Source organism: Cornus florida, unplaced genomic scaffold (genome assembly GCF_030987335.1).
Source record: "Cornus florida cultivar Cherokee Brave unplaced genomic scaffold, ASM3098733v1 CherokeeBrave_3.0.0_Hap2_Chr09, whole genome shotgun sequence".
Classification (NCBI taxonomy): Eukaryota; Viridiplantae; Streptophyta; class Magnoliopsida; order Cornales; family Cornaceae; genus Cornus; species Cornus florida.
Window position 1 is genome coordinate 48,291,662 of NW_026775579.1, and position 72,089 is coordinate 48,363,750.

Consider the following 72,089-nt stretch of genomic DNA (forward strand, 5'->3'; position numbering starts at 1 on the left):
ACTCTACAGTCTATAGATCTTGTAAAGTTTCTACCTCTTTCCTGGTAAGTTCCATATTTAGTGGTAAAATCTGGTAAATCATTTGAACCTTCTCTCTTTTTTTTTTTACCCTGTCCATTGGAAGGGTTGGTCTTTTATCAAAGAGCTTTGATCCTTGTGTAGAGATGGAAAAAGTGGTTCTGATCTTCAGCTTTGTTGCTGAATTTTATATACCTCTAGCTGAAATGGAATTCAAGTAATCGTGTTTTGTAAATGCTTAATAAGAGGGAGAGAACTAATTATAATATCTACAGCTGCAGGGATTTGTTGTACTTTAAGAAACAACGGAATATTCACTGATTTCAACTATGCTACAAAATGCTTCCAATTCATACTTGTCCAGCTTAATTTTTCTCTCTTTAGATTCTACTCTCAGAGTGTAGAAATCAGCGTTTCTTTTTGTGTTTAATTTATGTAATTTAATATTCTCCAGTTAATGTTCATGAGCCGATCTATTTTCTCTGTTGCAACATTGTTTTCTCCATCTTGAAAACAATGTTAATTTGTGTAGTTTAATATTCTCCAGTTAATGTTAACGAGCTGATCTATTTTCAGAGTGTAGAAATCAGTGTTGCATGTTGTGTTTAATTAATGTAGTTTAATATTCTCCAGTTAATGTTAATGAGCCGATCTATTTTCTCTGTTGCAACATTGTTTTCTCCATCTTGAATGCAGTGCTTTTGTGGATGCTAACGGCTGCTTGCATCAAAACGGGACGACCACAAATGGCAAGACGATTAATTGATCTTGCAGAGAGTCGTCTGCTCAAAGACGGGTGGCCAGAATATTATGATGGGAAATTGGGGAGATATGTTGGTAAACAAGCAAGGAAATATCAGACGTGGTCAATCGCGGGATATTTGGTAGCAAAGATGTTGTTGGAGGATCCCTCACACTTGGGGATGATTTCCCTCGAAGAGGACAAGCAAATGAAGCCTCTAATTAAGAGATCGTCCTCCTGGACATGCTGAGGAGCTCATGCAGCCAGGAGAAGATAGCACGGAAAGAGTACAGATAAACACGAATGTGAGGGACCTCGTTGTTTCATTTGAAGAACACTATTCTGCGGCAATTTCTGTCCTTGGAGGTGATTGGAATTTCGTTTTTGTGTACACTGCAATCTGCTGAGACTAGCCTCTTTGTTTCTCCAATAAAAGATACATTTTGATATTTGTTCTTCAATTCTTGAAAGGCAATTTGGAGACTGGTATGCTCTAACATACCCCAAAAAAAAAAAAAAAAAAAGAAAAAAAAAATTGGAAATGGTATGCCTTGAATGTTTGGAAATGGACTGTGATGAACTTTCAAAGTAATATATCGACTCTTTTTGGGTTCAAATTTTAGTGTCAAATGATTCTCTGAATTTGATCAATAACACTTGTTCAGTTCTATTCTCCCATTTTTCTGATTTTGATTTTATGATTTGCTATGCCTCCAGCAACCAGATGTTATACCAAGATTAATCTCATTTTTATCTTGTTTATGCCCTGGCTCCCCTCTGCATCTCATGCTTATCTTGTTCCATGCCCTAGCTACCCTTCTGCATCTCATGCTGATCTTGTTTCATGCCCTAGCTCCCCTTCTGTAGCTCTCAGAGAAATTTTTACATAGTCCGGGAAACTTGGTCCCAGCCAATCATTAACCTATAGTGTTAATTTTATTCAATTTTTTACTACCAAATAAATAAGCTTTATTTAATTTTTTTGGTTCCGAATCATTGGTCTTGAACCATGTAATAATTTATGGCATATATATATATATACTCATCTTCCAAACTAAAATTTTAGCTAGGAATAAAGTGAAACTAGGTGAAAAAGTATCTTACCTCTTAATTCAACACGTGCATTGTACCATCACCGGTCAGGCTGACTTGAAAAAAAACATACAAGCGATTGATCTTTTTAAACTAATGGAGCAGCGAATTTGCAATGCATGCATTACTTTCCCTTTATTGGGTGCAATAGGGAGGAAATTCGTGTCGGTGAGTCTAATTGTGTTGTCTAATTGTGTTGTATTCGGTAGAGAGTATTATATATTAAATAAGTAAATTCAAATTTGACCTATTTAATAATCATATTAAGAATCTTTAATACTATCTCGATTTATTTATTAAATATATAAACGTGTTAACTCATTTAATGACATGCTTATTAAAACGAGACATTTAATATTTAATTAAATAATAAATACTTTATTTATTTATTTATTATTATTATTATTATATTTCCCAGTTATCCTAAATATTCAAAATAAGAAGAAAATTTATAAGACGTACACAAGGTTTATGTTTAAAGGACTTAATTATCCATAATAATTAGGTTTAAACAGGTAACATATTATATAAGTCATATTTAATATTATAACATGTTGAGTTAAACAAGTCATAAACAGGTTACACCGGTTGAACCCCTCAACCCTAACCCAACATGATTAAGTAAACGGATTAATCCTGCTGATCCGTTATAACATGAATCCATTTAAAGTCAACCAAAACCCGCTTATCTTGTATCGTGTTGGCGAATGGTATCATAATTTGTCACCCCTACTCTGCCCACAAGTAAAAATCAAAAGCCTTTCCATTGCTGAACCCCTCTTGAATTTTGTAATTACAGCAATACACATACTTACAAGGGAGAAAAACTTAATTGCGCTGATTATATTAGTGATATGGTATCATCAACTAACAAGATATTGACACGCAGTGATAGGATCCACTAATACAGAGCACTTTTACTTATATGACATGATATAATTGGTTGATAGCATAAATAACGAAATATTAAAAGTGAAGAAAAGTTTTTCTTTATTTATTTGCATGTCACATTGTGACTGACTGAAATTATATAGTCCCAAACAATAAAAAAAATTTCTCATTATATATTTACATCCTTACAATGATCTAATGTGTTATAGACTTATAGTTTCTATTATATATATATATATATATATATATATATATATCGAAACAAGCCATTCAAACATTTCTCTTACCGGTTATCTTGAATGTAATACCTCTTTTTACTTTCTCAACTATCATGTCAAACGAAGGTTGCAAATGGTTATAATTCCCAAAATGAATGTGAGTCAAAGTTCTCGAAGTGGACATTTAACATGGGACGGAGGTAGTAAATAAGTATATAAAAGGAATATGACTAAAAATGATCTCAAATGATTCAAAGACAAAAGATGGTAGTGGGTCAGAGTTTTCGAAGTGAACCTCTAACATGGGACAGAGGGAGTAACAACTATTACTTTAAGAATAAAACACCTATGTAACATCATTACTTCAAGATGCATTTTCAAAGTAATGATTCGCGTCTCGAAATAGAGTATAACATATGCACAATAAAGTATGATATAAAAAATTATAGATCCGAGTCCTCGTCATCTCACGCGGTATGCGGTGGGCTAGTTCTTCGGGATCTTGAGAGTGTGATACATCATGTTACGTCACTTATTATTTGGTGTGCTCACAAAGTCGCACACATCCATATGCCCCACGATGAAGTGCCTACTGGGCTACGACCCTTGGTGGTAAAAAAATTATTATCCGAATAGGTACTCATGTATATTGGGGGTGTTTTGGTAATTTTAGACCGTATCAATAAGGGGCTGATTGCACATTCTTCTTTGTTATTCAGCATATTTCTGAAATTGGTAAATTGCATCAAGACGTATGAGGGTGGTCTCCCTTTTTTCTCCTGTCCGAAAAAAATACACAAATATATCTCTTGACAATGACATGTTTGTTTGTATGAGTTCAACATGGGTGGTTTGTGTAATATTTGGCGTCGGTGGAAGAGGAAATGTGCTAGTGACACTCAAGACATGGAAGAGTTCTTTGTAATCTCAGAATATCTAATTTAGGAAGATAATATGCTTCACTGGAGTTTGGTGTAATTTACTTATCAAAAATTTAATGAGGAAATGGGAAAAGACATGGGCTAGTCCCATTGTAACCTCATCAGCGACAAACCATTGAGGAACAGCAGACAGCCACCCCCCACACACAACACACACACACACACACACACACACAACAGCAGTCAGCCAACCCCCACCCCTTACACGCACACTTTATTTATTTATTTGTTTTTACTTTTGTATGCATGCCTTCTATAATTCCGAAACCATTGCTTCTTAAAATTATCAAAAATTTTAAGACTTGTTTGGTTTGTAATTCTGAAAACAATTTTTAAGAATTAAGAAAGTAAAGAATTGTTTTAAGAGAATTATCTTTTATAGCTTTATGAAAATATACATTTTTATAACTGAATTTTTAAAAAATAATAAAAAATTGAACTACACAAAATAAAACAATTTTTATAAAATACATTTTTTATTATTATTTAATGCTATAATACTGGACAAAAACAAAAACACCAAAAACATAACCCATATCAAATAGGCTGAGTTTATTGATTTTTTTTTTTTTCAGTATTTTATCCAAAGAAGATAATGGAATAAGGAATTTAATAGCGAATCATTATACTATATTATATACCGGATTGAATTTTCTAAAAAGAACAAAAACTTCAAAAGAAAGGTGGGGCATGGTAGGGTTGACTGACTGATGAGCAATCAATGAGAAATGTTTAATACCATAAGCTATGGTTTTGAAAATGTGACAAAAAAATAAAAAAATAAAAAAAGAGGAAAAGAGAGAAGAAGAAGTTGTAAAGCAATTGGATGAGGGTGGTGTGTGCTGTTGGGATGAGCTGTCTTTTGGTGCATTAGATGCTCTTACCTGAGCTGTCCAGCTCCTCCTTAATTACCCTATTGCTTGTCCTCTCCAGCTCAACACTTCTTTACCCCCTCCTTTCTTTTTGGGTCCACCAACTAACTCACCATTTTTTTCATTTTTGGATCAATATAGGGTCAATGTTATGTTGTAATTAATTGTAGATATAGATATATATATATATAGAGAGAGAGAGAGAGAGACAGGGAGAGAGGGGGGTGGGAGTTGGGACTGCTGTACAATCTAGCAATTAAGACTGTTCTCTCTGCAGATTTGGGGGTCACTGCATGCGTCTGGGAAGCTCCTGCCTAGTTGACACTTTTACTATCCAATATCCCTAACATACAGGAGTGTATACATATAATTTTAGTATATAATTGTATGGGGTATTGTATACACAGTGGTTTTTTAATTGGAAAACTCCAATACTAATTATGAAAAAAAAAAAAAAAACTCCAATATTAAGGACGGTTCTCTACAGATTTTTGGGTCATTGCACCTGGGAAGCTCTTGCCTTCTTTTATTTTTATTTTTATTCAAAAGTTCGAGCAAGTGCACACAAAGTCTCTTTGTATGCAAAAGTAAAACTGTAGCCTTATGCTCAATTATTATTTTTATACTTTATTCGGTAAGAAAGAAGAAAATTTGATGGAAGGGAGAGAAAAATAGACGAATGAGACATCTTAGGGAAGATATTATATTTTTTATTTTTTATTTTTGTCAAATTGGATTATATAAAGAGAAGAGAAAAAAATTGACAATTTACTTTCATTAGTAAGATAAAAGAAAAGAAAAATTTTAAAGTTATTTTTACCATTAAATCCATATCTTACTTTACCATTAAAACTTTAATATGTTAATATGGATCCACCTGTGATTAAAATGGGGACGGAGCCATGATTTTATTTCAGGGAACACAGTACAGTTATTAAAAAAAAAAAAATATGGGTAAAAGCCAAAATAAAAAATATGACAATTAATATTAGTAGCCAAAATAAACTCCAATATTAATTGTAGATACAGATATATATATATATATAGTGAGAGAGGAGAAAAAGAGAGATAGAGAGGGGGGTGGGATGGTTGTGCATTAGGGAGCAACTTGGACTGTTGTACAATCCAGCAATTAAGGACTGGTCTCTCTGCAGATTTGGGGGTCACTGCATGCATCTGAAAAAAAAAAAAAAAAAAAAAAAAAAAAAAAAAAAAAAAAACTGCAACATTAAGGACTGTTGTCTACAGATGTTTGGGTCACTGCACCTGGGAAGCACTTGCTTTCTTTCTTTATTTTTTTATTTTTTATTCTGAAGTTAGAGCAAATGCGGACACAATCTCTTTATATGCGAAAGTAAGACTGTAAATTCCGTAATGGAGCCTTATGCTTTAAATTTATCTTTTTTTTGGGAGTCAAAATCTCTTATTTTATTATTTTGCTTGGTAGAAAAAATGAGAGAATAATGGATTAATGAGACACCACGGAGAAGAGATTATGTTCTTCTTAGATTAGATTATATGAAAAAGAATAGAAGAAATTGATAATTTACTTTGATCAGTAAAATAAAAGAAAAGAAAGATTTTTAAATTCTTTTCATCATTAAATCATCATTTACTTTATTTATAAAATTTATTAAATATTTATAAAAAATAATATAATAATTTAAAATTTTTATACTTGTCTTTACTTTTATAAATAAACCTACTTTTCTTTTCTCTTTGCTTCCGCCTCTATTTGGACCGAGTTTTTATTTTTTTATTTTATGACAAGTCTATTTTATTATCTTTTACTCCGTGTTCTATAACATAATTTCTATCAAATAAAAGAGGTTTCTACCTTTTGACATAAGTACACGTGTATGGCATGTCTATTAGTCGGTGAGGCTTAGTTTGGTATCATACCCTGCTGATTTTTAAATTTGGAATTATGTACTTGTAAAATTTTACTATTCCCTCACCTAAAATCATTAAAAAAAACTCCGTATATGATATATACACACAGAGAGTGTGTGGTTTGGTTGTTGGACTTGATTAACGTCATCACAGTCGTCATTATCAACAATGACTCAATCAGTGAGCAGATAGTGAGAGACAAAGCAAAAAAGGAGAAAAAAAGCCAAAATAAAAAAGACTAAGCTAAGCAAAATAAAGCAAGGATTCTCTCTGTACACAGCACACCGCAATGGACAGCTATGATCGCTCACTGTCCATGCTTCACACGTCTGAGCAAATACAACCATTGATCTTGTACCCTACAACCTTTTGTAGTCCACACCTGTGAATAATGACAATCGTTCATTATAATACAACACAATATTACCATTATGAAATGTTTCGGACAACTATTATCATTCATTGTGCTTATTCTACACGTGTGAGCAGTTATAATCATTTATCTTGTACTCTTAATAATTTATTTTGATAACTCGTTTGTAATTGTTTTATGCTTGTAAATAATCACAATCGTTTATTACTACTCCGACACAAGGAGAAAGACTTGTTAAACTTTTGGATGAGAATGCCCTCTCTCTCTCTCTCTCTCTCTCTCTCATTTTCAACTTTTCACACTAGAAACTCTCCAAGGCAGCATTTTATGTAATATTTCAGCCACTCCTCTCTTTGCTCCCCACTGACGAAGAAAAGAAAGCAAAAGAAGAAAAGAAGTGTGTGTGGAAATAGCAATGCTTGAAGCCCCCCATTCAACTCTATAGTCTATACAGCACATATATATATATATATATATTTATGCTTATAATATTCCTTACACAAAGACCTCACGAGTGGGCTCCTGATACTCATACTGATTTACTTACAGGTCCCCACCTGCCACCACACCCCACTTGGACCCCAATCCCAACCCACCTAATACTCATCCCCTCTTTCTCTCTCCAGCTTTGGAGACTACTCTCCCTCTCCTATTGTACTCTCTCTCTCTTGACAGCAGTCAACCACAAAGAATGATCAAGAACCCCACCTTTGTGCAGTTTGGCTGAAAATATTTGTAACAACTTAATCTCCAAGTTTCTCTCTCCTCTTTTTCTCTCTCTCTAACCGGGTCCTTCTTCAATTGGGCAATATTTGTTTGAATCGTGAACAAGTTTGTCACAAGACCCCATATGAAAAAAAATTCATGGAGTCACAGAGCAATAACCAAAGTGTTACTACTACTACTAGTGGCTCAGACCACCATGTCCACAGACAACAAACGGTTCGACCTGAACCGGGACCTGGGTCCGGTCCGGCCCCAGACCATGGTCCATTCATGGGCTCCATCTCAGAATCACCTTTCTTCTCATCAGACAACACCAACTCTGCTTCCACAAAAGTAGTCGCCAAGAAACCCTCCAAGGACCGCCACACCAAGGTCGACGGCCGTGGGAGGCGCATCCGCATGCCGGCCATGTGCGCCGCCCGGGTCTTCCAGCTGACCCGGGAATTGGGTCACAAGTCCGACGGGGAGACCATCGAGTGGCTACTCCACCATGCGGAGCCGGCGATTATCGCCGCCACCGGCACGGGCACGATTCCGGCCAATTTCTCGACCCTCAACGTCTCGCTCCGTAGCGGTGGCACCACCATCTCAGCTCCGCCGACGAAGTCGGCCCCGCTCTTTGTCCACGGCAGCGGCGCCACCATGTTGGGTTTCCATCATCAGCTCTCCGGTGGCGGTTATGGAGAAGACTCGAGTGAGAATTACATGAAGAAGAGGTTCAGAGAAGATTTGTTCAAAGAAGACATTCATCAAACAGTTGATAGAAGTGGTGCAACCTCGCCTTCCGGAGCTAAACTAGAGAGAACCGTAATTCAAGACCAAGAACCGGGTTCGGACCCAAAACCCGGTTCAGTTCAGCCAACGAGCTTCATCCCAGCTCCGGCTATGTGGGCCGTGGCACCGGCCACCACGAATGGCGGCAGCGCTTTCTGGATGCTGCCAGTGAGTGGTGGCGCCACTGCGGTGTCCACTGTGGGGACCGGCCAGCTGGAGCACCACATGTGGCCGTACAAGGCATCACCCGTGCAGAGAATGGGTGGTTTCGAGTTCCCGGGCGGGGGCCGGTTCAGTCCGGTTCAACTCGGACCAATGGTACTGCAACAGCCTCAGCCGGTTCAGCAGCTGGGATTAGGTATCTCAGAGACTACAAACATGGGAATGTTAGCATCCATTAATGCATATAATAACAGTGGTGGTGGTGGTAGGGTTGATTTAGGTATGAATTTGGATCATCATCATCATCAAAATCAACCTCAAGCTAGTGACAGTGGTGATGAAAACCCTAAGGATTCTCAATGATTTCATGTTAAATACCACTTTCAATCTTTTTTTTTGAATGTAACTATGTTAAATCTTTTGATGGTCTCTTTTAGTCTATGGTTTGTGGTTTCCTTTTTGTGTTATTTATTTTTGGCTTCCTTTGGACCAACCACTAGGGATTGTTGCCTTTGTTAATGGAAAAAGTGGAGTATGTTCATTTGGGATGTGAATGACATCAAAGCCCAAATTTTCCTTCCTCAATTATGTGATTGTAATGACACTTCCATTTATCTTTATTCAACATGCTTATTGAGTGAGGATTTGGGATCTTCTTGCAAAAAGAGAAAATCTTGTCCCAAGCAATTAATTGCAATGAAAAGCATCTCTTCATGTAATGGGCGGGGCAAAAGTTTAGGTGGAGCTCTCTACCCCCTGTAAGGGCTAAGGTCTCAACTCGCAATGTCCTCGTTTGGTTGTGGATTGCCATGACTATCCGTCCACTCTAACAATGAAATAAAAAGAGGATCCAAGAACAATTTCACGCGGATCAAACATTGAGTCCGCTCTGATACTACTTATAACTAGTCAAATGCTTGTCATCTAATCCAAAATCTTAACGTGTTAGGTGGAGCTATCTACCGTAAGTTTAATATCTTCCTCTTTTGGATTCGATGTGAGACAATAACTTCTAGCACCTTACCAGATTAATGAAAAATCTAATCTTGCAGTCAAGTCGTTTAAATTAAGCATTCAGCTGTTCAAATTCAACCTCAACAATGAACACTCAACTATACGAGTGTTCCGAGTTGAACTTGGACAATACCACCAAACTTGAACTAAGTTTGTTTGATCCATTAGCCAATTTCGAATTCAATCTCAAACTCAAGCTTGAGAGCTGGATTGATAAGAAGAATTTTTATTGTAAATCCAAACAAGCCCTAATAACCAAATCATATTCACAAGTATGCTCTAGTATGTGGAGCAGTGGAGGCGAACAATTTGTAATGAACTTAAGGCCATACTAGACTTTGATGTAACGAAATTGATGAGTGGACACGAACTCAAACTTAGTCGAGTCGAAGAACTATGTTTACGATTCAATTGATAAACATGTTCATAAATATGTTCGCATACCTAGTAAGTGAAGTCATGAGCTATGTGAACTCAATTATGTTCAAACACACATACTTCTTTGTTCATGTGAGAACTTGAACCATCTACTTCATACGTTGAAAGGCGAGAAAGTACTATCAAACTATGATCGATGGTCTAGAAATTTTAAAATAATAATCTTGACATATACATAATTTAGGTAATGTTCCATTATTACTTAAAAGATTTAAGAGAGAATTTTGATTGCTGAAGTTTTACATGAGTAATTTAGAAACCTTTTTTTTTTTTTTTTTTAATTATTTACTCATTAAGATTTTAAATGTTTAGTGTTTACGGGCAGGTAAAGAGTCTCTCAAATAAAATTTTATTCTATTATTGGATTTTCAAACGCTTTTTATTCACTTTTTTCCTTATGGGATAATCACTTAATTTATATAAAATTAAGTAGGAAAATATTTTTTAAGACCTAAGAATTAGAGTGAATTGGGTGATCTAAAAGTTTTGATTAATTGTTTACACAAAATATAAGGAAGTGAGATCCTTTATTTTTTTTGTATAGTGCAAACATGACCAATCAAAATTGTTCAATGAGACAATTGGCTATAACTCTTTGACATAAGTATCGTTGCTCAATGAAAATGATTTTCATACCGTTTACAAACTCTTATTGGTAACGTATCATGTATGGAAAATATAAAGAAGTTTAACCCTCCATTTTATTATATTTGATAAAGATGACCGATCAAAGCTTATAAGTCAAACAATTCACTGTGAGAGTTTAACCCAAGTATCATTACTTATGCTCTAGGTGCTATTTGATTACTCAATTCCTCGCTTAATTCTGAATGTATTAAGCGTTTATCGAATTAAGTGCATTTGATAACGCACTTTGAATATTGCTGAAAACGGTAAGCGTCACTTAAAAATGAGATAAACTTTAAATAACAGGGACATCACTTATCACTGAATGTTAAACACTAAAAATTCATAAAGAAATCATTTTTTTTTTTTTTTTTTTTTTTTTTATCACTTAAAAACTTCAATACTTAAAATTCAGGTCCTAAAATTTCCAATACCTAGTTTTCAGTTTTATCAAACAACACCTGTATTTAGTAAGCTATTAAATAACGAGAAATTATTACATGATTCGAATTACGAAGTATATAATATCCTAAGAGTATATTAGTACGTGGTATTTTCTATCAATGGTATTAAATTATATAATTCTGATCAATCACAATATGACACGTAAATAAAAATCTAAGTAATAGTGATACATTTACTTGCTTATCGAATTATAATGGACAAAAATTAACCTTATAATCTTGAACCCTCTAATAATTTTCCATCAAACAACCCCTCCTCGTAATATTAGTCTATTATCATGGTTCTAATATTATAAATATTTTAGCTAGTGGAAGTTGTACATTATTGACTAATTTGCAAGACAGGAGTCATTTTCACATTTAATTCTTTGGCCTATTTTGTTCAACTATAGATGATTTTGTCCCTAAACTCGAGTTTTTTACGTTCTTAGACTTTTGATAATTTTGTAAAATTGTAGTCGTTTTTCAATAATGATGTCTTGATCCAAAAACTTATATAGTTTTAGGCTTGAATTTTTTTTTTTTTTTTTTTTTTTTGAAAAGTGTTTTAGGCTTCAACTTGTCAGTGAAAAAGTCGTCTAGAATGTCCATTATGAAGCTGGGTAGCGGAGTTAAGATGTTGGAGAGACTAGGTTATTTTGGTCAATTAGAATGTGTGTTTGTGTGTTTTTTTTTTTTTTAAAGACAAAAACTATCTGGCCTTCTTTTTATTTTTAAATAAGTTGAGACACACTCATCTACTTTCATTTGGAGAATCAAGCCTTCCAAATGAGAAGGAGATATTACTTTAATGCCCTTGGATAATAATGACGTGACCCAGTAATATGGGTTGTTATATATATATATATATATATATATATATAAATTGACAAATTCTTATTTTGGCGCATATATGTTGAGTGGCATTCGAATTTGTTTTTTAAAAAATTATTAATTAAATATTCATATACACACCCACAAATGTCTATTATAGGAATCAAATCCCTCAGTGGTAAATTAATACATTTGAGTGGAAACTATATTTACGGCATAATTTTGTTTTCATAAATGAACAAAGAAATGGAAATTACAAAGTTCATATTCGAGTGGTCTTATTGCAACTACAGTTGCAATCCAATCCAATTTTAGGTTTGGAAGCAACTATGGGACTGTTTGGTGTGACATATAAATTTGTATTTTGGCTAATTTCGTTATCAAAATAAGTCCGAGTGTAGATTTTTGTTCGTTTTGTCAAGACTCAAGATTGGAAGCGGAATTGGCGGAATTGAAGAAGTGACCGTGCTCGTACTTTGATACACTCCGTGATGATGAAAACAACGCCTTAGTATGGTATACGAGTGTGTGAGGATACTTAGGGAGTTCAAAATTAGGCTTTGATAGATGTTTTACGTTCTGCCTCATCTGAACCGTTTCAACTTTTAAAGGTTTTTTAAGATGTTTAAGTCTAACTAACTTGAACCAGTTCAGCCCCACTTGATCCGGTTCAAGTTTTTACGTCGATTTCTTGATTTTTCCTTTGCCCAACTTGAACCAGTTCAACCCCACTTGAACTGGTTCAAATACTTCAGACGTTTTTGGTAACTTTGTTTCCTGATTTGTTTTGATTCCTATTTTGTGTAGACTTCTTCTATATTGATTGTGCAAGAAGTTGGCTTATTTTCCAAGTGTTTTTAGTGTTCAAAAATTCTATATAATCTCTCATTTACTCAAAATTCAGGACGGCTTTTTGGAACATAAATTCATTTATTTAAGAGAGCCTTTTTAAGAGATATTCTTTAAAATATCAAACCTGATTTTTCTTGTGACGACCTAGATTCTCAGAACCCGGTGCATCAGTGAGTGACCCAAAACTGACCCGATATCAGATCCCAAATACGGAAATGAAAGAAAAAAACAAGGTCTCTAGAGATGTATGTGATACCTCTCGATTCTAGAGTCACGGGTGATCAAGTCCGAGCACAGATCCGAGGGATACCAAACAATTAAGTATATAAATAAGCATATAATACAAGAAGAATTTAAAGAATAAAGAATAAATAAGCTGAAAGAAAATTAAATAATAAATCCTCGAAATATTAATAAAATAATCCAATATTCCAAAAACCTCCAATATTTATTACAACTCGGGAATCCATGTAGTGGACCCCTAACAATAACCCAACTGGAAAATAGAATAGCTGAAATAAAATCCAAGTTAAAATATGAAGAAAAATCCTATGTAGTCGAAAGAGTGAGTGACAGTCTCTGCTCGACACAAACAAGCTCTAGGCCTGGAACTGTCGAACACTTGAAAAATAAAAGTGGGTCGGGTCCACGAGCAAGTTCTACTCTGCTACAATCCAAATAGAGACCCGATACGCAGAAACATCCTAGATAACTCAACAATAGCTAAATAGTCCATAAGTATAAATATACACACTATAGTACGCTCACTGGACTATAGGTCTGTCTCAACTTGAATAGAAGGCAACATACAAATCACACTTAAAGTGGGATTGTGTACCTAGACCTACCAGGGCACCCAGATCTCTACTATATCTGGTTATCCATCCTAGGAAATATACGTACTCTAATCATGATCCTGAGACTCAAGCTCATATCATGGCACCATAATCATATATATATATATATAAAATCCGCATAAGCCTAATACCAAAAATGTTATTCATCTAATATAGTGGCCTGACATAAATAAGTAGGACTTAACTCTATCATTAATCCATTCCCTTATATATCCAAGTAGGTAGGACTTAACTTTTATTAGTTAATTCATCCCTAAGATGCCACCATCCCATACTGGTGCATCACATCTATACAGTTTAATAATTGACAAGATAAAAATAAATTAAAACATCAATTAATCCAGAATCAGCATAATAAAAATCTGATATGAAAATGACTATATTATGCATCCAATACACGATTTAAAAATCATGTCACAGTCATTTCAGCTGCTAAAATAATATTAAGCAATTAAATTCTCTATATCCATTAACAACATGCAAACTTGTTTAAAATTTCATATTGTTCTAATCATTAGCATATAGATATAAATTATGCATTATAGGATTTTAATATGACATAAAAATTATTTAGAATCCCCATCCTTAACCCAAAACAGTTCTGGAACCCCAAAACATCCAAATAGTGCCTAAAAACACATCATGTACGCATCGTAGCAAGAAAGCATGCTCTCAAAAATTGAGAGCAGGCTCTACCACAGAGGGAGCCGGCTCCATTCACCATGGAGCCGGCTTTACACATGAGGGAACCGGCTCCCCATCCCATGGAGCCGGCCTCTTTGCTTGAGGGAGCCGGCTCCCAATTCTATGGAGCCGACTCTCTCCCTCTCTGAGAACCTTAAACCAATTTTTAAAAGGAACTGGCTCTGTCCCTATTGAGAGCCGGCTCTCCACCTGTTTTGCTCCTTCTTCCTTGTCTCCGGCAAGTTTCAACTCTTCCGTTCTCCATTAATTATTTCAACTCTTCCGTTCTCCATTGATTGTGACCCTAAGAGTTTAAACTATGTCCCGTATCATCCCAGTAATGTATATAAATCAATTATGCATCATTAACAACAATAAAACAATTAATCATGCCATAAACTACAAGATCAATCAACTGTAATTAAATTCACAAAACTTGTTTTAGGTCAGAATAAACATGAACAATAGATTAATTTAAAGTCCGATTAATTCCTGGAGACTACCTAGGCATGCACAGAACACAAGTCTAAAGGAAGGAGTAAGAGAAAGAACTTGCCTTAGGTTTCAATTTGAAACCTTAAACCTTCTTCTCTGATTATTCCGACGACCCCTTAACTGCCGTTAAACTCCTGTGTTGTTCCTAGTTCAACCCACAAACAACCTTCTTCCTTCCTCCTCGGTCCAACCTTCAATCTATGGCCAAAACCCTAACTTGTTCTCTCAGTTTTTCTGTCAAACCTCTTTGTATAAGTGAATAGGGTTTTAACCCTAGGCAGACATATACTGATATATTTATAGGCAATATTAATTTAACCCAATTCTAATTACCTAAGGAAAAGGAAAAGAAAAATAAAATAAATACATCTAATATATGTCGGCACCCTAATCCAACGTGATATCTCATATATATATATATATATATATATATATATATATAAACCATTATAATTATATAATATATATCATATACTGAATATCACAATTAATGTAACTATTAATTATAATTAATAATTAACATAAACTTATATGCATATATACCTATATATATATGTACTACTATCCATGGGTAGTAACTGTACCCATTTAAATCCTCTATCCAAGTAATCCATGAGACCCAAACGGTTGGTCAATTACTACTATCCAAGTTCATCCTTAAAAACATTTAAATGATTTTTTTTTCTTCCTAACAATCAAGCTACATAAAATACACATAAGCAGATACAAACAATTCAATTAAAGCATGTAAATTCAAATAAGCCAATAAATGATATTAAACCACTTAATTAAATTAAACATATAATCAAATCATCAATTAATCAATTAAATAAATTAAAAACGCAAATAAAAGAATTAAATTAATTAAAAATGCAAATAAAAGAATTAACAAAAATACCGAGACTATCATTTTAAAATTAGGGGTATTACAATGTATGCCACCCCTCAGACACCAACGTGGCTTCCCAAGGAGTCCCGAGACTCAACGGAAGCAAATGCGGAAACTAGGGTTTTCAAAACCCGACAAGAAATGGACCATGGGTAAAATGGTAATTTTAAATTGAAATGGATGCTATCGTGCATACCATTGGATAGATAATGAAAAATTAATGAATTTAAACTCAAGAATCACTTGATTCGGAATCCGGACGAAGAAGATATAGCCGAAACAAAATTAAGTGTCATGGCTGCAAAAAAAAAAAGAACCCGGAACATGCATAATGGGCGGACGCCAAGAGGGCAGGCACCGGCCAAGGCCAACACTGCGTGCAAGCACCAAATCCTGCGGGCGCCCGCCAAATAGCAGAGTTGCAGCCAAGGTGATGAAAATGGGGCTCGAGATGGTTTTTAAAACACCTAAATTGAAAATGCGATGATAAAATACACCCACAAGACCCTCGGAAGTCCCAAAATGGTTGGTTCGGTTTTTTTTTAATAAAAAAAGTGGATGAATAGTAACTGTTGAGTGTACGTAGCAAAATGGTTATGGAATATAATATGGATAGATTATCTAGAGGATAGTGAATATATTTAACTTACTCTTTTATCCAATTTTTACTTATTTTAATTTTACCAAAATAAAACTAAAATCAAACCTCACAGTAAAAATAAAGTGCAAGTGAAGTAAATAGAGTTTGACAGATGACACTAAGATTTTATCGAAGAAACCCCAATTGATATAATAGACCAATTGTAACAGGAAAAACCTCGTTGGACTGTACAATCCTGAGATAAATGATCCGCTATGTTTAAAGCAAAGTATACCGAACTTTGACTCAGTCTCACACCCTATCGTCCTACCAAAAATCAATTACTGACAATCCCTAGCTTTGCGACTCCCCCGTCCAACAGTCCTTGATCTCAGGCTTACTCTCGATCTTTATAAAAGAGTTGCAGGTCGATCAGACAACACTTCATGAATGTTCTGACCCCTTCAAAGTATGATCGCTTCACCCCTTTTCTTCTAGATCTTAATTTGACGAAGAACGAATGAATTCTGCTTTTCCGGAATTTCTGAATCTTTGATTATGCTCCAATTCCGTTGAGATAGAGAACAACACTCCTAAATTACTCTTGTGTTTATGTGTGTACTCTCAAAAATAAAATTAGAAAAATCAGATTGATTTTCTGAATAAAAATATCTTTCAAAGATGGCTCTTTAATAGATCTGGATTTTGTATGCAAAAGCTGTGAATAAACCTATGTGTATGACAAGGTTTATATAGAGTTTAGAATGTCCTAATCTCTCTGAAAATATAGAAAATTTTGTGCATAGGACTTGGAAGGAAATCTAGTCCAAAAAGGAATCAGAATAAACAAGGAAAATGATGTTCTAAGGCTGCCAGGACTTCTTGAACCAGTTCAGGAATTTGGGAACTGGTTCAAGATGGCCAGAAGGTATTTCGAAAGCTTCCTTTGACTCTTGAACCGGAAAATTACAACTCGATCGGACTTGTTTTGACAACGAAATTAGCCAATACACAATATATATATTTTTCACAAACTCCCCAAAATATATATTTCATAATCTCCCCCTTTGGCAATTTCATGAAAAAACCCTAAAAACAACACTTAATCTACCCAAGCAGAAAAAACAAATTACAATGATTGTCAAAGAAATAAAACGGAACTCTTCTTGAACATCATGAAGCTTCAACACATGTAACAACTTGTAACCTGCACATTAGCTCAACAAAACTACCCATGAAACTTAATCAAGAAAGATAAACAATCAACATATATCAATATGTAAATATCATATATATATATATATATATATATCTCCCCCTTAATTCTAGAAACTCTCCCCCTCAAATATGCACACTTCTCCCCTTTTTTGTTACAAATTGACAAATAAAGTTCAAACAAAGAAGGAAAACAAATAATGTGGGAGAATTAACAAGAAGAGAGATCAAAACTATCATCCATGCATAAGTTATTGCAATAAATACAAAAACATGATGATATATAGTAGCAATGGAACCAAAGACAAGTATCCAAGAAAACACATGTTCCATCCATAAGATAAATAACACCAATCATGTTCAAAATTACACACTTGATATATTCATCCAATTAAAAACAAAAATTCCTAATAAAAACTAAAAAGAAAATCTTTTTGGATTTTTTTTTTCAATTTTCAATTTTTTTTGTTCTGATATTTGAACAAATATTATGAGATAACAATTTTCATGAATTTCAAGCATACAGGGATCCAAAAATTTCTGAAGAATTCAAGAGAATTTAAAAATACGAAATTTTTAGACATCACAGATTATTCAATCAAATCAATTCTCAAGCATGCAATCACAACATGAAATTCAACTTGCAATTTTTATGAAGATTTAGAAATTTGCCTAACAAGTTCACATGTGTGTGTGTATGCAATCCAATCTCATCAAATTTCAATCAAATCACATTGACCAACTGTCTAAATCATATTAACCGAAAAACGTCAAGATAAGATTGTTTTGAGCAAATTTTTCTCGGCAAGACGGCTTTCACTCTAAAGAGTAGATAGCAATTCTCTATTTCGACTTGTTTCCTCCTTTCTTTTTACTTAAATAGCTCATCTTCAAAGTCTAGTAGGAGCGTTCGAACTAATCTCAATAGGTAGCATTTTCCTTAGCAAAGGTTTTCAGCATTCTTTTGATTTTTCTTTTCTTTTCATGTTGAAATTTTTCATTTTTTTTTTTTCAAACACATGCTCTATTTTTATTTTTATTTTTTTAAAAAAAAACAATAACCTTTATAGCTTTTATGAGCAATATGACTAGTCAATTTCACAATTATTTCTAATTAAATTTTTCAGAGTTGAACTAGTATACATGAAAAATATGAACTCAAGAGACTCATCTCTAAAAAGAAATAAACAAAACAAATTGTCTATCAATATCTAGATTACACATCAAGAACCTTTCTATCAAATCATTATGTGTCCCCAATTTGCATTCAAAAATAATTAATTCTACAGAAATAATTATCACTCATGTATTGATAAGAAAAACATGATCATTACTTTCTCATGAAAAAAAAACAAAAAACAACCTAAATCCTAAACTACAAGATATGGTCCAATGGAAACAAGATATTCATCAAAGCATAGTCCATGATCATAAAACCTTTTTAGGATTTACTCTAGGGGTTTTGCACCCAATGACCTATTGGAAACAAATTTCCTACCATCTATAGGCACATCCAACCTCAAATCCTCTTTCTTCACCTAAATACCTTTCACCTTCAACTTTTGAAGAGATTTTTTAGGAACATCAACAACATTATTTTTCTTATGTGAATTCCTTTTAGCATGAGAATTTTTAAGTTTATTCCAATTATTTTGCTTTTTAGCATGAAACCTATTCTTTGTAAAGGAATTATGACCATGAAATCCAGAAAAAGAATTATCTTTTTTCTTTTTATAACAATAGTGTTGACTATGTCCAGTTCTACCACAATAAGAACAATAAAGCACTTTGGACACATTCTTAGCATGCATAGGCTCAACAAAAAGCTTAGTCTTGACAATAGGCACATTCAAGTTCATGAGTTTAACAGTTTGACCCTCTTTACTAGATGAAACCTTATTAAAACCTATCCAGTTTTATCACTAACATGCTTACCAACACTAATCATCTTATCAAGCTGAATCTGTTCAGAAGTAAAAGCAATTAATTTCGCTTGAGATTTTTCTAATTCAGGTTCAAGAAAATTAATTTTAGCAACAAAAGATTCTCTAATAGAATTAGCTTGACTTACCTCACTCTCGAGAATTTCTGCTTTCCCTTGAAGATTCTGAATTTCAACTTTATTCTCCTCAAGCAATTTTTGTTTTTGCTTATTCTCCTTTTTCAAGATATCTTTTTTCCTTTTTCATCAACTCTAGTTCCTCAGATTGTTTCTGACTAGCCTTTAACATTGCCTCAAAGATTTTCAATGTATTGCTTTCACTTGGTTCCTCATTAATTTTTTTATCATCCGAATTATAAGAACCAACCTTGCTCAATGTCCCAAATTTGGTAGACTCTCCTACACAAAAAGAAGAATTATTAGTAGTATCATTATCAACATGAGCAAGAAAAGTACTAGAAGCATCTTTTTTATTTTTCTTATCTTTCAATTTAGAAAGATCTCATTTAATAAAATTTTTATTCTTTATATTTTTAAGGAGTGTTCCAAATCTTTTAGATAAACGAGAAAGTTCCTCATCAGAATTTAAACCATCAAAGACAAGATCGGAACTTAAACCATCAAAAAGAAGATCCAATTCACCTTTATTCATACTATTTTCCATCAAGAATTTTTGGAAACAAAAATAATTTTATTTTTCAAAAAAAAAAACTTCCACAAGGGTCAACTCAATGTATAGAGGATGGCTTTGATACCACTTGTTGAGAGTTTGTAGCGGAATGGTTGTGGAATATAATATGGATAGATTATCTAGATGATAGCGAATATATTTAACTTGCTCTTTTATCCAATTTTTACTTATTTTAATTTTACCAAAATAAAACTAAAATCAAACCACAAAGCAAAAATAAAGTGCAAGTAAAGTAAATAGAGTTTGAGAGATGACACCAGGATTTTATTGAGGAAACCCCAATTGGTAGAATAGACTAATTGTAACAGGAAAAACCTCATTGGACTATGCAGTCCTGAGATAAACTATCCACTATGTTTGAAGCAAAGTATACCGAATTTTGACTCAATCTCATACTCTATCGTTCTACCAAAAACCAATTGCTGACAATCCCTGACTTTGTGACTCCTCCATCCAACAGCTCTCGACCTTAGGCTTACTCTCGATCTCTGTAGAAAAGTTGTAAGTAGATCAGACAACACTCCACGAATGCTCTGACTCCTTCAAAGTGTGATCGTTTCACCTTTTCTTCTAGATTAAAATTTGACGAAGAACGAATGAATTCTGCTTTTCTGGAATTTCTGAATCTTTGATTGTGCTCCAATTCTGATGAGATAAAGAACAACACTCCTAAATCACTCTTGTGTTTATGTGTGTGCTCTCAAAAATAAAATCAGAAAAATCAGATTGATTTTTTGAATAAAAATATCTCCTAAAGATGATTCTCTAATAGATATGAATTTTGTATGCAAAAGCCGTGAATAAACCTATGTGTATAACAAGGTTTATATAGAGTTTAGAATATCCTAATCCCTCTGAAAATATAGAAAATTTTGTGCATAGGACTTGGAAGAAAATCTAGTCCAAAAAGGAATCAGAATAAACAAGGAAACTGAAGTTTTAAGGCTGCCAGGACTTCTTGAATCGGTTTAGGAATTTGGGAACCGGTTCAAGATGGCCAGAAGGTTTTTTGAAGGCTTCCTTTGACTCTTGAACCGAAAAATTACAACTCGATCGGACTTTTTTGGTAACGAAATTAGCCAATACACAATATATATATTTTTCATGAACTCCCCAAAATATATATTTCACAATAACTATGCCCTAAAGTTTTAAAAGAGGGTTTTTGGTTTTGCTTTGGAAAATGAAAGTTTTAAGGCCATAGATGAATTGTTTTGGAAGAAGTTTGTGAAACAACCCCCCCTTAATTTGAGTCTTCTAAACAACCATAAAAAAAAAAAAAAAATCAAAATAAAATTCGACATGGAATGCCCAAAATGTCCTCAAGGTGAAATAGATCGCTAAAGTAAATATGGGCTGAAATTTAGCATACCTTGAATTCATCAAAAGGATTAGCCTTGGCCTCATTACATAACATTATAAGGTACTTCAAAAAAAGTGTTTACAAGTCCATTACACTTACAAAAAGTAAAGAAGTCAACAAGTTTCCAAATACCATTCATCCATGATATACAAAAATAATATAACCAAAAGAGACATGCTAACATTGCATGATAAAATGTACACAAAAGACATCCAAACTGCTACCAAATCAACTATGGATGTTGAACATCCAAGGTCAAAGTCTCATTGCTTGAAAAAGACCCAAACAATTAGGATGAGTAATCAAGTTACTCGTAGGATAATGAACATTCATATAACCTAAAGTTTTAACGGTTTTGCAAGTTAGTATAAACGGAAACATGTGGTTCATGCCGCCTAACGTCTATGTTCCAAGTGGACTATGGGATCATCCTAAGTAACTTTAGAACATTTTCAACATAAACTACAATTGTAATGCAATTAGACAACTTTGGAATACCTAATAAACCACAACAAGCTATAACGTCATAGTGTTATCAACTTGAATAAAAAATGCAAAATCAACAAATGTGGACATACTTAGACATACTTGCGCACGTGTGGGGAGAACTTGTATCTCTCGCATTAGAGCCAAACTCTAACCATTTCAACAACGACGTCCTAAGTTTCCAAAATCAACAACTATACCACAACATACACTAAGTACACAATGCACTTTTTCACCTTTCACGCACAACCAAAAAGGATTCCCACAGGTCATGCTCTACGTCATTAAGCTACAATGGCAATGTCAATTACAAGATTTCAGATGTGAATTTCCACTAAGTTACAACAAGGAAGTTAACATATGAATTCATTCATGTTGTGCAACAAATTCTAAATCCATGATTTAAACATCTTCACAATACCAATTACACAATCAAATTGTTGGCCACAACAATATAGAAATTTAACAAGTACACAACTAAAATTCACAAGATTTCAAAACATCACTATATGAAGTATGTTTAACACAAGTTAATAATCATGTACAAGGCTTATATAAGGCTAAACCCTTAGTTAAAAAATTACAAAAAGGTCTCTCTTCTAAATATCTCACAAAAATAATTGCAAAAAGGTCCCTAAGCCAAAATATCTCAAAAAGTTAATCACACAAAACCCCCCAAAAATGAACATGTTTTCGAAGAAATTATGCAGTCATACCCCTAGGAAATTGTAATACCCCTAATTTTATAAAGGATAGTCCTGGTATTTAATTATTTGTTTAATTGGAATTTTAATGGTTTAAATTGTTTAATTACTAATTTGTTTAAGTGTTTAATTATTTTCAGTATTTATTTACTTTAATTGTGATTTAATTATTTAATTATGAATTTAAATTTCATTGGTGGGTTTCTTGTTTCCTTTAATTTGATTTGTGTATTTTCATTAAGTAGTAATTAGGTGTATTTGTGTTAATTCGTAATTTAGTTTTTTCCTTTTTGTTGTGTACCTTCGGTTAATGAAATGTTTTAATGGGATTAAATTAGTGTAATAATTATAATGTTTTAAATTGTTTTAAATTAAATTATCTTTACGGCTTTACAGTAAAATTCACGTGTATATAGCCGATGAATATATACATATATAGTTTCATGGGCCGACTAGGATTGGGAAGTAGGGCTCAGTCACAAATTATACATGATTAGGGTTATTGTTATAAACTTATAAATACAAACCTTACGGTGGTTTAGGGTTTAGAAAATTAAGAGGAATTCTGTAAAACAGAGAGACAGAGAGGTACTGAGAGAAACAGAGGAAGATAAAGAGATGAGGGATAGGATTTGGTCTAGACCAAGGTTGGACCAAGAAGGAGAAAGGAGAGGTTGTTCGTAAGTGAAACCATGAGCAGCAGAGGTGGAACAACAGTTGGGAATCTCGTCGAAAATTTCAGAGACGACAGTTTAGAGTTTCAAATTGAAACTCAAAGGCAAGTTTCTGTTCTTCTCTTTCCCTTAAACTTGTGATCTGTGCATGCTTAGATGGACTCTAGGAGTTTAATGAATGCTTAAATAATCTATTATGCATGCTTAAATTGATAAGTAATCTTATTCAATGAAACTGATATACCAAAATTCTTTAAATTTCAGTTAGTTGTCTCATTCTGTAAACATGTTTAATTCTTGCTTATTTGAGATTAACGATTCATGTGGTTGCCTAGTAGTTAATCTGGAATGCTAAATAACACTGGAACAAGAGTTGAAACACACTACAGAGGCTTGGAAATCACCAGAGTCGAAGGAGACAAGGTGAAAACGGACGACGGCTACCATGGGATTAAGAGCAGGCTCCCAAAACCATTGGAGCCGGCTCCCATTGAGGCGGAGCCGGCTCTAGGTGCAATGGAGCCAGCTCTTAAGGGCTTGGAGCCGACTCTAGGTAGTTTAGAGTAGGCTCCCACGTTTGGGAGAGCCTGCTCTCTTCTTATGCTGAAGCAGAATTGGTTTTAGGGGCTGTTTGGGCCATACAGGGTATCTACACTTTGTTTAAATTGTTCTAAGTGATGCTAGGGATTATAACAAACCTGTATTATGATGAAAAGATTAATTCATAATTGGACTAAGGATTTGGATCAAGTGGCAGTTAAGGAACAAAGGTAGAATGCACTGTTTTGGGATATTTAAATTATTCACGGAAACTTGATGATTCTGTGTTACACAATTTATCACTGTTTAAATTGTATAAAATCAGGTTTATCAGTGTAGTAAATTAGAGAGATCATCTATACTTGGTTTGGAACAGAATTAATGTGTATGTTATGTTAATTGCATCAATATATGCATTTTATAGAGGAATGTAAACACTGTGACTCGTGGTAGTAGTTTGGACAGATGGAATGAGATATTTAGGTTCTGTAATGATTATCTAATATCATGATGTATGTATTAAACTGTATTATGCATATATTGGCTAATGGATTATAAATAACAATTACTGTCTTAACGAGTATGTTGTTTAGAGGATTGTATGCACCGGTATGAGACGGTGGCATACTAGGGATGGATTAGTAAAACACTAAATCCTACCTAACTTGGAGTGAGTTGGATTAACTATAAAAAGTTTAAGTCCTACTTACGTGGATGGTTATGCACAGGTATGGGACGGTGGCATATTAGGGACGGCTCAGTTCAAAACACTGAAACCTACCTATATTGGGGATGGATTAGTTCAAATACTAAGTCCTACCTACATTGAAATAAGATGGATTAACTACAAAAGTTAAGTCCTACTTATAACTAGGTGTCAGGTCAATAAACCTTTTGAATGACACACTTGGAACGGACTTTATATATTTATGTTATGGTACTATGGTATGAGCTTGAGTCTCAGGACCATGGTTAGGGTGTGTATATCGCCTAGTATGGATAGTTGGACAGTAGTTGCTGTTCCCTGGTAGGTCTAGGTATACATGACCACGTAATGTGCGGTTTGCATGGTATTTCTACTTAGGCTGAGACAGACCTATTGGACTAGTGAGCGTCCTATAGTGTGTATTATATACATATATGGACTACTCTAGATATTGTTGAGTCTATCTAGGATGTATCTGCGTATCGGGTTTATGTATGGATCGTAGTAGAATAGCACTTGCATGCGGGCCTGACCCATTTTTTTTTTTTTTCAGGTGTTCGTCAGTTCCAGGGTTAGAGCTTTGACGTGCAGAGCAGATACTGACATTCACTCCTCCGATTATGTAGGAATACTTTCTTTATTTAGCTTGGACTTGTTTCAGTTCTTTTCTCTTCGGTTTGGGATTTTATTAAGGGTCCATGAGATGGATTCCCGAGTTGTAAATAAATGGAGGTTTTGGATTATTGGTTTTACAATAACAACCTTTGAGGATTTTGTAATTAGATTTCTTTTCAGCTATATTATTTATTTCTTTTTAAATTCTGTTTCGTATTCCGTGTTCGTTTTACATATTAATTGTTTGGTATCCCTCGGATCTGTGCTCGGACTTGATCACCCGTGGCTCTAGAATCGAGGGGTATCTCAGAAATGAAATTAAACAAGCATGTTTTTCTACACAATTTAATTAGGCATTAACTATAAATAAAATTAAAGTGAATGCATGCGATATCAGAAAATAATTCTGGACACTAAACCCTACCTAGGGTTCTACAAAACCCTAAGGCAACACGAAAAAAAATAAACAAATAATTGATTAATTAAATAAATAAAAATGTGCCAGAAAAAGGAAAAAGATGACATGGTCATCACAAAATCCATCGACACGTACAACTCCTATGTGGAGAAACGAAACTCATGGACAACGATGTCCTTGCCAAGACCAAATCAAGCAAAAAAGGAAAACAACCTTACTCTCGTAAGGAACTGATAACAGATGTCAGGTCCCACCCAATACTTCATTATATAATACACTCTAAGTGTCTATTCATAGACACTTGCCGCATTCAAATGGAATTGAATACATGCATGCAAGATAAAACTGAACCTCTCTCACACAAGGGAAATGAATAACTCATGATAACGCATACAAAACTCCTAATCATGTGGAACTTGACCTGCCTCTACGCGGTCCTGCCCCACATCAACAATCTCTTACCACCCTTACTTATCGAGAAGTCGTACGAAACAGCCTAACGTCAAGTTCTCGCATACGAAATTCTAAGGGAGAAGAACCATACCGAAACTTAACAAATTTATCTTGTAACCCATGCACCTGGCATTAACATGCAACATACGACAACGCCTTAAAATAGGAATGTCAAAGAAACTAAACAAGGCATCTCGGGATGTCGCGTCTTACCTTGCCCAAAAGAAGGATCTCTCCAAGAAATAATCTAAACATTCCATGTCGCAAATAATCTACACTTTACTAAGCAACCACATCTCCAACCATTAAGGTAACACAACTAAAAGCCCACCTGCCATTAATTACCAATAAAATCAACACGTAGTAACTTAGCACTCATAAATCATACATCATCTTCCAGTTAAATAGTTTTTGAGCACACACATAGTCATATAAATACATCATTGCTTCATTATGTAATGGTCATAACCGGTATATCATTACATTAATGAAACCAATACTATACATCACAAATCACATCTTGCCTCACGGGCTCACACACTAACCATTATCCTCATCACCATCCGATTCGAAATCACACTGTTGAACTTGTCCACAATGACAGCACAAATAAACCCGTTACTGTACAAAACTCACTAGTAGCCCCCGTCACAACAATGTAGAGGTATTTTCTGTTGCACATATAACATCATGGGTATCCCCCATCACCAACACAATCATAGGTAACCCCCTATTACAAACATAAGACTCACAGGTAACCCCAGTTACAACACAAGACTCACAGGTATCCCCCGTTATAACACAAGACTCACAGGCATCCCCTATTACAATACAAAACTCACAGGTATCCCCAGTTACAGCACAAAACTCATAGGTATCCCCCATTACAACACAAGACAAAAGACTGATAGGAATACCTCGTTACAACATAAAACATACGACTCATGGGTAGCCCCGTTACAACACACGCGACTCACAGGTATCCCCCATTACACAACACAGTCACAAGTAACCCCCCATTACATAACAAAGTCACAGGTAACCCCCCGTTACACAACATAGTCATAGATAACTCCCCATTACAGCAAGAATCAACCATAGGTAGTGCATCAACTCATCTGTAGACAGTTCTTCTTCATGTTCCCCGGCTAACCACACTGAAAACAAACCCTAGAACTAGGCCAATCAAGAGGACACTCTGCCTTGAGGTATCCTGGCTGCTTATAATGATAACATACTAAACTAGTCCTAGAAAACCCTGAAGACATACCAACAATAAGAGTAGCGTATGCTGTCCGCTGTTCCTGAGAACACGATGAAACACCTCTATGTTTCCTTCTTCCCTGACTCTCAGAAGAAGTACCCACACTAATGTCTTGTACCCAAGAATCCCTAATACCACTCCTTTCTTGCCAGTCCTTGGCCTCAGCCTCTGGAATGCTTTCGAATAATTCTTTAATCTTAAAAGTGTCACCCCTAGCCAAATGGAATGATTTAAGCAATACATAAATCACCATGTTTTTTCCTCCTCATTCCTTAACACATCCGTGGCAAAATAAGAGAAAGAAGTGAACTTATTCTCATACTTTGTCACCGACATGTTGCCTTGCTCAAGACTATCAAGCTGTATTCTCAACTTGCTCTAACCAATCGTACACAACTAGTGAGTCCAAACTTCCCTTAAACGACATCTTTATAAGTTTGTCAAATTAAATAATGTACCGTAGGTTCTGGTCCATCTCCGTCTCATATGATTGAAGAATTGGTTGATATACCACTTGTGGAACTATAGTACGCGCCAAGTTTCAAAAAGCTGAGACTACGGTCCTCGCTAATAAAACATCGTCTATTGGTACTTGTGGATTAACATCCACATCTCTACCTTAACCCTATCCTAGAGGAACCCCGTCATGTAGGGACTACCCATCACTTACTCGCCCTTTAACTCCACTCGGATCCATTACTCTACGTCGTCCTCAGGCACGGTACTATAAAAGCAAAAAGGATGGTCAATCCGACATCACACTAAATAGATCAATCCACGAGCTAGGGTACTCATACTGCTCGTTCGATAAAAAGCTAAATGCGCATAAATTCAGAAATTGTCAAGTTCCTCACATACATGGGTCATAACCCTCCGTACTCTAATAAACAACACCACCATGAATACCTACCCTATTAACAACTAGAACATGCTTGCTAAAATGAAATGACTCCCTAGTGAATAAATGACCACAACATAAACCTAAACACATAATCATGTCCCAAAACGAAATCGTAATTATCCTGCTCAAGTAATTATCATCCTTTCATATAATCCATGCTCGTATAAACAATGCTCAACTATCGACCATACTATCACGTATAACATGATTTCTTCAATAATAAACACTTAACAAATAAGCAGGTAGTTAATCAAGCATACTTTAAACAAAATTAATCATTTCATCAATCATATAAGTAATTGGACATAATCATTTAGCATTTAGCAGTTCAGCATGCTTTTATATTCAACAAATAATAAACATATAAACATTTAATAAATTTGTTTACATGTTTTCAACTCATTAAATAAATAACACATAAGCATGTAATGATATTAATCCAAATTCCGACTCCCACCTAGGTCAACCATTCCCGCCGTCCTTAGGTTTTCGAACCTAAAATTCTGATACCATTTTGTAACGATCCAGATCCGCTGGATTCGAATCGCTAACCGGGTCCTTACCCAAACCCGAGGACATGCAGGGGTACTATGGTTATTTCACCTTAAATTAATACTTTAAGGCCCAACAAGGGCAAAATGGTCATTAAACACAATTATAATGGTTCAAGACCCCAAAAGGGTAAAATAGTCAATTACTAAGGTCATATAATGATTAATATGAAGTCTGGAGGTAATATGGTCGTTCTCGTGGTTAAAATATAATTTAATGCATTTTACTATGTCACATGGTTCTTGGTTATATCGTATTAAAGGTGTAAATGGCAAATTAGGCAAAAAAAAAAAAACCTACAAAGTTACAGGAATCGGTCAACGTTTGGACACTACACGGCGACCGAGGACACTCGGTCGACGTGTGGGTACTTCACATCAACCATTAAGGGCCATCCAGTACACTGACTAAAAACATGAGATATCGGAACTACACATCGACCGAAACCCCCAATCATGGATAATTAGTTTCTTTTATTGACTAAACAAATCTCACTTAGCCACCCCAAAATACAATCACTAAACACCACTAAAATTCCACGTGTATATATATACACACACACCTACTTGAAAAACACCCAAATAATTCCTTTACTCTTCAAACAAAACAATGCTACATACTTAAAATAGAATTATTACATATACCACTACCAACATACCACAAATGCAAAAAGTCATAGGATTGTAGCTCTCGTTGCACTCATCAAACTTCCCTTCTACGACGTCATCAAAATCCAAGTCAAGTTAGATCAAAACCTAGCCCGAAGCATGTAAAATGAAGAAGAAATGAAAAGCTTAAGTAAAAAGAGAGATACGGTTGGTAGAGAGAGAGATGAAGAAATGAATTGTGGTCCAAAAATGGGCTAAGTCACCCTATTTATACTAAAGGTCAAACCGTAGGTCCCGCCTCCCATTTAAACAATTAAAATGGCTCATTTAAGTCTCGAACACTTGCAAACAACAAAACGCAGTGCAAAACAGATATTCCCTACATAAACGAAGAAGACAGTGGTGTCAAGAAATTTCTCGAACACGAAAATCCGTTGCGGGGCCCCACCTGGCCCCTTTCAAACACGAAAATTGAAAATAATATAAATGAACCCAAATAAGTTTGTAAGAGTTCTAAACCTGAAGAAACGCCCCATACAACTCCCGAAATATTGCGGCACGCATCCCCATGCACAAATAAAATAAATGAAAAGGCCTAAAAAAATGTCAAAAAAAAATCGGAACGTTTATTTGATTATAATCAGTCACTAAAATTGGGCAAGTTGACCTAATCACCTCATCTAGGTCATTTAGAGTGTTAATCGCAATTAATCAACTAACAATTTTCGCATCGCGTAACTCACATTTGGTACGCATTTTGTTTTTGGCGTTTTTGTTTTTGTCAAATACTGTAACAGTGAAAAAAAATGTATTTGGTAAAAACTATATTATTTTGCACATTGTCAAAATGTTTTGTGAACATTGGCCAAAATTTGAAACACTAATTTAGTGTTTTTATATGTTTCTGCATTGTAGCGTTTGAAAGTGTACTGATGAGCAATAAATTTTTTTTTTTTTCTTCAAAAACTCTTAAATGACATTTTTATGCTAACCATTATATTTTTAAACCTGCAACACTTTTTTACCAAATATGTTTTTGTTTCCAAAAATCTTGTAACAAATGAACGTAATTAAACATGCTTCCGATTACTATTTAAAACACTCTGCAACAAAACCTTATTTCGTTTCAAGTTAAAAACAAAAAGCATACCAAACAGACCCTATAATAGTTGTTTTTCATGTTTTTGCATTTTAGGACTAAAATTTTAGCTTGTTTTCTCTAACCTAAGCTCAACCCAAAGGTAAAATTTTGAACGTAAATTTCTCTCCATGTGTATATATACACACGTGTGTATAATGTATGCAATAGTGCAGGATTCTTTACTAGTAAAAACTAAATTATTGGAAAAAAAAATTTGATAAAATTTGATTAGATTAAATACCAATCTGGTAAATCCAACTAAATAGACCATGATTGAGCTCGGGCTAACTCTTCTTAACCCAAGTTGAATTCAACTCAGATTTAGATAACGTTTTGCAATGATTTTGCATACATAATTGGCAAATATAGCAGATTAAAGCACGCGCAGAAACAAAATAAAATTTACATGGTTTGACAAATTGCATACATTCACGGACGAAAAACGACTATCTCTACTTCAAAATTTGATTACACATTTTTTCTCTTCTCACAAACTCAACTCACTTTTTCTCTCTCTACAATTATTTCTTTTCTCTTTCTAACTAAACCCATCTCTATTTATAAAATATTTAAAACCCAGTTCCTTTGTTAGATAAGAATTATATTACTTGCATTCAAGGAGTTACCAAATCAATCTCAACTCTAATATATAAAAATAATGAGACATAATTTATTTCACAAATTTAAATATTTCAAAAAAAATAAATAAATAAAAAAAGCTCTAATTTACACCATCTGAGCCACAACAACACGTGGCCCATAATTGACTCCTTTGTTTTTAATCTTCCTGTTTTACAATGTGAACATTTTGGTCCTGGGTCATGACCAAATATATATGTGTGTATATATTTATGTAACAAATATTAGAATCGATCTGTGTGGTGGTAATTTTTAACTATTATTAAAATAAATAAATTATCTTCCTTGCTTAAGAAAATTAAAGAACTTTGTTGTTGGATAAAGTGGGTCTTTCTGTGATGGCATCTTTTCAACATACCGGAATGTCTTATTCTATTTTATACTATCCAATTGCTGGCTAGAGAAAAAGGGCAAAAAGACAAAAAGTCACTGTGTGTTTCTATATGACTTTTGAGTATATATTTGAAGTGATATTATTATGAACTTGTCATTCACTTATTTGCGGTATGTGTGAGAGAGAACTATAGATTGTTTATTATTATTATTTTGGAGTGTGCATAATTGCATATCGACTTTAGAGTATTATGTTAGAAAAAATGTATTTAAATAATTGTATTTAAATAATTGTATCGTCACTTTTTAAAAATTATTGAAACATCTGTCACGTTCAAACGAAAAAATCAATAGAAATTCATCTAAATCTAAATATCAATTTATACAGACTACACTTTATTTATATATATGCATTTTCGTCTGATTAACTGAAAATATAAAATTTATATACTCATATTCAATAATTTGAAAACATGTTCTTTCAAATATCTTTTCCTTTGTCCTTTTAGTCTCATCCAATATAGAAATGAAATAACAAAATTCTTAGATTAACATGTTGGATGTGAAACTCTTAACAACTTGTAGTATTATTAGATTTTCACTTCAATTAAGTATATATTAGGGCTCGAACATTTAATTTTTCCTTTAAAAAGAAGAGCTCATATTCTTAATAGAGATAAAAATAAATAAATAAATAAACTACTCCGTATTTTATTTACAAACAACCAATGAAGAATTAGAAACTCATTTATAATGACAATTATAAGCTCTTCAACTACTCATCTTGTTATTCGCTGCAGGAAGAGAGAGAGAGAGAGAGAGAGAGAGATTTATCATTATTGAGATATAATATCACAAATAACTTAATACGTTATAGAAGCATGTTGCTTCATGCAATGGAATTTAATATTTTGTTATTGCACCAAATCCTTGTCACTAAGTGAACAAATCCGACTATTTATTGAGTGTCTAGCAAGTAATTTATTATTAAGTGATGTACTATCATGTGGTTGTAATTGCCCCATCTCTGTCTTTTTCTGTTTGGATTCAAAGAAAGTGTAAAAAATTCGAATCACATACCTGCTGCGTGCCCATTTTGTTGAAAAAATCAAAGTCTATGTTATCGAATGGGAATTGAAATAGATATATATATAAGTTGATTGTTAATTCCATTTAATAACTTACACTCCTGAGTTGAATTGTAAATCATCCAATTGTATTACGATTAAGTGCCCGACTCAGGCAACTTTTGAATCGCAAAACACCCAGATAACGAAAACCCAGCTCATCCCTTACCACTTGGTCAATCTCCATTTTGATTTCTCTATAAAAAATAAATTTTTCATCCAAATTGTTTAAGCAAAATTTCTGCTCGGTTTTAATTAATCAAAGGCAGTGAGAAGTTATTCCATGTACAGTCGAACAGCTTTTGAGCGAACCCATCGGAATAGGGATGGGTTCGGAATTCCCCAATATACATATTTTTTAAATAAAAAATTTAAATTTGAACAAATTTAACATAAATTTGTAATTTTTTTTTAGTCTAGTCAAATATTTAACCACATAATAACAAAAATGTTGTTAAAATTTAAAACAATCACAACAAATAAGAAAAAACAAAAATTAAAGCTAATAAACGAATATTTATTTATATATTAATCGTTAATTGAAAAACTTTGCGAGTTTTAAATTCTCTTCCCAAATCCACCCCTAACTCTATTAGGATGATCTCAAACCCACCCCTAACTCTATTAGGATGATCTATGGGCGGACAATCACAGGGCAAATTTGTTGATGAAACAATGCCTTGCATATAGGCTAAATGCAGTCTGAAAGTACATTTTCCAAGCCTCGTGCACTTGTTAAACTTCATAGCACTGTGCCTAACAAGGGAATGGTAGGTATAAAAGGAGCTACAAGCGCAACCTGTATAGTCAACATGAACACCCTACACTTTCCAACTAGATTTTTCAGCAGCAATCCTCAGAGCTTGAGGATGATGCAGGGTATGTTATTATGCCCTATGCACCGTCGAAAGGGTTCATGGTGTCTCTCGTATGAAGAACATGAATGGCAACGATCTTCGACATTGTCACAGCTGCACTCTACAAGGTGATACTATACTCAGAAAACTCTAGGAACCCCAAAAATTAACCTTTAAATGGAATTCCATAAATATGTTCAACCGGGCAACCGCTCTAATAATAATATTGAAATTCTTTCGTAAACCAAGGTTCATGTTTCGATCAACCAAGGCTCGTGTTTCGATCAACCAAAAGTACGTACATTCATCTCTAGACAAAGAGCATGCTATCAGGAAACCAATTTGAACAAAAGCCAGTAAATATTATTATCAACATGTTACTGAAGAAAATATTTCCATGTTGAAGCTGAACAGGCAAATAGCATTGACATTGCCAGACAAAACACCAGGAATAATGATAAATCTTTGAACCAATGAAAACCATTACTTAAAGTCTAATACAAGGCATACCAAAATGGTCTCTGTTATTGTAACAAAGGAGGATTGAAGTGGCGACTTAGCCGGAAGAAGTTTTCTTTTGCTGGAAGATGACAGCAAAGATAGGGACACCTACACCAATGCTGAAGACACCGAGGACAGTAAGACTCATCTTCAGCGCCTGATGATTCATCATGTCCAAGTTGTACATGTGCTTTGCGTGAACGTAGAATGGTTCATCGTGGCCATGAGCATGTCCTCCACTCATTCTCTTCATGCCAGTTGAATGGAAGCCTCTATTCACTGTCACAAAAAAGATTATGAGTTGAAACGATTGTGTAAATTCACACATAGTGGTTTCCTAAAATAGATTATCCAACAGAAAGATATTAACACTTTGGTTATAAGCTATGAAGCACGGACACTACTCCCAGAGGCCCCGTACCCGTGTCGGATACTTTTCGGACACCGACACCCGTGTCCGAGGCTCGGACACGTGTCCGACACTTCTGTAAAGTGTCCAAATATTATTTTTTATTAGACACGCGTGTCTGAGGCTCGGACACACGGTCCGACACTTCTGTGAGACAAAATTTACTTTCTCTCACTCCTCTCGGTCTCTCCTCTTCTTCAATTATCTCTCTTCATGAACAAGATATATATATATATATATATATAAGTTACATAAACAAAACTTTGTGAAAGACTAAAAGTATATATGTTTATTCATATACATATTTAGTTCATTATAGCTATGTCTCTTCTGCACATCTTCTTTTGAAATTTGGATCAACTTTATTTTTCATTTATTTTCTGTTTTGTCTTGCCTATATTTTTCTTATAACAGAGATGAAATTATTGAAATTGATTCTATTCTTTGTTGTTATTTTATTTTTCTGTACAAGATTCTAGTAATTATATTTTGAATATATAATTATATATAGGCGTATCCCCGTCGTGTCCGTGTCCTATTTTTTTGAAATTTGTCATGTCGCCGTATCCGTGTCGTGTCGTACCCGTGTCCCGTATCCGTGTCCGTGCTTCATAGGTTATAAGCAACACAAGGAATGCTATATTTTTACGGTCACTATAAGGAGCTTATTCGAAACATTACTTTTAGTTCTCTAACTTTGCAATTAAGAATTGCATTTGCCAGAAAAAATTTAGATTCTTTGGTCTTATCGATAAAAAGTTGATTGTTTGGCGAAAAATAAAATGTTGTGATATTTACTACATCAGTTACATAATATGGGAAGCAGCAGGGAAAAGAAAAGAAAAAAAAAATAGAACATAAAAGCAAACAAGACAAAATCAACATAGCCTGTCGTGTGTTTCATTTAAAGAGTACTGTAGTAAAATTAGTTGTTGAAACCACAAATTGCTAAGGTCTAGGTCCTACTCTTTTGACATAACAACTTAAAGCTATAAAGAAGTGAAATTGTATGGTTAACAACTATTATCAAGTAATACAAACCTTACTTTGGTAGCACTAGAAGCTGCAATTCTTTAAATTTGGTTGAAGACACATTTGAATTGTAAAATAACATTGTCAATTTTGTACCAGCAATTTATGTAATGGAAACAAGTCTTTCCACAGATTTATTTCAATGTTTCCTACAAATGCATCAGCAAATCTGTCTTGGATTATATCCCGATCCCACAAGCTTTAGGTGAAACAAAATAACATCCTCCTCCAAAAAAAAAAAAAGAAAGAAGACGACTCCAGTGTTTCAAACACAGTTCAACTTCAACGAGGGTTAACAAACTTACCAGGTTTGTTCCCGCAGGATGAGTCAAAAAAGTGTAATAGTAAGGAACGCAGCAACAGGTCAAAGCTCACGATTTACTCTTTCTTCTCATTTATTTATTTATCGTTTATTATTTATTGATCCATAGTTAACTCAGTCGACAATTTTTCTATTGAGGGAACCATAACATTGAAACACAAATGCAAAGAAAAGAAGTACTAGTTAACTCAGTCGACAATTGTTTGTTGCATGTACACTATTGTTATATTTATGGGTTAAGTGCAACAAAACCCCTCGTTATATAAAAAATGTGCAAAAAACACCCCCATTAAAGTGCATATAAATCCCTGTATTATTAATTTTTGAGCAAATTGCCCCCTAATAGTCAATTTTGACCAAATTTTTTATAAAAACCCTAAAATACCCTCATTGCTGATGTAAGCATAAAACAATAATAATTAAATATTTCTATGCAAATATAAAAAGATATATATAAAAGGGGAAAGCTAACTTCCCCTCTTCATGGAAAGGGTAAGCTTTGTCTCCATTTTTATTGGACAAATAATGCCCCACTTTACTATTTTGCAATTCAAATTAGAGTTAATTTTGCCATTTTACATCTGGTTTTTTTTTTTTTTCCTCAAATTGGCCGACAACATCTCAGCTTAACCCACTACCTACCATCACCGCCATCTACTCCCCACAACCGCAACCACCGCCAGTTCCTTCACCACCGTTGTTGCGGCCACTACCCCAACCCACCTCACCTTTTCCGATTTAATTTCTCTCTCAATGGCGGCACCACCACAGGAACTTGATGACACCACCACCACCAAAACCCCATTTTTTTCCCATATCCGACAACCACCACCACCACCAAAACTTGTGTCATCAACTTCCTGAGGTCTTCCGGCGACACCACCATCCCCATAGCCGACAAACAACACCACCGAAACCCCATAGATGATGGCAATCTAGTGGACTTCCGACAAACGAACCCCACACAGCTGGTTCAACTCACGACTCACCACCACAAATCTTCATCACAAATCTCAAATTCTTAGACCTCAATGCCCTGTGTGTAAAAATTTATGTTTACATTGTGCAAATCATCATCCTTTTTCGGTTCAATCAAGTTAGTCCTTTTTTATGATTCCTACAGTGAAGTCCCATCTGAGAATCATAGTCCTATTCAAATTGCTTGCTTCATTGGCTTTCCTAATGTTCCGGTCACTGTGGTTCTTATATTGATATATTACTCCCTTTGTCCCAAAATAAATGTCTCTTTTCGGGAATTGTGAGTTATAGTTCCCCAAAAGAGACATTCTTTTTGAGACAGAGGTAGTATATAGTTTCATATATGACTCAATCACAGTGTATATATAATTAAATGGCCGGCCAGGAGAGAGAAAACAAGTATTTTGTTTTTTGTTTTTATAAACTAAGGTTAATTTAGACCTTTCATTGTTCAATTACTCAATTTGTCCTTATTTGCACAAATTAAAAAATACAGGGAGTTATTGAACAACGGGGGTAATTGCACATTTTGAATATAATGAGGGGGTTTTTTGCACTTAACCCTATATATATATTAAAAAAAACAAATACAAAAAATTCCACTTTACCTAGGGAAAATAAAATAAAAACAAGTGGCTTTGTAGAAGTCTCTTACGATGACAAGGTCATAAAAATTTGAAAGTAGATACCATCTATATCCCTGAGGCTAATTCTATAGCCGCTAATCCAAGCCAAGTGCATCCTGATTTTGACCATATATTTATGGATAATTGACAACGAACAGATTGATTGCATTTGAAGAGAATATTTAAAGGGAACATCTGAAAGGATGTTGCAACTTTTTGGAGATTGAGTTCCTCATTAGAAACAACATAATGCAACACATTAGCACTTACCAAAAAAGAAAAACATAATGCAACACATTAGCAAGACTAGATATAACATATTTAAATGTGATCTTATCCAACCTAAGATTAGAAACAAAGAGCTTCAGGAATGGAATTTACAATTCTTTTTTTATAAGCATTAGTTAACAGTTTGTCAATCTCCTTTCTTTTTTTTCCCCAAGCATAAAAGAAGTGTTTTTATATGTGTAGGCACCTAGAGACGCAAACTGCTGGGAAGTCAAAGCAGAATGCCTGGAAGGTGACCCCTTTTATACAATAAAAGAGTTGATGTAAGAGAAGGGCCTCCTCAAAAAGGCTAAATCCTATGCCATTTCCTTCTTCTCCCCTTCTCATTCATATTTATATACATGTAAGAAGTTCAGTAAGCAGATATGTTGATGGAGATTCTTAACAAACCTCAAACAACAACCGGCCAGTTAACTTCTCAGCCGTTAGATCGACATACTTACAGCCACTTCAGCAATTCAAGATTAAGGGTACAGATAACACCCTTCCCTTGGTACATGTAGCTTTTTTTATACCTCAGTCAAAGACATCACAGAAACAAAAATCACATTCTAACTCCAAACCATACAAATATGAAGAAGAAAATAGAAAGAAAATAGAAAGAAGAGCAAAAATACTTGTGTGTGTACATGTTTGAGGTTTGTGTTTTACAAACAATAGCCTTATACAGGTGAGGGAACATGAAAGTGCCGGGGAAAAGACGTGAAAGGGGTTCATCCTCTTATTTTTTCTTTTTGCAAAGAAAAATGAAAGGAGAACATCTACATCAGGTTAATGAATCTGAAACCGATATAAAAAAATTATCAAGACCAGGCACAGTTGTCTCATAATTGACCCAATATATATATATATATATACCAACCTAAAAAACATGGACATGGATACGCCAACACATCAAACTCTAAAAACGTAAGACATGGACATGGACATGGCGTGAACACGGCTAATATAAATATAAATTTTCATTTATATATCTATTGAGTAAGACAATTATAGATCATTAATTAATTTAAAATTTCTATACTAAAGTTACATAAGTTAGAGATTGAAGCTATTTGAATATCAAAAAGAATATATTATATTATATACAACATTACTATCCTATCTGGTTATTATAGTTATGTCTTTTTTTCATTACATACTTTCACATGTATTTAATGTCAATTTTTTTAGGAAAAGGATGTTGGACAGTTTGATGTATGTGAATAATGTTGTTTCTAAGACTGTCATGCGTTTGTTTTATAAAGACAGAGTGTGGAATGTGTCGGTCAACTATCCGGAATGTGTTGACCAAGTTTCCGAGATGTGTCAGGTTAAATTTATGAAACATAAAAATTATTTTTAAATTAGGGACAAGCCGTGAAGCATCGACGACGTGTACAGGAGTATCCATGAAGTGTCGGGGTCAGCCAAAAAAAGAGTGTGAATTCATTTCAAAGAAACCAATAATATAGACTGGAATCCTTAAATCAAGGGCTATGCTTTTGGAACAATGAGCAAAATCTTGTATGGAGAAAACGATATAGAAGATTCCATCACAATGACAAACGGGATCATTATCAAAGCAAGTTGATATGAAGTATGATAAATAAATAAAATAAAAAAGAAGATAAATTTCATCAATTCCACCAAGAGTGGAAATTACAAAGAAGCTAGAGTAATGAACACAAAAACAGATTGTGGACATGGATGCAATTGTTGCATAATACAAGGTAATGGACACAGGATGTATCCATTTGTGCTTTATACAAATCTGACAAGCTAAAGTGAAATGCTTTATGTACATATATGACGATCTAAATGGAAAACAAAGCTAAAGACTCGTCTTTTACAAACAACAACAACAAACAAACAAAGTTTTTTTCCCTACGACTTAGGGTCTCTTGACTTTATAGCCAAAAAAAAAAGGCTCGTCTTTGATAGCAAATATATATATATATATACACACACACACACACACACACACACATACATACAATAACAATAAGATAAACCATATGTTATAACAATAACAACTGAGAAAATTAAAAACAAAACAATAAAGTAATAATTTTAACAATAACAAGTAATAAAGACATCACAAGCTCCACTTTTCAAAAAAAAACGTAAACTTCAAATGTTCCAACATTACAATAAACTTCAAATGTTCCAACATTACAATCTGTTTATCTACCCCACATAACATCTTCTAAAATTAAAGGCAACAAGACCATAAATGATAAAATTAAAAAAAAAAAAAAAGAAAAAAAAAAAAGAAGCAAAGATATGCCTCCTACTTCCCTATACCATAACAACCGCACTAAGAACAATCCAGTTCCCACCTTCTTAGCTTAATGATAGAGACCCAATTTCCTTCTAAAATTCTAACACTTAACATGCATCGGAAAAGACAGAAAGCAGGTGCTTTCAAATTATCACACTCATATAAGACTGCCACAGACTCAGCTCAAGATACATTAACAGTAGTAACCAAACCAGAACCAAAAAAAAAAGTTCTATAATTCATTAGCCATCATAGAATACTTGAAAATATGATCTACCATTCTTTATTTACACATCGAGCAAGGATTCATAATTATTCATTTTAAGTACAAATATCTAATCAAAACCCACTTATTCAATAGTTGAGGTGAGCTTCGAGCTGTGAGAATCATATAATACAAAGCATTGACCTAAACTGCAACATCAATTAACAAAAATGAATCATATTCATTTAATGAAAATGCACATTACCAATACATAAAAAATATACAAATATGCATACATACATTCCATGGTTTGCAACAACGATTCAATCAAATAATCGAATCGATGTTTAGAAGTAAACCCTTTTGGTTGCTAAGAAAACCCAATCAAATTTTGAATCTAATAAAATTTACCGTGGACTGAAGACACTGATTAATAGAGAAACCCTAAGTTATATACAATCGGAGCAAAGTGAGGAAGAGGACTGACCTGATTTGGGGAGAAATGATTCTGTGGAAGTGAGGAGCTTCGAGGCGCAAGATCTGAGCCCGTTGTTCAAAGCCATGACCGATCGCTGTGATTTTGCAGAGAGAAGAGACAGAGAGAACGAACAAACAAGAAGTGGGGAGCACACGGAAATGACCAAAGCGAAGGTGTAGTAAAAGAGATGATCGTGTGGTTCGGATTCGGCATATGAACGTCTTGGGCTGAAATGGAAGCCCATGAAGGGAACCAAACTGAAGAGCCCAGCCCAATTAAAATGATAGTTGGGCTAGGGTTGGTACTCGACTCGATGAATACTCGACCCAAATGTTGTTCATTTAGATGAATGAATGAAATTCAACAGACTGAAGTGCATTAAATTCCCTAAACTTTTTTCACTCCCTCAAAAAAAACTCCTTAAACTATCAAGAAAACACTTAACTTTCTAAACTATTACATATGTTACAATATGTTAATTGGCCGTCCAAAATTTAACGTTGATGGAAGGGCTGACTTGACAAAATTTTAAAAAGACAAAAATAACCTTATAACCATTAAATAAATATTATATAGGAATATATGTATATACATTATACACGCGTTCCTCTCTTCCGTGTGTATATAAACACACGTTCCCTGCGTCTGCCGCCCTCTCTCCCCAACTACCTTCACTGTCTGTCCATGGCACCACCGTGCGTCCATGACGACAACTGATTTTCTTGACTTTGCGACTGAATTTTTAGGTTTTTATAGGGTCTTAAGACTAGAATTTAGGGTCTTGAGATTGGGTTGCCGATTATCGTAATCGGTCACTAGCTTGCATTGGAGAGATGAATGTTGTGGATTGATTAAGAAACAAAACAGCCGCATGTTCATGCGCCACCTCAAGGTCGCCACCGCCGTCGGATCACGCGCCACCTCCATCTTCTCCACCTCCGATAAGGACATTAGTGTTAACGATCCCCCTTCGCTGTCGAGAAGGGCGGCAAATTGTCGGAGGTGACCGGAGACGAGGTGGTAGCTAACCCGTCGTCCTCCATTGAAGCATGGCGACAGTCACAATCCGCCTCACACCGGATGTTCCATTCCAGCTGAACAATCCCGTCGTCCACTTCCCCACCATTTAGTCGTTTCATCGCCGGTCAGTTCAGTCTCGCTGGTAAGAAATAAACCTCCCGTTTCTCGCCGGTAAAAGCAGCTAGCCGCTTCTCGCCAGTAACAGTTTCAAGACCACCGTTGGTCCTCGCCGGTAAATTCCATGGCTGCAGTTTAGACGCGTACAAAGGTAAACTGCAGCTGGTTGTGACGGCCGCGGGGAGTAAAAATAGAGACGTTATGTACCTGTGTACGAGACAGGGAGCGAAGGTGGGGCACGCGCTTCTTTGATTACCAATGTAACGCTGTGTTGAGGGGAATATATATATTTTTTTCTATGTTAGCAAAATTATTGGATTAAGATATGAGGACTTGTCAAGTATTCATTGGACATAAGAGATTACAAGAGCCACGTCAACCACTACAGTTGGATAGTGGGTTAGTTAATGGGCAGAATGGTAACTTCATTTGTAGTTAACGGTTCTTTCACGTTATGGGACTAATTGCAACACTGTTATAGTTTGAGGATATTTTTTAGTTTGGGAGGGTTTCTTGCAATTGCCTCATAGTTAAAAGGGGTTTAATGCACTTAACCTAATTAAATATGGTCAAGACTTGCAGTCTCGTGCGGTTGCTAACACGAATGTGGTGTGTAACACAGCCCGGTTAATATTGGCATAACATAATGAAAATGATTGTCATTGTTCTAAATTTTTTCAAGTCATGTTTGGTTAGTGTTATGTTTTTGGTGTTTTTACAGGCGTGTTACAGTAGCCCAATTTCAACCCAAAACATATTTGGCTGAACTGTTATATTTTAAACAGTTGCAAAACATTTGTAAAAACTATCCCAAAATCTGAAACACCATTTAGGTGTTTTTGCCTGATTCGGTATTGTTTGGCCCACATTATACACTGTAGCGGAGGCAACAAATACCTTCATTTAACTATAGTGGAGGCAACAATTGAAGCACATATAAAAGGCGTTGTTAAGCATTTTCTAGGGTTCGCGTCGCTCTCCTCCTCTCCGGCGATTGTTGGCGACTGCAATTGTTGGCTAAAAGTGAACACTGATCGAAGCTCCCACTGTTGTTTTCGGTCGAAACCTTCAACAATCTTCATTCGTTTGCTGTTATCTTCGACGACCTCGACAGGTTTGTCGAGTTTCTTTGAATATCTGCAAATTATAGGTGTGTTTGAGTTATTATTTGAGGTTTTTTTTTTTTTTTTTTTTTTTTTAGTTTTGCGATTGGAAATCCACAGACGGAGTTTCATTAGAAGTTCGAATTTTTTAAAAACCCTAATATTTTTTATTAGTTTTACCCTCTGATTTCTTCGACTTTTGTGTTTCGGAATTGACATATTAGAGGAATATTAGTATAATTTTGGGCTTTCTTTAAACTCAAACCAGATTTTGTTAAAACCCTATTTTTTTTTTTTTTTGGTATAATTTTACATTTTGTATATATGATTATGACTGATTTTTTCAAATTTTGTGTTCAAAATTGATGGAATTGAGGATTATTTAGCCTTTGTTTAAACTGAAATGATAATTGTTTGAAACCCTAATTTAATTTTGCGTACTGTATTTGTGTGTATGACAGATTAGTTCCAATCTTGTGTTCAAAATCGATGAAATTAAGGAATATTTTGTTAATTTGTATAATATGTTCTAAGGCATAATTTTTTTACATATTTAATTTTGTATAGTTTTAGCTTCTGTATACATGTTAATTTTGTATAGTTTTAGCTTCTGTATTAATGTTCTAGGCGTAATTTTTTGACAGATTTAATTTTGTATAGTTTTATCATGATTCGGCATTGTTTCACTTATTTTTTCGATTTATTTTTCAAAATCCATCTCTGCATATATGTTGAATCAGTCCTATTTGGTCTAATTATTAATTTTGTTTGGTTTAAATTATATGTGTTGCTCTTCAACTAGTAAAAAATTTTACCCACACACATAGTGTCATACATTACTGAAGAATATATCCGTAGTAAAAGTTATACTAAAATCTAACTTCAAATTAAAATGATTAATTAGATGGATGTGAATCATAAGAATATGGTGCCGGCAGATATAGAGGACCTTACAGACATTACCAATAATAGAAAAGTAGTATGTGATGACTCTCATATTGAAAATTTCATTATCTTTATAGAGGAAGAAGTGAAGGTTGGTAATCATACTTCTGGAATTTTTAGCACTATTGCTTGGAGGAATTTAGTGAAAGGCATGAGGGTTCAATAGGGAAGAACTTTATAAAGAACCAACTTCAGAATAAATTCAACCAGTTGAGGGCAGACTACAAAGACTTTACGAAATTGTTAGCAAAAATAGGTGTTGGATACAATTTTGAGACAGGCATGGTTATACTTGAAACTGAATGATGGGATAGGTTGATAAAGGTTACTAATGAAAGTTAATTTATTTGTCATATTCAAATGTAGGTTTTACTTCATATTAATAATAGGATAATAATTTGTAGGTGAATAAGGATGTTAAAAAGTTTCGAAGGAATGGATGTAAGCATTTTGACAAAAATACCACCATCTATTGAGACACATATGCTACAAGTGCGCATGCGTATCCTTCCACTAGACCACCCACTATCAACCAAGTCCCCCCACACCATGTAACCATATATAGTAACCTTGAAAATGATGATTTGGCAGAGGTAGACGGTCATGAGATCAGTCCCTCGCCTCAACCTCATGGTAAGAAACAAAAGAAATATAGTTTTGCCACTACAATGAGTAATGTCATGGCAACTATGGCTGACAATGCTAACATAAAAACTGAACGAATTGAAAAGTCCATAAAAGAAGCTTTATCATCTATCCCGTAACTTCTCCATCAAAAAAAGATAAGGCAAAAGATGAATTTAACTTGTGTTGTATGATTTGAATCAATTGGAGGGCATTGATAATGTGCTATATGGTAAGGTCATCAAGATGCTACATAATGATGAAATATGGAGGGATTTCTTTCTGAATAACCTTCTTGATTAGAGGAAGGTTGGTTAGATCATGAATTTTTGATTTCCTGTTGCTTTAATGTGTTATCTAGTTTTCTTTTGACTTTGGATGGTTATACTATTAACTATACTTTGTTTGTTGTGTTGCTTTTATTTCTTATTTGTTTTTCTTATCACTTTGGATGATTGTGCTATTAAGTACTCTATTTTCTATTTGCCTTGGGATGGTTGTAATAACAATATCACTATAAATATCACTAGTTTGTAGTTTAACAGTATTACTAGTAATTTATGTTTTTTCTTATATATTTTATTATACATATGGATATTAGGACAATTATAGAGTTGTATGATAATGATGACGAGAATGAATATGTCGTTATAATGGCGTGTATGTTGGAATACTATAGGAAACATTTTCATAAGTAACGTTGTAGGGATTCAATTTTAAAAGGAGAAGCATATATATTGGAGATCTTAAATGGGCATGCAAGTAGATGTTATGAAAATTTTAAGATGTCCACCCCTATTTTTGTTAAGTTGTGTGGTGAGTTTAAGTCATTAGGGTTGAAAGATTCTAAAGGTATATTGAATTTTTCTCACTTTAGACATTTTACTAATGTAAGTGTGCTATTCTATGATGTTATTGTTATTGTGTACTTCCCACTTGCTATATTTTGGGATATCACTAAGTCTTCTCTGTGATTGATCATTAAGCTAACTGTAAGTTATTTACTTTTTTAGTTGATTTCTTTACTGGATTTTTCACACTTTGGGCATTTCACTAAGGCAAGTGTATTATTCTATGATGTTATTGCTGTTGTGTACTTCTCACTTGCTATATTTTGGAATATCACTGAGCATTCTCTGTCATTGATCATTAAGCTTGAAAAAAAAAAGTAAGTTATTTACTTTTTTCGTTGATTCCTTTACTGAATTTTTCACACTTTGGGCATTTTCACTAATGCAAGTGTGCTATTCTATGATGTTATTGTTGTTGTGTACTTCTCACTTGCTATATTTTGGGATACGACTGAGCCTTCTTTGTCATTGATCATTATGCTTAAAAAAAAATAAGTTATTTACTTTTTTACTTGATTCCTTTATTGAATTTTTCACACTTTGGGCATTTCACTAATGCAAGTGTGCTATTCTATGATGTTATTACTATTGTGTACTTCTCACTTGCTATATTTTGGGATATGACTGAGTCTGTATAGGTTATTTTGACACTTTGGGTAATTTATTTGTGATGTTGTGTACATGTGGGGGCTACTATGAATTGCCATTGCTATATGGGATGATGCATCTTGAGTGGGATATAAAAGATAGAAGTATGGGCCTGAAAAAAGGAATATTTTTTTACTATCTCTACACTTTGGAACTTTTAGTTTAGTAGACTGCTGTGTATTACTTCTACTTAAGTTGGGTAATGTTTTTTTGTTGTTGTGTGCATACTTGGTATATTGGGTGATGTTGTGCTCATCTTTTGCATATGGTTGTTGTTGTACAATGGGATTGCTATGTTGGGATACATTTTGAGGTCATCTTCTAAATTTATTTAAATGAGTTTGAAAAAAAAAAAAGTATATTTCATACTTGGTATAATTCATTTCTTGCTATCATATGTTTCTGTGCACAATTGGTTGATGTTATGTGCTCATCTTTTGCGTATGGTTGCTGCTGTGTAATGGGACTGCTATGACGGAATTCAGTTTGAGGTCATCTTCTCAAAATACTAAGAAAGCTTCCATACTGAAAGTTTCTTCAAAGATATGCATTTTGGTTGAAGAAAAGGCTCTGATGTTGCTGTGTATCAAGGATGCTTTCTCATTTGTATCATTCTTGTATTTTCATTGCTATAAAGTCAGAAATGGCATTCTGCACACTTGTAACATCCTTGTAATCTTTATTTGTATTTGTATTTCCATCCTTGTAAGAAGGGAGGCTAGTTTTTCATTTCTTGCTGTTATTTGTGTATCTTATATCTTTAATTGATTAGTAATTGATAGAAGGTTGACATTAGTTTTTCCTTTGAAACTTTAACTGCAGTTTTGCTTTGATGTAACTTTTAGAGAATATTGATTTCAATACAAGTCTTTGCATATGTTAGAATTTATTTGTCTTGAATGCCTTAGTTTGTGTTTTTTCTTTTCTTTTTGTTGAGGAGGTTGTTTGATTTCAGGTTTTACTTAAATAGGTTATGTGACAAATTTATTGCAGATGTTATATAGTTGTTATGCAATTCAGTAATGGAAAATGGAGTACTATCACTAATGGGAAATGGATTGACATCACTAGGTAGATTCAATTCACAATCACTAATGGGAAATGAGCAATATCAATTTTCAATTTTCAGTTGAAGTTTTCAATTGCAAGCACTTATGAAAATGATGCTATTAATCACAATGATATATTCTTTAAAATAAGAATAAAATTTAAAGTCTTAAACCATAATTTCTAATTTTATTCCAAATGTTTAGGGAAAAAAAAAAGTATGTGTAACAAAATTTTCAAACCACATAAAAATATGCTCTTATATATAAATATAATGTATTAATATATTAAATTTTTAAAAACAAATTAAAAACACTTTGTTTCTTAGTTTTGTTTCAGCAATTTTAGTAACAGTTAAACTCTGCCAAACATGTTTTGTTTTTAAATTTCTTGAAACGAAAGACCTTGCCAAACATGTTATATATGTTTCTGTTTCTGATATTCTCACTGCAAATTTTCGTCCCAAAACATGTTTCCGTTTTTAACTCAGAACACTTCAAAACAAAACACTTGTTTTGTTTTATGCTAAAACAAAAAGCCAAAAACACAACGCATGCCAAACAGGGCCTAAGTTTTTTTCCCGAAAGTTATGATTAAGTTTAAGTTCATGGGTTTATTTTATTATATTTGAGATTTTTCTTTTTTCTTTTGTATTCAAATTTGAGCTTTAGAATAACCTCATTATAAAAAATTTACCTATTTATTTTTATAGTTACCATACAATCATGAAAGTCATAGACAATATAAAGTATCTCAATAGTTGAGAGATATCTTATGTCGTGCATAATAGGATCCGCATTTTCAATTACAATTTTATTGGCAAGATTAAAAAATGGAGGGGAGAAACAAGAAGAAGAATAAGAAAAGAAAAAGGAAAACATTGCTAAATTCGTTTTTTCTCAATTGATTCATCCGTTCTTGCTTACTTGATTTTTAGTCAAGATTTATATCTTCAAAACTCAAGAACAGTTTGGCAATTTCTTGAACTCCTCTGATCTGACTTTCACAGAAGGGTTTGGCTTGTTTTCCTTTCTATTTAATTTTGTGAGTTTACAAAAGTTAAGGAGCAGGGTTTATGGTAAAGGGTATATGGTGGATTTCTTGAAAAAAATAATTCCCTTTTTTTGCTTCAATTTTTTGTGTTTGCTTTTGCTTTATATAATTTTAGATTTTATGCAATCATTTTATTGTTTATAAAATTATCATGTTAATTAGTTACAAGGTAATAATCGATTCAACAAGACCTTTTATGTAGATTAAAAATGGATATTCGAAATCAAGATTTAGATAAAGGTGCATTGCAATTTCAAAATCAAGATTATGCTTTTTGCGATTGTGTTATGATGACGTGAAGGTTTAAATCGAATGAGATCATCCCAAGAATGCATGTTTTGGATAGTGATACTGATAATATAATATAAAGATTTTCAAAACCTCTTTGAACGGTTCTTCTGCAATCTTTTTTAGTTACGATTTTTGTGACTTTTAACGTTGCAATTTGTTATGATTTTTTGTCAATGTTTTAGCATATATTTCATTTCTCACACTCTGTTTACTATCACTGGACTTCTAGTCTATAAATAAGGGTCCATCAATTCAGAGAAAGACACACAACATATCAAAACTTCTCCCTTTTTATTTCTTCCTTCCCTTCCTTACGGTTTCTTACCATTATTATAATACTTTAAGTAGTTTGTTTTGGGCAACTGATGAACGACTTGGTTGAATACTTCCTCTCAACATGATAATAGATGAGTCACTAGTTATAAGCGATTGGGTTGTATCTTGGAGCTGCTGTTGGCCATCACTACCTACACGTATGGAGGAAATAACAACTTTAGAATAGCGTATCCAACACGTGCCTCACCATATCTCAGGTTAGAGCTTTCTTTTACCTTCTATATATTTATGATGTTATATTATAATGTTAAATTATATTGTTCACTATTAATAGTTTGAGTTTCTATTAATATATTACACTAGTGTTTGGGTTGTTAATTGATAATATATATTGTTACAATTTAATTTATTCCATTTTAACGTAACTTTCTAAAGCTACTATTTTCTAAATTTTACTATTTGAAAAATAAAAGAGTCGATAAGGTATTTTGTAGCAATTTTATTAAAACTCTTTCACTTGCATGCAGAATGGTAATAAACGATAAATCATATATATATATATATATATATATATAATTCTTAGGAAGTGTTTAAAATTTTTCGAACTTGATATACGATTACAAAGTTATATTATACCATTAATTCTTACACGGTGAGTTATTTTATACCATTAATTCTTACATAGTCTTTGAAATTTTTATATTGTCTGTTTAAAATTTTTCGAACTTGATATACGATTACAAAGTTATATTATACAATTAATTCTTACACGGTGAGTTATTTTATACCATTAATTCTTACATAGTCTTTGAAATTTTTATATTGTCTACCTTATATATATAACTTTTTCAAAGTGTTTAAAATTCTATATGTATATATCTAATTTATTTTAGTAAATAAAAAGAACATTGTGCTTAACTATTTTCAAAAAGTATTCTTTATTGTAACGTATTGTTTCCTGTTTATTCATTAACTATATGTTCTTTATCGTAACGTATTCATTAACTCCCTGCTATTTATAATTATTTTAGAAATTTACTTCAATCTAAATTAGGTTGAATCTTATAGTGACATCTTATATTTAAATCTTACAGAAGGTTAGATTCAACTTTGCATTTAGGATATTAAAAAAAATGCTAAACAAATTTGATGAAGCCAATAGTGTTAAACCTAAAAAGTTTTATGGTCAAAATTTTAAGCGTTGACAGAAACAAATAAAGTATTGGTTAACCATTTTAGGACTCGATCACATCAGCCCTTAAAGAACCACACACTATTACTCCAACACAAACCACTTCAATCCAAATTGTCTCCACCCCAGCAACAATATCAACTGGAATTTTAACCACTAAACAGTCCACTGCTTCATCTATGACTAAGGAGCAAATTGATTACCTTTGTCATAATAGAATGCTTAGTGTATCATCTGACCATCTCTATGATATCTGTAATATCCCTAATTTTAAAAGGATAGTTTCGGTATTTTTTTTATTGTTTTAATTGTATTTTTAATTCTTTATTTGATTTTTTGGCTATTTAATTGTTTATATGAATTAATTGATTACGTGTTTATTTGAAATACTTGTTTAGTTGAATTATGTGTTAGATAATATGTATTTGTTTACTTTAATGTTAGGTATTTTCTTGTAATTAATGGTTAAGAATTAAATGTTTTAAATGATTGTTTTATTTTATTTTATTTTATTTTATTCTAATGGTTTTGGATAGAAGTCATGGACCAACCAATTGAGTTCCATGGACTACTAGGATAAGTGATTTAATGGGTACGAATAATTACCCATGGATAGGGTATATGTATATATATATAAATAAATATACATATATATATAAGGAAAGTCCTTTAGTGATAATCTGATGTATTTATTTTATTTATATAAAAAGAATATACATAGATTATACGTAATATATATTTTAGTTACCTTTTAAGTATTTTAATTTTATTTTTTCTTTATTAGTTTGACTTGGATTGGGAAAAGGTATAGAGTTATTATTTAGCCTATAAATATATAACTATAAGGTTGAAAAAGAGGGCTAGAAATATATCACGTAATATTTTAGAGAGAGAGAGAAAGAAAGAAGGAAAAAGAAGGAAGAGAAATAAGAAGAAAGAGGTTAGGGTTTTTATCAAATCCCTAAAAGACAAGTTCTTGTTCTACACTTCTCCTTTGATCTGTGGAATTTATATCTCTAGTATAATCTTAGGATTATGTAAAGAACAATTAAAATTGGAATGTATAATTTAATTGATCAAGAATATAGGTTTTATAAATTATATTTAATGGTTGTTCTTGTTGTATGAATTGATAAATTCATGATTTGATTTGATTTATTTATGAATTTATACATGTTTTAAATGATGTATTTTCATATCTGAGTATTGATCGAACCTAGAAACATGCCTTAGAATCCTCAACTAGTAAAGAATAAGTTCACAGTAGAATTCTGGGTTGATTCGCATAGCAGTGCTCGAACCACTGTTACAGTGCTCAAGCCTTGGGGGTAAAGCTCGAGCCATGGATGAAAAGCTTGAGTCGGAAAGGAAAAGCTCGAGTAATTGGATGAAAAACTCGAGCTTGAAAAGAAAAACTCGAGCAATTAGGTGAAAAGCTTGAGCCTGAAGTAGGAAGCTCGAGCCTGAAACAGGATGCTCAAGCAATTAAGACAAAAGCTCGAGCCTTACCTGGAGAAATTTCGTAAACAACGTTGAATTAATTTTAATTGAATTTGAGGAATCCTAAACATCAAATAAGGGCCGGATAGGAGTTTAAATAAATTCTAAAACAAACTTAAATATAATAATGCATGCTATTTGATTCTTTGAGGAATGAATGGATTTAATCGTTAGTTTGTGCTAACAATTAAGATTAAATGTGTAGCATGAGTTATATTTATAGAATGCTTACTTGACTGTATAGTAAAATATCAGCATGTTTAAGATTCAATTTGTGTAGGATATGTGATGTAGGAAGGTTAAATAACTTATAAGTCATTCCTATTTTGTGATAACATGATATTATATTATTATGTTTATTTATGGATTACTTGATGTACTTCTTTAATTGTTACATCAACTATGGGATTGTGTGGATATAGTGCACCAGTATGGGATGGTGGCACTCTAGGGATGGATTAACTTATCAGTTAAGTCCTACCTATTTTATAAGGGAACAGATTAACGAAAATGTTAAATCCTACTTATATTTGTGTCAGGTAAACTGAACAAGTTGGATGATACATAGTGGATTACTTTAGATTGGATAGAATGTATATTATAAATATATATATAGACGTATGCCATGATATGAGCTTAAACCTCAAGATCACTCTTTCGATTCTATGTAGGATTCCCTTTATGTTTTAGTTTCTGATTATTTCTTTTCAATTGTTTCATTTGGGATTATTAGTAGGGTCCACTAGATGGATTCTCGAGTTGTAAGGATATTAAAGGTTTTGGATATTTCATTTGGAGGATTTATTATTTAGTTTTCTTTTTCTGCTATTTTATTTATTCTTAGTTATTTCTTTTGTAATCAAATGCTTGTTTATATACTTGATTATTTGGTATCCCTCGGATTTGTGCTCGGACTTAATCACCTATGGCTCTAGAATCGAAGGGTATCACAGTTGGTATCAGAGCACTCCAGGTTCAAGTGTCTCTAGGGATCTATCGTTTTAAGACTTCCGCGTAGCGTATTCTTTTATTCAGAGCCTAAATTTAGGATTTATTGTATTCCTTTACGGTCCGCTTAAATCGTACTGATGTCAGTTTTTCCATGTTAGTAGAATGATTAAAGCTAGAAGAAGATGGGACAATTAGAGAAATAGGCAGCGAAAGGAGCGGCACGTAGGCAGCAGGAATTCCTACGGCGTCAGCAAATGGAGGAAGGGCAACAACTGCCTGGGTTTTAGGAGGAAGATGGTTAATTGCACATTGAGCAGGAGGAAGTACAACAGACTACTCAAGAGTCTCAGGATCGGGGCTACAATCAGGGCAAGGATCCAGAGTTTCTTCCCCATATAAATGACCTCATTGCTCGGGCTATAGAAGCAGGTATAGCAGCAGCACTCTGGAATCAGCCACAAGTTCAGCAGGTGCCTATCCCAACATCAGTGGTTCAGATTGATCCTTAGGAGAAGGCTAGGATTTCTTTCACAAAGGGGAGCCCACCTGAATTCTCAGGCTCCACCGATACGAAAGTAACTTACCAGTGGAAGAAGGACATTGAGCGACATCTTCGCATGGTTAAGTGCACAGAGGTTCAAAAGCAGATGCTTGCTACCTTTAAGCTTGTCGGAGATGCACTGCAGTGGTGGGAGTCAGTTACCACCGCAGAGAGAGGACTTCATTGACCAATGATCAGTTCAGTGCTCGCTTCGATGAGAAGTACTTTCCATACGCAGTCAGGACAGCTATGAAGACAGAGTTCCTTAATCTAGAGCTAGAGAACATAACAGTGGCAGAGTATGAGAAACAGTTCACGCGCTTATCTCTATTTGCTCCGGAAGAGGTGGATACTGAGGAGAAGAAACGTAATAGCTTCGTTAAGGGGCTTATATGGTCTATTAAGCGATCTATTACGGGTAGTCTAGCCTACACTACTTATGCTCAGGTGGTAGATGCTGCTCTATAGCAGTATCAGCTGACTGTGGACTTCAGATAGGCTAGGGGTGAGAAGCGAGGTGATAGAGACTCTGCTAATCAGCCAGCTGAGAAAGGGATCGGCAATGGATATCGACACAATGATAAGGGCAAATTTCAAGGACAACATTCTTGGAAGAAGCACAAGGGTAGTTCAGATGCTCACGGAGATGGGGCACCTATTCAGAGGCAGCAAAAAGGGGGACCACAAGCAAGACAGGGTCAGCCACAGGATAACCAACAGAGGAGGAAATTTGGCACTTTCCAAGGGAGTTGCTATACTTGTGGAGAGTTTGGTCATACTTCCAGGCAGTATCCTAAAGCAGGACAGGGACAACATGTGCAGTAGGAATAGAGGGTACCATTACCTTTACCTGCTTCACAGATTCCACGGATTCAGGGATAGACGTATCCGACTTTACCAACACTACCACAACCTCAGGGACAGGCACCGCAATAGTTGCATTATGGCAGGGTGTATAACCCCATGCCACAGGATGTTCAGGCGCCTCAGGCTATTAAGTGTTTCTTATTCATGGTAGATCTGGTCATGCTTTATTTGGTATGGGTACTACACATTCATTCGTGTCTAGTACTTTTGTTGTATTATCTGGGATGACAACGCGAGTGTGCGATAGACCTCATGGTATTTCTATACCTATGGGCGATACAACTATTTTACATGAGAGTGATGGGCCTGTGACACTAGATATTGGTAGACTTCGATTTCTAGCCAATCTATTGGTCCTGGACATGCACACTTATGATGTGATACTCGGGATGGATTGGTTATCTCATTACCATGCCCAAGTTAATTGTTATGATAGGTCTATTATTTTCACTATACCTCGTCAAGATATGTATGTCGTTGTTATGCCATGTTCTAACGAGGTTTCTAGTACTTATTTGTTTTATATGGATAAGGAGACCGAGAAGGAGATTACTGGGTCACTGGATAGCATACCAGTTGTACAAGAATTTCCAGATGTTTTTCAAGAGATTCCAGGGTTTTCACCTAGTCGAGAGATAGACTTTATTATTTAGCTCCAGGCACTATGCCTATTGCTAGGGCACCATACAGGATGACACCAGTAGAGATGCGTGAGCTGAGAGATCAGATTCAGTAATTGCTCAGTCATGGTTTTAATCGTAGGAATACTTTACTTTAGGGAGCACCAGTTTTGTTTATGAAGAAGAAGGATGGTTCACTTCGCCTGTGTATAGATTATAGGGAATTGAATAAGGTTACTATTTGTAACAAGTATCCTTTGTCTAGGATCGATGATATTTTTGATCAGCTGAAATGAGCTACATATTTCTCTAAGATTGATCTGAATTCTGGATATCATCAACTTCGGGTTAGGGAGCAGGATGTTTATAGGATAGCATTTCTCACTAGATATGGTTCTTATGAGTTTCGTATCATGACTTTCGGATTGACTAATGCACCAGTAGTTTTCATGGATTTAATAAACAGATTCTTCAGGGCTTACTTAGATCAGTTTATCATTGCCTTCATTGATGATATTTTGATATATTCTAGGATAGAAGATGATCATGCTAGACATCTTTGCACGATGTTGCAGACGTTTCGTGAACACCAGTTGATAGGGAAAAATAGACCTACCTTGACCTAACGATAAAAGGCAACTAAACGTTGACCGGACCTCTTCTACTTTTGAGCGATAATATTTCGTTATCAAATATAACGATTTCACTGGATAAGAATGATGATATTTCTTATCCAGGATAATGAAAGACGACGTGGTTCAACAGGGTAAGGATAATCCTAGCACAAGGAAGTCAAAAGGGTTAAATCATATCCCTACAAATATGGCAATGAACAGATCTCTTCTGATCTTGTACAGGCGGATTTCCTCTGATCCCGCAAATAAACCGAGGGAGAGCGACTATAAGAAGGAAATCCTACCGGGCAATAAAGGTATGAGAAAAAACTCCTAAACAAAAGATACATAGTTATTATGTGATACGATTACAAGTACTAACTTGATCGTCGGAGGGTCCTTGGCTGGTACCCCACCGGTGCCATTCGAAATGACGTCCCTTTGTTTTGCAGGTAAACACCGTTGTTCCGAGTCGTGAGGATCTACGCATCAACACCAGTTATATACCAAGTTCAAGAAATGTGAATTTTGGCAGAGATAAGTGAAGTTCCTGGATCACGTAGTGTCAGAGAAGGGGATAGCGGTGGATCCAGCCAAGGTTTCAGCAATGGTAGAGTGGGGACAGCCTACTACACCTATAGAGATTTGGAGTTTTCTGGGACTGGCAAGATACTATCGTAGATTCATTCGAGGGTTCTCGAAGGTAACGGGACCACTCACTCATTTGACTAAGAAGGGTGTACGGTTCGTATGGGATGAACACTGTCAGAAAGCTTTTGATGAGCTAAAGAATAAGTTGACTTCTGCACCGTTACTGTCTACTTCACAAAGTGGGATAGAGTATCATGTCTACACAAATGCTTCTTGCAAGGTCTTGGGTGTGTTTTGATGCAGGAAGAACGACCAATTTTGTATGGATCTTATAAACTTAAGCCTCATGAGCTTAATTTTCCAACACACGATTTAGAGTTGGCAGCTGTGGTTTTTGCCTTACGTATTTGGAGGCATTATCTGTTGGGAGAATCTTTCAGATTATTTAGTGATCACAAGAGTCTGCAGTATTTGTTCACTCAGTGGGAGCTGAATATGAGACGGCGCCGATAGTTAGAATTTGTGAAAGACTATCATTTCTCTATATAGTACCATCCAGGGAAAGTGAATGTGGTGGCAGATGCACTCAGTTGTCGAACTTCTGCGTGTCTTTCTGCATTATTTGCTACTGAATGAAATGTTTCGAAGATCGTTGATGAGTTTTTCGATGCTTTTATGGCATGCATGGTAGTTACACCTTCGATCATTCATAAGGTATTGAAGGCACAACTCACAGATCAGCAGTGCATTGATAAGGTTACAGAGATAGCTTCTTGGGAGGTTCTATTCTATCATGTTGGGACTGATATAGGCTTAAGGTATAAGGGGCGGTTGGTAGTACCTTATGCTAATGAGTTGAGGAAGGACGTGATGACTAAGACTCGCTGTTCTGAGTTTTCTGTTCATCCAGGAGGAGACAAAATGTATCAGGATATGAAGCGGTAGTTTTGGTGGGCAGGTATGAAGAAGGACATTACTATTTTTGTCTCTTAGTGTAGTACTTGTCAGATGGTCAAGATTGATCATCAGAGACCGCCAGGTTCTCTACAGCCACTACCTATACCAGAGTGAAAATGAGAAAGCATTTATATGGATTTTGTTGAGCGATTGCCTAATTCATTTAAGGATCACAATTCCATTTGGGTCATCGTTGATAGGTTGACCAAATCAGCTCATTTTTTGCCTATTCGCACTGATTACACTTCAGAACAGTTGTTGAGACTCTACATAACAGAGATTGTGAAGTTGTATGGCATACCATTATCTATTATATCGAATAGGGATTCGATCTTTGTATCGGGATTCTGGAAGAGTTTTCAGCAGGCTTTTGTGATACCCCCTAATTTCGGAACATTGGTTGTTCAAATCCGCGCACGAAATTAAGGAATATCAAAGCAATTAAAATATTTAACAAGCATAGAGTACAAAGATGAATAATAAAGAATAAATAACTCGCTGAAGGAAATCTATTAAATAAAAGTTCCATTAATATTTCTCCCAAAATTTACAACACGGGAATCCTGTAACTCAAGGACCCTTTAACCAACAATCCATTATCTAGAAATTCATTATTAAATACTAATAACAAATGAAAGAATAAAAATATCCTACTTTTAAATAAACCGAAAGAGTGGATAAGTCCTCAAGCTGCGGATCCTCAACCTTTAGACTTGAATTTCTAATAACCTGAAAAATAAATCGTGGGTTAAACCCTACGACCAAGTTCACTCTACCAGGCCCCTGAAAACCAATAAGTAGATCATCTCTGATCAAAACCAAACATAATAAAACTTTTACTTTAATAAACAATGATACACTTATATATAAATAATTATATATAATACCCTACCCACATCTATTACTAGGTTCATTAATTTTCAAAACCCATAAACAATAATTAAATATTAATCATACCTACACCAATCCACTATTTCTTTTAAAGAAAAGTTCCTTAAACCTTAATCCCATCCTGAATGATTATTTATCTATTTAAATAATAAAACATAATTAATGGAATAATACATTTAATCTCATTCCTAGTAATAACTGTAATTATTTAAATCACATATTCAATATTCAAGCTTTGACAAATCATTCATGTCTCCACTAGTATTACTTTATTAATATATATAAAGTAATACACTAACTTGTAAGTATTAAATTATTATAATTTAAGAACATCCAATCTTAACCCAACCTATACATATAATAACAATGGATACAATTTAAACATCTAATATGCATAGCCATTAACTTATGCTTTGGCAAATCTACCATGCCATTACAAATATATTTATTTATATATTGGCAATTCAACCATGCCCCAACAGGTATATTTATTTATACATTGACAATTCAACCATGCCTCCATGTATGCATATTTAAACATAGGTAATTCAACCATGCCTCTACAAACATATATATTTATATTTTTAAACTAGCAACTCATCCATACTTCCTATATATGTATTTTATTCATACCAATACTTAGGCAATATATTTACGCCTACGGCAACTTATCCATGCCTACAATTCAATCATGTACCCAATTTAAACTTAACAACAACCTAAATCATACATAGACACCTCATGCATATTATTTGCATATCAATAATTTAATAATTAGCCTATTATGATTTAATCAACCACTCCTTTATACCAAATAAGAATATTAATATTAATACTCTTAAATAATATATATACATACATATATATATAATATCATCAATAATAATCATTGATTATTTAAATCATATATATGTACAACTATCCACACAACTCATAAACTAAATAAACCATACATATAAATATATATATATATATAGATATATTTATACCTCATTCCATCACAAGTTATTAATTAATTATATATACGCCCAGTAAATACCGTGGTGATATTCTATAACTCTCCGAACACCAATAACACATCATTTGAGGGTTGATTTCAACACCAACAAGCTTACAATCAACTCTGGAACATCACTGGACCCCATAGGAATTTTCCGAGGCCCCAAACACCTCTCCAAGCGCCACCACGCGCCGCCAGAAGTTTCCAAACATTCCTCGCGCGCTTCCACGCGCCACCACATACTGTCAGGTGGCCTCACGCACATCCACCCGCTAAGACGCGCTACCACGCGCGCGCGCGCGCAGCCACGCGCGCTGGCTACCTTTCTTGGTGACGCGGTTTGCTCCCATTGGCCTATTGCACCCCGTCCCTATGGGCGCGCTGCACTGAATCAATCTGCCATCTTCAATGGTCCAGATCCGTGTGTTCCATAACAAGTGTACGCCACGCCACACCTGATCGGTTCTAACCATCATCCCCATGCATTAGTGGCCCAGATACGCATCCACACCATCCTACTCTAAACTGCATTGCACTGGATTGCACCCCCAATCTGATGCGCCGATATATAGCATCCTCCAATTCGTGTATAGTATATATGTATATTATATTTATACACATAAATAAATATATATATATATATATATATATATATATAATTAAAAAAATATCAGAAAATTATAAAACAATCCATAAATTATAGAAAAATTCCAGAATATTACTAAAAATTCTATAAATGCTAATTAACCCTCTTGGGTCACAGATCCACTTGTAGATTGATTTTAAAAATATATATGTAACACCTATACATATCAATTAAATTCCCATAATCCAAAAATTAAATATATTAACTTATAATTTTAATTACTCCGATCTAACCATAATTTAATTAATAAATTTAAATCTAAATATTGATATTCAAGGTGATAAACTTATGGGTCTTAAGAGGACAGTTAGAAAAGAACTTGCCTGAAGATTTCAAAACGAAACCGACGCTTCAATCTTTGATTGTCTTTTCAAATTCCGGCATCCTCTTTCTCAGATCCGGCCTACTCCTTGTCAGATTTCCTTTCTTCTTCTCTCTCTATCTTTCTTATTTTTCTAACGTGCAAACTTTTTAATCCTAAATCTTATGTGTATATTTATACACATAAAAACTTAAATCCTATTCCTAATAAGATTACCAAATAGAATAATAAAATTATACTCTTTAAATAATATAATATGTATAAACATATATTATATTACATATACATATATATATATCTCCCATAATTAATCATTGGTTAATTAAATCATATATATATATATATATATATATAGATATATATCTTTCCGTAACACTTATTAATTAATTATATTTACATATAATTAAATATATATATTTACAATTACACCAAAAATGATAATTTAAACAATCAAATAACCATGAATCTTTATTAATTAATCCAATAAGGCTTCATCCAAGCCCAAGACCATATCTTTGGTCCAACCTCCTTACGTCCAAACCCATTAACTTAAATAAATAAAATAATCCAATTAAGTCTAATAATTATAATTAATTCACGATAAAATCACACTAGCATAAAAATCACACGTAGTCAAATAAGCAACTTAAAGCAACACAATCATGACATTCTCACAAAGCAAACCAACACACCAATTTATCAAATATAATCACGAAACATAATTTAATAAAAATAAGACCATTAACCATAACACTCAATTAAACCAAACAAATCATTTAAAAATCAAATAAAAGTAATTTATCCAACAAATCATTTAAAAATAAAATAAAAATAATTAATTCCAACTAAATCAACCAAATCATTTAAAAATTAAATAAAAAGAATTAATCCTAATTAATAAATCTTTTAAAATATCGGGGTATTACAGCTTTGGGTACCAAATTGTATCTTTGCACTGCTTACCATCCTCAGATTGATGGACAGACAGAGAGGGTTAATCAGATCATGGAGGATATGCTTCGGTCTTGTGTCCTTGACTTTAAGGATCATTGGGAGGATTATTTGTCACTGGTGGAGTTTGCATATAATAATAGATTTCAAAAGACTATTGGTATGGCACCGTTTGAGGCATTATATGGCCGACCTTGTAGATTTCCTGTTTGTTGGATGGAGGTTGGTGAGAGCAGAGTTTTTGGGTCCTGAGTTCATTAGGGATACCTTTGAGAAGATCGTTCTTATTAAGGATCGTATGCGCACTGCCCAGAGTAGGCAGAAGAGTTATGCAGATCGTCGTACTCGTGCATTGGAGTTTCAGGTGGGAGATCAGGTTTTGCCCAAAGTGTCTCCTATAAAAGGAGTAATGTGCTTTGGGAAGAAAGGGAAGTTATCTCCACGTTTTGTCGGTCCTTTTATGTGATACTCCCCGATTCTAAAGCCACGAGTGATCAAGTCCGAGCACAGATCCGAGGGATACCAAACAATTAAGTATATAAACAAGCATAGAATGCAAAAAGAATTTAAAGAATAAAGAATAAATAAGCTGAAAAAAATCTAATTAATAAATCCTCGAAATACTAATAAAATAATCCAATAATCCAAACCTTTAATATTATTACAATTCGGGAATCCATCTAGTGGACTCCTAATAATATCCTAACTGAATTAATTGAACTAAAATAAAACTAATAACTAAAACATGAAGAAGAGTCCCACGTAGAGTCAGAATAGTGAATGACTATCTCTGCTCGACATAAAAAATCTCTAAGACTGGAACTGACGAACACCAGAAAAATAATTGTGAGTCAAGCTCACAAACAAGTTCTAATCTACTACATCCCAAACAGAGACCCGATACACGTACATGTCTTAATTAATTCAATAATAACTAAATAGTCCAGAACCTAACTAGACTATAGAGTTATCTCAACCTGAATAATAGGCAACATGCAAAACGTATATATAGTGGGCATAAGTACCTAGACCTACCAGGGTACACAACTACACTATATCTAGCTACACATCCCAGGCAATATACGCATTCTAGCCACTGATCCTGAAACTCAAGCTCATATCATGGCGTATAATTATATAAGTAAAATCCGTCCTATCCAACCATTAAAATAAACTATCCAAATATTATTTTAATAATATGTTATCCAACTGATCCGTTGACCTGACAGGAAAATAAGTAGGACTTAACTTTATTAGTTAATCCATTCCCTTATATGCCCCCATCCCATAATGGTGCATTAATCCACAATATAACCACATAAAGGTTTCTATATCCATAAAAAGATGCAAACAACATCTACATCTAATAATCTACAAAAATATGATATAAATCATACATACCTCCTTTACATTTAATTGAGCAAAAATAACAATTTTAAATATCATGCATTTAATTCACCTCATAAGAAATTAACATGTTTCTCAATTAATTGCACTCCTCCACAATCTGATTAAATTCATTTAAACCCAAATAATTGATTTAAATAATTTAACCCAACCCTATTTAATTAATTTAACCTTTTAAATTAAATTTCATACTTAGCATGAGTACTTTAAATCATACAACATAATTATTAATGAATCTATTTAAATTGAATAAATATTTAATACAAATCCATCAATAAAATATATATAATAAAAACAAATATTAATTTAATTTAATCATCAATATCAATCATTACTTACTTTATAAAAATCATTATATCAATCATTACTTACTTTTATAGCAATCATTATATCGATCATTGCTTACTTTATAACAATCATTATATCAATCATTGTTTCAATCATTGCCTTACTTTAGAACCAAAAAACCAAAATATAATCACAGAATTCACAATGAAAAAAAAAAACAATTCATGCCAAATACCATTTTGCCTCGTTCGGTGTGCTCCTTTAGGAAAAAACAATTCTATCACAATGAAAAAAAACTAATTCATGCCAAACACTATTTTGCCTCGTTCGACGTGCTTCTTTTAGGGAAAAAAAACTATTCTGACTTCACAAAACTGATTTATTAAAATACAAATTCATTATTAAAACACATAACTTAAAATTTCAAGTAGTCCATGGGACCCAATTGGTTGGTCCAATACTACTATCCATATCCAATTCTTTAAAAATATAAAAATAAAAATAAAAATAAAATAATTAAATTCCTAAACAAATACACATCATCACATACAATTTAATTTAAACAAACAAATTGAATACACGTTTTAGCACACAATTTAATTTAAACATAACACATAAATAATTAAATCAATTAAACAAGTAAACAATTAGCCAAGAAATCAAATAAATAATTAAAATGCAATTAAAATAATTAAAATAATATCGAGACTATCCTTTTGAAATTAGGGGTATTACATTCTTCCCCTCTAACAAAAGGAATTCCGTCCTCGGAATTCGCCCTTACCGTCGTCGATTATTTCTGGAAATTATGAGCGAATGACATCCTCGTGTTCCCAAGTAGACTCAGCCTCATTATGGTAACTCCACTGGACACGTACTAACGATATGACCGTATGGCGAAGAACATGATCCCTACAGTCTATAATGCGACACGGTGGCTCCACATATGTTGCATCTGGTTGCAACTCAATCTCACCCACATCTATATGCTGATAATGATCCTCATCTAGCAAAAATTTTCGCAACATGGAAACATGAAAAACATTATGGACTTGATGCAAGTGGTCCGGAAGTGCTCACCGATAAGCTACAGCTCCAATCCAATCCATAATCATGAAATGACCAACAAAACGCAGGGACAATTTCCCTTTCTTCCCAAAGCGCATTACTCCCTTCGTGGGAGACACTTTGAGTAGAACCTGATCGCCAACTTGAAACTCCAAGGTACGAGTATGACGATTTGCATAACTCTTCTGCTTACTCTGGGCAGTACGCATACGATTCCTAATAAGAGCGATCATTTCAGAGGTGTCCTTAATGAACTCATGACCCAAAAATCTGCTCTTGCCAACCTCCATCCAACAAACAAGAGATTGACATAGTCGGCCATATAATGCCTCAAACGGTGCCATACCAATAGTCTTTTGAAAGCTATTGTTATATACGAACTCCACAAGTGCCAAATACTCCTCCCAGTGGCCCTTAAAGTCAAGGACACAAGAACGAAGCATATCCTCCATTATCTGATTAACCCTCTCGGTTTGTCCATCAGTCTGAGTATGATAAGCAGTGCTAAGATGCAACTCTGTGCCCAAAGCCTGTTGAAAACTCTTCCAAAACCCTGATACAAAGCTCAAATCCCTATCCGATATAATAGACAACAGAATGCCATGCAACTTCACAATCTCTGTAATGTAAAGTCTCGCTAACTGTTCCGAAGTGTAATCAGTGCGAATAGGCAAGAAATGAGTTGATTTGGTCAACTTATCAACGATGACCCAAATGGAATTGTGATTCTTAAACGAATTAGGCAATCCCTCCACAAAATCAATAGAAATGCTCTCTCACTTCTACTCCGGTATAGGTAGTGGCTGTAAAGAACCTGACGGTCTCTGGTGATCGATCTTGACCATCTGGAAAGTACTACACTTAGAGACAAAGATAGCAATGTCCTTCTTCATACCTGCCCACCAAAACTGTCGTTTCATGTCCTGATACATCTTGTCTCCTCCTGGAAGAACAAAAAACTCAGAATGGTAAGTCTCAGTCATCACATCCTTCCTCAAATCATCAATAGAATGTACTACTAAATGCCCTTTGTACCTCAAGCCTCCATCAGTCCCCACATGATAAAATGGAACCTCCCCAGAACCTATCTCTGCAACCTTATCAATGCACTGCTAATCTGTGAGTTGTGCCTTCAGTATCTTGTGAATGATAGAAGGTGTAACTACCATACAAGCCATAAAAACATCGGACAACTCATCAACTATCTTCAAAGCATCCCACTCAGTGGCGAATAATGCAAAAAGGCTAGAATAAGGTCGGCGACTGAGCGCATCAGCTACCACATTCGCTTTCCTTGGATGGTACTGTATAGAGAAATTATAGTCTTTCACAAACTCTAACCATCGGCACTGTCTCATATTCAGCTTTCACTGAGTAAACAAATACTGTAGACTCTTGTGATCACTAAATAATCTGAAAGACTCTCCCAATAGATAATGCCTCCAAATACGTAAGGCAAAGACCACAGCTGCCAACTCCAAATCATGTATTGGATAATTAAGCTCATGAGGCTTAAGCTTAAGAGATCCATACAAAATTGGTCTTTTTCCTGTATCAAAACACACCCAAGACCTTGCAAAGAAGCATCTGTATTGACAAGATACTCTATCCCGCTCTGTGGCGTAGACAAAACAGGTACAGAAGACAACTTGCTCTTTAACTCATCAAAAGCTTTCTGACAGTGTTCATCCCATACGAACCATACACCCTTCTTAGTCAAATGAGTGAGTGGTCCCGCTATCTTCGAGAACCCCTAAATGAACCTACGATAATATCCTGTCAATCCGAGGAAACTCAGAATCTCCGTAGGTGAAGTAGGCTGTCCCCACTCTACCACTGCTGAGACCTTGGTTGGATCTATCCCCTTCTCTGACACTACATGACCCAGAAGCTTCACTTCTCGCTGCCAAAATTCACATTTCTCAAATTTGGAATATTACTGGTGTTCACGAAGCATCTGCAACACTGTGTGAAGATTCTAGCATGATCGTCCTCCGACTTAGAATATATCAAAATATCATCAATGAATACGATGACAAATTGATCTAAGTAATCCTTGAAGACTCTGTTCATTAAATCCATGAAGATTGCTGGTGCATTAGTCAATCCGAAAGGCATAATACGAAACTCATAAGAGCCATATCTAATGAGAAACGTTGTCCTATGAACATCTTGCTCACTAACCCGAAGTTGATGATATCCAGAACGCAGATCAATTTTAGAAAAATATGTAGCTCCTTTCAATTGATCAAAAAAATCATCAATCCTGGGCAAAGGATACTTGTTACGAATAGTTACCTTGTTTAACTCCCTCTAATCTATACATAAACGAACTGAACCATCATTCTTCTTTACAAACAAAACTGGTGCTCCCTAAGGTGAAGTAATCCTATGAATAAAACCCTGACTGAGCAATTGTTGAATTTGATCCCTGAGTTCTCGCATCTCCACTGGTGCCATTCTGTATGGTGTCTTAGCAATAGGCGCAGTGCCTGGAGCTAAATCAATCACAAAGTCTATCTCTTGACTAGGTGGAAACCCTGGAATCTCTTGAAAGACATCCGAAAATTCCTGTACAATTAATATTTTGTCCAGTGATACAGTAACCTCCTCCTCGATCTCCTCCTCCATATAAAACACGTATGCGCTAGATACCCCATTAGAACGTGGCATAGCGATGACGTACATATCCTGATTAGGTATAGCGAATACAATAGACCTGTCATAACAATTAACTTGGGCATGGTAGTGGGTTAACCAAGCCATCTTGAGTATCACGTCATAAGTGTGCATGTCCAGGACCAATAGATTGGCTAGAAATCTAAGTCTACCAATATCTAGTGTCACAGGCCCATCACTCTTATGTAAGATGGCGGTAACGCCTATAGGTGTAGAAATACCACGAGATCTATCGCATACTCGCGTCGTCTTCCCAGATAGTACAACAAATGATTTAGACGCGAATGAATGTGTAGCACCCGTATCAAATAAAACATGACCATGTGCACCATAAATAGGAAACAGACCCTCAACAGCCTGAGGCGCCTGACCATCCTGTGGCCTAGGGTTATACACTCTGCCATAATGCAACTGCTGCGGTGCCTGTTCCTATGGCTACGGTAGTGCTGGTAAAACCGGGAAGGTCTGTCCCTGAATGTGCGGAATCTGCGGAGTGGGTAAAGGTAATGGTGCCCTCTGTCCTTGCTGCACATGCTGACCCTATCCCGCTCTAAGACACTGCCTGGAAGTGTGTCCAAGCTTTCCACAAGTATAGCAAGTACCCCTAAAAGTACCAAACAGCCCCCTCTGCTGGTTAGCCTGTGACTGATCCCATCCTGCCTGTGGTCCCCCATTCTGCTGCAGCTGAATAGGTGCCCCATCTCTGTGAGCATCTAAACCACCCTTGTGCTTCTTCCAAAACTGTTGTCCCTGGAATCTGCCTTTATCATTGTGTCGGTGTCCATTGCCATTCCCTTTCTCAGCTGACTGATTAGCAGAGTCTTTGTCACCCCGCTTCTCACCCCTAGCCTGTCTGAAGTCCACAGTCAATTGATACTGCTGTAGAGCGGCATCCACCACCTAAGCATAAGTAGTGTAGGCTGGACTACCTGTAATAGATCATTTAATAGACCCCATAAGTCCCTTAATGAAACTATTACGTTTCTTCTCCTCTGTATCCACCTCCTCTAGAGTAAAAAGAGATAAACACGTGAACTGCTACTCATATTCTGCCACTGTCATGTTCCCCTGCTGTAGATTAAGTAACTCTGTCTTCATAGCTGTCCTGATTGCATATGGAAAGTACTTCTCATTGAAGCAAGCACTGAACTAATCATAAGTCAATGAAGTCCTTTCCTCCGCAGAAGTAACTGACTCCCACCACTGGAGTGCATCCCCGACAAGCTTAAAAGTAGCAAGTATCTGCTTCTGAACCTCTGTGTACTTAACCATGCGAAGATATCGCTCGATATCCTTCTTCCACTAGTGAGCCGCTTTCGCATCAGTGGAGCCTGAGAACTCAGGTGGGCTCACATTTGTGAAAGAACTCCTAGCCTTTTCCCAAGGATCAGTCTGAACCACTAGTGCTGGTATAGGTACCTACTGTACCTGTGGCTGATTCTGAAGAATAACTGTTACACCTGCTTCTATAACTCGAGCAATGAGGTCATTGAGAAGAGGAAAATACTCTGGATCTTTGCCCTGATCATGAGTCTGCTGAACTTCCTCCTGTTCCACATGCAACTGACCACCATTTTCCTGAAACCCATGCAATTGCTACTCTTCCTCCATTTGTTGACGTTGTAGGAGATCTTGTTGCCTACGTGCTGCTTCCCTTCACTGCCTATTTCTCTAATTGTTCCATTTGGTTGTAGTGTTAACCATTCTGTTAACATAGAATGACAGACATCAGTACGATTTTAAACGAACCGTAAAAGAATAATACGAATCCTAAACTTAAGCTCTAAACAAGATAATATGCTACGCGGACTAGAGACACTTGAACCTGAAGTTGTTCTGATACCAACTGTGATACCCCTCGATTCTAGAGCCACGGGTGATCAAGTCTGAGCACATATCTGAGGGATACCAAACAATTAAGTATATAAACAAGTATAGAATACAAGAAGAATTTAAAGAATAAAGAATAAATAAGCTGAAAGAAATCTAAATAATAAATCCTCGAAATACTAATAAAAAAAATCCAATAATCCAAACCTCCAATATTATTACAACTCGGAAATCCATCTAGTGGATCCCTAATAATATCCTAACTGAATTAACAGAACAGAAATAAAACTAATAACTAAAACATGAAGAATGGTCCTACGTAAAGTTGGAAGAGTGAATGACTGTCCCTGCTCGGCACGAACAATCTCTAAGACTGGAACTGACGAACACCTAAAAAATAATAGTGGGTCAGGCCCACAAACAAGTTCTAATCTACTACATCTCAAACAGAGACCCGATACACGTACACATCCTAATTAATTCAACAATAACTAAATAGTCCATACATAGATATATACACACTAAAGGAACCTCACTAGACTATAGAATTGTCTGAACCTGAATAGTAGGCAATATGCAAAACGCACATATAGTGGGCATGAGTACCTAGACCTACCAAGGTACACAACTACACTATATCTAACTACACATCCCAAGCAATATACGCACCCTAACCACTGATCATGAGACTTAAGCTCATATCATGGCGTATAATTATATAAGTAAAATCCGTCCTATCCAACCATCAAAATAAATTATACAAATATTATTTTAATAATATGTCATCCAACTGTTCCGTTGACCTGACAGGAACATAAGTAGGACTTAACTTTATTAGTTAATCCATTCCCTTATATGCCCCCATCTCATAATGGTGCATTAATCCACAATATAACCATATAAATGTTTCTATATCTATAAAAAGATGCAAACAACATCTACATCTAATAATCCACACACGAATAAAAAAATAAAAATAAAATTTAAATACTAAAAATGTAACTAAAATATATGTTACGTATAATCTATGTATATTCCTTTTTATATATAATATATAAATATACATCAGATTATTGCTAAATGACTTTCCTTATATATATTTATTTATTTATTATATATACATATATAACTATCCATGGGTAATTATCTGTACCCATTAAACCCCTTATTCAAGTAGTCCATGGGACCCAATTGGTTAGTTCATTACTACTATCCATATCCAATTCCTTAAAAATAAAAAAATAAAAATAAAAATGAAAATAAAATAATAAAATTCCTAAACAAATACACATTATCACATACAATTTAATTTAAACAAAGAAATCAAATACACGTTTTAGCATACAATTTAATTTAAACAGAACACATAAATAATTAAATCAATTAAACAAATAAACAATTAGCCAAGAAATCAAATAAATAATTAAAATGCAATTAAAATAATCAAAATAATACCGAGATTATCCTTTAAAAATTAGGGGTATTACATTTTGTTATTACAGATCGAATTGGAATGGTGGCTTATCGCTTAGCAGTTCCGGACAATTTAGATCGTATCCATAATGTGTTCCATGTTTTCATGTTGAGGAAATTTCTTTGCGATAAAGATCGTTATTAACATATTGATGTTGGTGCGATTGAGTTGCAGCCGGATGCAACCTATATGGAACCACCGTATCGTATTGTTGACCGTAGGGATCAAATTCTTCGTAATACGGTCATCCCTTTGGTACGTGTCCAGTGGAGTAATCACAGTGAGGCTGAATCTACTTAATACAAGAGGACGTCATTCGCTCAACCTTTCCAGACATAATGGATGAAAGTAAAGGCGAATTCCAATGACGGAATTCTTTTTGTTAGGGGGGAGGAATGTAATACCCCTAATTTTAAAATGATAGTCTCGGTATTTTATTAATTGTTTTACTTATATTTTTAATTCTTTATTTGAATTTTTGGCTATTTGTTTAATTGTTTATTTGAAATATTTGTTTAATTGAATTATATGTTAGATAATGTGTATTTGTTTACTTTAATGTTAAGTATTTTCTTGTAATTAATGGTTAGGAATTAAATATTTTAAATGGTTATTTTATTTTATTTTATTCTAATAGTTTTGGATAGTAGTCATGGGCCAACCAATTGGGTTCCTTGGACTACTTGAATATGGGGTTTAATGAGTACGGATAATTACCCATGGATAGGGTATATGTATATATATATAAATAAATATACATATATACATAAGGAAAGTCCTTTAGTGATAATCTGATGTATTTATTTTATTTATATAAAAAGAATATACATAGATTATACGTAATATATATTTTAGTTACCTTTTTAGTATTTTAATTTTATTTTTTCTTTATTAGTTTGACTTGGATTGGGAAAAGGAATAGGGTTATTATTTAGCCTATAAGTATATAACTATAGGGTTAAAAAAGGGGGTTAGAAATATATCACGTAATATTTTAGAGAGAGAGGGAGAGAGAAATAAATAAGAAGAAGGAAGAGAAATAGGAAGAATGAGGTTAGGGTTTTCATCAAATCCCTAAAGGCAAGTTCTTGTTCTACACTTCTCCTTTGATCTATGGAATTTATATCTCTAGTATAATCTTGGGGTTATGCAAAGAACAATTAAAATTGGAATGTATAATTTAATTGTTCTAGAACATAGGTTTTATAAATTATATTTCATAGTTGTTCTTGCTATATGAATTGATAAATTCATGATTTGATTTGATTTCTTTATGAGATTATACATGTTTTAAATGATGTATTTTCATATCTGAGTATTGATGGAACTTAGAAACATACCTTAGAATCCTCAAACAGTAAAGAATAAGTTCACAGTAGAATTCTAGGTTGATTTGCGTAGCAGTGCTTAAACCGCTGTTACAGTGCTTGAGCCATGGATGAAAGCTCGAGCCTTGGATGAAAAGCTCGAGCCTGAAAGGAAATGTGATACCCCTCGATTCTAGAACCACGGGTGATCAAGTCCGGGCACAGATTCGAAGGATACCAGACAATCAATATATAAACAAGCAGGAATAAAATTTGAATTAAGAATAAAATAACAAAACGCTGAAAGAATTCTAAAATAAAAAACCTCAACTTAAAAATAATAAATTAATAACATTTAAATCCTTCAAATCCGTACAACTCGGGAATCCATCTAGTGGACCCCTAATAATTCCAACTGGTAAAACATTTACAGAATTAAAATCCAAAACCAAAATAAGAAAGAAAATCCTATGTAGTCGGAAGAGTGAGGGACTGTATCTGCATCACCACGATCAAACCCTAAGCCTGGTACTCACGAACACCTGAAAAATAAAGGTGGGTCAGGCCCACATGCAAGTTCCATCCTACTACAATCCGTACATAAACCCGATACGCAGATACACCCTTGATAGCTCGGCAATATCTACAATAGTCCATAGATATATAAATACACACTATAGGATGCTCACTAGCCTATAACATAGTTCAACCTGGGTAGAAGGTGACATATAAAACACGCTTTTCAGCGGCCAAGTACCTAGTCCTACCAGGGAACATTAGCTATATCTAACTACTCAACCTTTGCGATATACGCACCCTAACCGTGATCAGGAGACTCAAGCTCGTATCACAGTACCACAAATATATATATAAATTCCTTCCTAATGCCAAAAGATAAAACAAGCATCCATTATGTCGTTCAACTGTTTTAGTTGACAGGACATGTATCCATGTAGGAGTTAACTATTTTAGTTAATCCATTCCGTATGTAAGAAGGGGTAGGACTTAGCTTTTTGATCTAATCCATCCCTGATATGTCACCGTCCCATACCGGTACATATAATGCAAATGATCCATAAACGATGCACATTTATTAGAACATCAAATAAATTCAGAAACCAGCATAATAGAAAACCGATATTATTAAGATCCTATTATGCATCCAGTATATGATTATAATCATTAATCCTCCAAATAAATTGTTAAAGTATTGCTAAACAATTTATATTATCCACATCCATACAATTGATAAAACAGAAGTTAAACAGTTCATCAATTAACATCCATAACCTGTTATAATGATCAGCCAGAAATATGAACTAAATACATTATACTAGATATCCCAAACCATCCTCTCATACTATATTATTTAAATTGCCAAAACAAAGACAAGTAATGAAATCCTCCACAATCCTTAACAGCATGAAAGTTAGCATTTACACCACATGACGTCCCTTTGATCCTCCACTCCAAAACCTGTGCCTTATATAATATGACACTCTGAATTCCAAACTGCTCATTATATGAAACCCCAACAGTATTCCCATACTAGTCCATTTAGTTCGCTAAACCAAAACTAGCAACTAAAATTCTTACCACTCCTGACAGCATACCATTTAATATCTAAGTTAATACTGTCTATGCCCATATCCTACACCGAACTTTCTGGCCT

General features: G+C 34.3%; 3 protein-coding genes and 1 non-coding gene across 4 annotated transcripts in view; 2 read left to right on the top strand and 2 right to left on the bottom strand.

Moving 5' to 3' along the window:
- Positions 1-1,377, top strand: part of LOC132273843 (probable alkaline/neutral invertase D) — a 12,148-nt gene extending 10,771 nt beyond the window's left edge. The window contains exon 5 of the mRNA XM_059774925.1: positions 715-1,377. Coding sequence (XP_059630908.1) covers positions 715-1,010 — 296 coding nt within the window. The 3' untranslated portion in view covers positions 1,011-1,377. The remainder of the gene's footprint in view (positions 1-714) is intronic.
- Positions 1,378-7,587: 6,210 nt separating this feature from the next.
- On the top strand, positions 7,588-9,287 carry LOC132273844 (transcription factor TCP23-like). Its single transcript, XM_059774926.1, has one exon. The coding sequence runs from the start codon at positions 7,905-7,907 to the stop codon at positions 9,063-9,065; it is 1,161 nt and encodes a 386-aa protein (XP_059630909.1). The 5' UTR covers positions 7,588-7,904; the 3' UTR covers positions 9,066-9,287.
- A 24,698-nt stretch (positions 9,288-33,985) lies between these two features.
- On the bottom strand, positions 33,986-40,916 carry LOC132273845 (uncharacterized). Its single transcript, XM_059774928.1, has 2 exons — positions 40,756-40,916; positions 33,986-34,424 (listed from the first exon to the last, which is right to left on the bottom strand). Exons 1-2 carry the CDS (start codon positions 40,829-40,831, stop codon positions 34,201-34,203), a joined length of 300 nt encoding a protein of 99 aa, XP_059630911.1. The 5' UTR covers positions 40,832-40,916; the 3' UTR covers positions 33,986-34,200.
- On the bottom strand, positions 38,140-38,248 carry LOC132275814 (small nucleolar RNA snoR109). Its single transcript, XR_009470760.1, has one exon. It is a non-coding gene; the product is annotated as a small nucleolar RNA snoR109 (small nucleolar RNA).
- Positions 40,917-72,089: the final 31,173 nt, after the last annotated feature.

What these genes read in the sequence shown, in the direction of transcription:
- LOC132273844 (XM_059774926.1), top strand. Translation starts at nt 7,905, where the DNA reads ATGGAGTCACAGAGCAATAACCAAAGTGTTACTACTACTACTAGTGGC.
- LOC132273845 (XM_059774928.1), bottom strand. Translation starts at nt 40,831, where the DNA reads ATGGCTTTGAACAACGGGCTCAGATCTTGCGCCTCGAAGCTCCTCACT. An exon ending in ATCATTTCTCCCCAAATCAG is followed by an intron (nt 34,425 to 40,755) that starts GTCAGTCCTCTT and finishes TTTTTGTGACAG; the next exon opens with TGAATAGAGGCTTCCATTCA.